This window comes from Salvelinus namaycush, unplaced genomic scaffold, assembly GCF_016432855.1.
Source record: "Salvelinus namaycush isolate Seneca unplaced genomic scaffold, SaNama_1.0 Scaffold1784, whole genome shotgun sequence".
In the NCBI taxonomy this organism is placed as follows: Eukaryota; Metazoa; Chordata; class Actinopteri; order Salmoniformes; family Salmonidae; genus Salvelinus; species Salvelinus namaycush.
The window spans coordinates 1-52,547 of record NW_024058546.1 but is presented as its reverse complement, the minus strand read 5'-3'; the positions used below and the strand labels follow the sequence as shown (position 1 = coordinate 52,547).

Genomic DNA, 52,547 nt, shown 5'->3' with positions numbered 1-52,547 from the left:
CCATAGACTCTAACCAATTCTGGGAAAATTGGAAACACAAACAAACACACGAAGAATTATCTATCCAAAATGGAGATGTATGGGTAAACCACTTCTCCAATCTTTTGGCTCTATAACAAAGAATAAGAGCAAAAACATATACATGATCAAATACAAATCCTAGAATCAACTATTAAAGACTACCAGAACCCACTGGATTCTCCAATTACCTTGAATGAGTTACAGGACCAAATACCTCCAACCCAAAAAGGCCTGTGATGTTGATGGTATCCTTAATGAAATTATCAAATATACAGACAACAAATTCCAATTGGCTATACTAAAACTCTTTAACATCGTCCTTAGCTCTGGCATCTTCCCCAATATTTGGAACCAAGGACTGATCACCCCAATCCACAAAAGTGGAGACAAATTTGACCCCAATAACTACCGTGGATATCATCAACAGTAACCTTGGGAAAATCCTCTGCATTATCATTAACAGCAGACTCGTACATTTCCTCAATGAAAACAATGTACTGAGCAAATGTCAAATTGGCTTTTTACCAAATTACCGTACATCAACCATGTATTCACCTACACACCCTAATTGACAACCAAACAAACCAAAACAAAGGCAAAGTCTTCTCATGCTTTGTTGATTTCAAAAAGCCTTCGACTCAATTTGGCATGAGGGTCTGCTATACAAATTGATGGAAAGTGGTGTTGGGGGTAAAACATACGACATTTATAAAATCCATGTACACAAAACACCAAGTGTGCGGTTAAAAATTGGCAAAAAACACCACATTTCTTCACACAGGTCGGGGTGGGACAGGGATGCAGCTTAAGCCCCACCCTCTTCACATATATATCCAACGAATTGGCGCGGGCACTAGAACAGTCTGCAGCACTCCGTCTCACCCTACTAGAATCCGAGAGTCAAATGTCTACTGTTTGCTGATGATCTGGTGCTTCTGTCACCAACCAAGGAGGGCCTACAGCAGCACCTAGATCTTCTGCACAGATTCTGTCAGACCTGGGCCCTGACAGTAAATTCTCAGTAAGACCAAAATAATGGTGTTCCAAAAAAGGTCCAGTCACCAGGACCACAAATTCCATCTAGACACCGTTGCCCTAGAGCACACAAAAAACTATACATACCTCGGCCTAAACATCAGCACCACAGGTAACTTCCACAAAGCTGTGAACGATCTGAGAGACAAGGCAAGAAGGGCCTTCTATGCCATCAAAAGGAACATAAATTTCAACATACCAATTAGGATCTGGCTAAAAATACTTGAATCAGTCATAGAGCCCATTGCCCTTTATGGTTGTGAGGTCTGGGTCCGCTCACCAACCAAGATTTCACAAAATGGGACAAACACCAAATTGAGACTCTGCATGCAGAATTCTGCAAAAATATCCTCCGTGTACAACGTAGAACACCAAATAATGCATGCAGAGCAGAATTAGGCCGATACCCACTAATTATCAAAATCCAGAAAAGAGCCGTTAAATTCTACAACCACCTAAAAGGAAGCGATTCCCAAACCTTCCATAACAAAGCCATCACCTACAGAGAGATGAACCTGGAGAAGAGTCCCCTAAGCAAGCTGGTCCTAGGGCTCTGTTCACAAACACAAACACACCCCACAGAGCCCCAGGACAACAGCACAATTAGACCCAACCAAATCATGAGAAAACAAAAAGATAATTACTTGACACATTGGAAAGAATTAACAAAAAAACAGAGCAAACTAGAATGCTATTTGGCCCTAAACAGAGAGTACACAGTGGCAGAATACCTGACCACTGTGACTGACCCAAACTTAAGGAAAGCTTTGACTATGTACAGACTCAGTGAGCATAGCCTTGCTATTGAGAAAGGCCGCCGTAGGCAGACATGGCTCTCAAGAGAAGACAGGCTATGTGCACACTGCCCACAAAATGAGGTGGAAACTGAGCTGCACTTCCTAACCTCCTGCCCAATGTATGACCATATTAGAGAGACATATTTCCCTCAGATTACACAGATCCACAAAGAATTTGAAAACAAATCCAATTTTGATAAACTCCCATATCTACTGGGAGAAATTCCACAGTGTGCCATCACAGCAGCAAGATTTGTGACCTGTTGCCACAAGAAAAGGGCAACCAGTGAAGAACAAACACCATTGTAAATACAACCCATATTTATGCTTATTTATTTTAACTTGTGTGCTTTAACCATTTGTACATTGTTACAACACTGTATATATATAATATAACATTTGTAATGTCTTTATTGTTTTGAAACTTCTGTATGTGTAATGTTTACTGTTAATTTATATTGTTTATTTCACTTTTGTATAATATCTACCTCACTTGCTTTGGCAATGTTAACACATGTTTCCCATGCCAATAAAGCCCCTTGAATTGAATTGAATTGAATTGAATTGAGAGACAGAGAGAGAGAGGAGAGAGAGACAGAGAGGAGAGAGACAGAGAGAGAGAGAGAGAGACAGAGAGAGAGAGAGGAGAGAGACAGAGGGAGGGGAGAGACAGAGAGACAGAGAGGAGAGACAGAGAGACAGAGAGACGGAGAGAGACAGATAGATAGACAGAGAGAACCAGAGATAGAGACAAAGAGAGAGACAGAGGAGAGAGAGAAAGAAAAAGAGAGAGAGAGGAGAGAGAGCGAGAGAGACAGTGAAAAGGCAGAGTATTTTCTGACATTTCAGTTACACTATAAACGTCACGGCCGCCCTGCATGACTCACACACACACACACACACACACACGCACACACATAGATACACACACACCCCACAGACAAGGACACATACTACAGGTTAACACATCCTGGTGTCATCATCACAAAGGACGCTGGGTAATGATGTTAATGAATAGATAATGAGATGCATACGGCCCTTTTCATTACAGACCCCTTCTCCCCTTTAAAGATATGATCATTTATCTATGCTTCGACACACACACACACACACACACACACACACACACACACACACACACACACACACACACACACACACACACACACACACACACACACACACACACACACTGGATGGCTCATGTATGATATTCTCCAGACAAGGTGTTAAATGTGTGCTGGGTAATGTCTGAGTCCCATTAGCTTCCACACACAAACAAAGTGTAGAAGCCCCTGAGTGAGCAGCAGCAAGCAGCGACATGACTCTTAGAGAGAACAGCGAGAGGTGTGGTGCCAGGGCCACAAACCCACACAGACAACACAGCTGCAGAGATCCTTTAAGTCCTAAATGACTGTTGTTCACCGTTATCTGCAGAGTCACAGTGATATCGCAACCAGACAACAACCACACACCCTTTGCAAAAAGTTCCAACTGTGAAACGGACTGAAAATAGAAGACGCTAAATGGATTCATTTCACATTAAGAATAAAGGATCTTAAATCAACCTTTATTTAACGAGTTAAAAACAAATTCTTATTTTGCAACGACGGCCAACCTCAGACGACGCTGGGCCAATTGTGCTCCGCCCGATGGGACTCCCAATCACAGCTGGTTGTGATACAGCCTGGATTCAAACCAGGGTGTCTGTGGTGACACCTCAAGCACTGAGATGCCTTAGACCGCTGCGCCACTTGGGAGCCCTCGTTCATCTAGTCAAAAACAATTTCTCTCTGCAAATCCTTACACATCTCAATAATATAATGTTCAACAATAACTCCCTCTACACAACAAGAGATATGAGAAGGCAGTTTTTGTTCAATGCAGACACATCTCCCCTTATGACCCTTGTGGGTATTTCTGAATGTATGTGTATTTGTGTGTGTGTGTTCACAGTTAGTGAGTGGGATGATATTGAGGATTGATGGGCTGAGAGAGGGGGAGAGGGATAGAGGAGGGAGAGAGGGAGAGAAGGGAGAGAGAGGGAGAGAGGAAGGAGAGAGGGAGGGAGAGAGGAGGGAGGAAGGAAGGAGAGAGGGAGAGAGGAGGGAGAGAGGGAGAGAGGGAGAGAAGAGGGAGAGAGAGAGAGAGGGGAGGAGGGAGAGAGGGAGAGAAGGGAGAGAGAGAGAGAGGAAGGAAGGAGAGAGGGAGAGAGGAGGGAGGAAGGAAGGAGAGAGGGAGAGAGGGAGAGAAGAGGGAGAGAGGGAGAGAGGAAGGAGGGAGAGAGAGAGGAGGGAGAGAGGGGAGGAGGGAGAGAGGGGAGGAAGGAGAGAGGAAGGAGGGAGAGAGAGAGGAGGGAGAGAGGGGAGGAGGGAGAGAGGGGAGGAGGGAGAGAGGAAGTAGAGAAGGAGAGAAGATCATAAAGGAACGTTGTAGCTGTTTCACAACTTCCTCCAAACCGTGGAGCGGATTAGAGGGGATCACTGTAGCAGAGCTCTGGAGATAGAGGGAGACAGAGAGATAGAGAGAGAGATAGAGAGATAGGAGAGAGACCGACCTCAACTGCCTATCATCTAACACGAGGAGAATTACAAACATGTCTGACTATATTACTGGATTCATTAGTATATTGGGTGACAATTCCTGCTAAATTTGTTTTCCTGTTTCTCTGAAAGGTCATGACTCTGTGGGTAATTCTAGTTTTTGGAAAGAGAAGAGAGAGAGAGAGGGAGAGAGAGAGGGAGATGTAAAGAGAGAGAGAGAGAGAGAGAGAGAGAGAGAGAGACAAAACACATACTCTCTCGTTCATTCATATTTGTCTGCCTGCGAGCTGCTGAAAACTTCAAAAGGAATTCAATGAGTAAATGGAGAAATGCAGGGCAAGACACTCATCTACCAGACTCTCATATCCAGAGACAGCTGTATGCAGGGAAAGACACTCCTCTACCAGACTGTCATATCCAGAGACAGCTGTATGCAGGGAAAGACACTCCTCTACCAGACTGTCATATCCAGAGACAGCTGTATGCAGGGAAAGACACTCATCTACCAGACTCTCATATCCAGAGACAGCTGTATGCAGGGAAAGACACTCATCTACCAGACTCTCATATCCAGAGACAGCTGTATGCAGGGAAAGACACTCATCTACCAGACTCTCATATCCAGAGACAGCTGTATGCAGGGAAAGACACACATCTACCAGACTCTCATATCCAGAGACAGCTGTATGCAGGGAAAGACACTCCTCTACCAGACTGTCATATCCAGAGACAGCTGTATGCAGGGAAAGACACTCCTCTACCAGACTGTCATATCCAGAGAAAGCTGTATGCAGGGAAAGACACTCATCTACCAGACTCTCATATCCAGAGACAGCTGTATGCAGGGAAAGACACACATCTACCAGACTCTCATATCCAGAGACAGCTGTATGCAGGGAGAGACACTCATCTACCAGACTGTCATATCCAGAGACAGCTGTATGCAGGGAAAGACACTCATCTACCAGACTCTCATATCCAGAGACAGCTGTATGCAGGGAGAGACACTCATCTACCAGACTCTCATATCCAGAGACAGCTGTATGCAGGGAAAGACACTCATCTACCAGACTCTCATATCCAGAGACAGCTGTATGCAGGGAAAGACACACATCTACCAGACTCTCATATCCAGAGACAGCTGTATGCAGGGAAAGACACTCCTCTACCAGACTGTCATATCCAGAGAAAGCTGTATGCAGGGAAAGACACTCATCTACCAGACTCTCATATCCAGAGACAGCTGTATGCAGGGAAAGACACTCCTCTACCAGACTCTCATATCCAGAGACAGCTGTATGCAGGGAAAGACACTCATCTACCAGACTCTCATATCCAGAGACAGCTGTATGCAGGGAAAGACACACATCTACCAGACTCTCATATCCAGAGACAGCTGTATGCAGGGAGAGACACTCATCTACCAGACTCTCATATCCAGAGACAGCTGTATGCAGGGAAAGACACTCATCTACCAGACTGTCATATCCAGAGACAGCTGTATGCAGGGAAAGACACTCATCTACCAGACTCTCATATCCAGAGACAGCTGTATGCAGGGAAAGACTCTCATCTACCAGACTCTCATATCCAGAGACAGCTGTATGCAGGGAAAGACACTCATCTACCAGACTCTCATATCCAGAGACAGCTGTATGCAGGGAAAGACACTCATCTACCAGACTCTCATATCCAGAGACAGCTGTATGCAGGGAAAGACACTCCTCTACCAGACTGTCATATCCAGAGACAGCTGTATGCAGGGAAAGACACTCATCTACCAGACTGTCATATCCAGAGACAGCTGTATGCAGGGAAAGACACTCATCTACCAGACTGTCATATCCAGAGACAGCTGTATGCAGGGAGAGACACTCATCTACCAGACTGTCATATCCAGAGGGACTTGCTGGAGCAATTAGGGTTCAGTGTTCCTCAAGGACACATTGAGTCGGAGATTCAAACACACATTTACACATTTACACACAATGTCCAAAAGCTGATGATCCCTCTCTGTCAGGCGGTGACAACCCTTCTGGTAGTTTAAGGACATGGGATGCTCTGAGTGTGTGTGTGTGTGTGTGTGTGTGTGTTAGGTGACTGTAGACAGGGTACCACCACTACCCACTGTGTAAAGCCCTGGATAAGAGCTAAGGACCAGATGGGTACGATTCCCTGTATGGAAAACCATTTCTCTCTCACAACCACTCACCGTCCCACTCTTTCCTTATCCTACTCTCAGAGTCGCTGTTTAGGGTTGCTGAGTGGATGTTCTCTCTCCCTTCCTCTCTCTCTCTCTCAATTCAATTCAAGGGGCTTTATTGTCATGGGAAACATATGTTTACATTGCCAAAGCAAATGAAGTAGATAATATACAAAAGTTAAATAAACAATAAAAATGAACAGTAAACATAACACTCAAAGAAGTTCCAAAAGAATAAAGACATTACAAATGTCATATTATGTATCTATACAGTGTTTTAACAATGTACAAATGGTTAAAGTACAAAAGGGAAAATAAATAAACATAAATATGGGTTGTATTTACAATGGTGTTTGTTATTCACTGGTTGCCCTTTTCTTGTAGCAACAGGTCACAAATCTTGCTGCTGTGATGTCACACTGTGGTATTTCACCCAGTAGATATGGGAGTTTATCAAAATTGGATTTGTTTTCGAATTCTTTGTGGGTCTGTGTAATCTGAGGGAAATATGTCTCTCTAATATGGTCAAACATTCGGCAGGAGGATAGGAAGTGCAGCTCAGTTTCCACCTCATTTTGTGGGCAGTGAGCACATAGCCTGTCTTCTCTTGAGAGCCAGGTCTGCCTACCGCGGCCTTTCTCAATAGCAAGGCTATGCTCACTGAGTCTGTACATAGTCAAAGCTTTCTTTAAGTTTGGGTCAGTCACAGTGGTCAGCTATTCTGCCACTGTGTACTCTCTGTTTAGGGCCAAATAGCATTCTAGTTTGCTCTGTTTTTTAATTAATTCTTGTCAAGTAATTATCTTTTTGATTTCTCATGATTTGGTGTCTCAATTTGGTGCTTGTCCCATTTTGTGAATTATTGGTTTCTCTCTCTTTTTCTCTCTCTCTCTCCCTCTCTAATCTCTCTCTCTCTCTCTCTCTCAATTCAATTCAATTCAATGTGCTTTATTGGCATGGATATTTACAGTATTAAAATAATAAGAATCAAAATTGTCAACGGGACAACAGTAACAACAATACCCAAGGGTCAAAATAACCATACATTCAACAATAACCATAAGCATACAGTAGAGGACATGTGCAGGTTGGTTGGTCTGTCAGACACTGTCCCTCATCTTATGGCAGGCAGCAATGTAGTGCGCTGCCAACCCACAGCTCTCTGCGTCCTCCCCCAACAGGACTGGTAGCCTATCCTCATCAGAGAGGTCTTTGAAACCTTGAATAAGGGTTTCACATTTGGGAAAATGACACTCTCTAATTGTTTTATATTTTTGACATTTTGTCACGAAATGCAGCTCCGTCTCAGGTTCTGCTGTTGTGCAGTGGTTGCACAGCCTTTCCTCTACAGGGAGCCAGGTTTTCCTGTGTCTACCCTTCTCAAAGGCAAGGCTGTGCTCACTGAGCCTGTACTTTGTCAAGGTTTTTCTAAGGTTTTGATCAGTAACCATGGTCAAATAGTTAGCCACGGTGTACTGTCGATTTAGGGCCAGATAGCACTGCATTTTGCTTTGTGGTTTGTGCTTGTGTTTCCCAATAAGCAATGTAGTTTTGTTTTGACTGTGTTGTAATTTGGTTTATCCTGATTGATTGGATGTTCTGGTCCTGATGCTTCAGTGTGTTAGTAGAACAGGTTTGTGAACTCAGCCCCAAGACCAGCTGGATGAGGGGTCTCTTTTTTTTGCTCAGCTCTTGGTATTGCAGGGCTTGGTAGTGATATGAGAGGGGGTCACTGTATTTTAGATGTTTCCAAAACTTAATTGCTCTTTTTAGAGTTTTTATTATTAGTGGATATTGGCCTAATTCTGCCCTGCGTGCATTGTTTGTAGTTTTCCTCTGGACATGTAGGAGAATCGTACAGAACTCTGCATGCAGGGTTTCAATGGGGTGTTTGTCCCATTTGATGAAATCTAGTTTTGCAAGTGGACCCCACACCTCGCTGCCATAAAGTGCAATTGGTTCAATGACACATTCAATTAGTTTTAGCCACATTTCTATAGGTATTTCATTTTGAATTTGTTTTTTAATGGCGTGCTTTCTCGCTCAGGTCATTCACTGCATCATTAAGGTGTCCAGTTGAGCTTATTTTTAAACATCAGTAATTGTAGTGTGTGCAGTATTCTATATATTTTGTACCAATTGAGAACTTTGGTCTGAATCCCTGAGATCTGGATCTTCTCTGGAAAATCATTATTTTTGTCTTTTTGGGGTTTACTGCCAGGGCCCAGGTCTGGCAGTACTGCTCTAGCAGGTCCAGGCTCTGCTGTAGGCCATGTGCTGTGGGTAACAGCAGGCATAGGTCATCTGCGAAGAGCAGGCATTTAACCTCTGAATTGTGGAGACTAACACCAGGGGCTGAGGATTTTTCTAGAATAGTGGCCAATTTGTTGATGTAAATATTGAAGAGTGCAGGGCTCAGATTGCAACCCTGGCGAAGGCCCCGCCCCTGGTTAAATAATTGTGTTCTTTTCTTGCCAATTTTAATGCTGCATGTATTGCCAGTATACATTGATTTAATTATGTCATATGTTTTACCCCCTACACCACTTTCAATAACTTAGTAGAACATTCCTGTACACCAAATAGAATCAAATGCTTTTTGGAAGTCGATAAAGCAAGCGTATATTTTGGTATTATTTTGGTTAACATGTTTATCTATCAGGGGGTGTAGGGTGTAAATATGATCAGTTGTGCGATGTTTTGGTATAAATTCAATTTGGCTTTTACTCAAGACATTGTGCTTATTAAGGAAGTTTAGAACTCTTACATTTATAATACTACAGAAAACCTTCCCCAGATTACTGTTCACACAAATGCCTCTGTAATTGATAGGGTCAAATTTGTCTCCGTTCTTAAAGATTGGGGTTATGAGTCCTTGATTCCAGATGTCAGAGAAATAACCTACACTCAGGATCAAATTAAACAGTTTTAATATAGCCAATTGAAATTTTGCGCTAGTGAGTTTGAGTCCCAGGACCAGCTTGCTTAGGGGACTCTTCTCCAGGTTCATCTCTCTGTAGGTGATGGCTTTGTTATGGAAAGTTTGGGAATCGCTTCCTTTTAGGTGGTTGTAGAATTTAACGTCTCTTTTCTGGATTTTGATAATTAGTGGGTATCGGCCTAACTCTGCTCAGCATGCATTATTTGGTGTTTAATGTTATACACGGAGGATATTTTTGCAGAAGTCTGCATGCAGAAGCTCATTTTTGTGTTTGTCCCATTTTGTGAATTCTTGGTTGGTGAGCGGACCCCAGACCTCACAACCATAAAGGGCAATGGGCTCTATGACTGATTCAAGTATTTTTAGCCAGATCCTAATTGGTATGTCGAATTTTATGTTCCTTTTGATGACATAGAAGGCCCTTCTTGCCTTGTCTCTCAGATCATTCACAGCTTTGTGGAAGTTACTTGTGGCGCTGATGTTTAGGCAAAGGTATGTATAGTTTTTTTGTGGGCTCTAGGGAAACGGTGTCTAGATGGAATTTGTATTTGTGGTCCTGGCGACTGGACCTTTTTTGGAACACCATTATTTTGGTCTTACTGAGATTTACTGTCCGGGCCCAGGTCTGGCAGAATCTGTGCAGAATATCTAGGTGCTGCTGTAGGCCCTCCTTGGTTGGGGACAGAAGCACCAGATCATCAGCAAACAGTAGACATTTGACTTCAGATTCTAGTAGGGTGAGACCGGGTGCTGCAGACTGTACTAGTAGGGTGAGGCCGGGTGCTGCAGACTGTTCTAGTAGGGTGAGGCCGGGTGCTGCAGACTGTTCTAGTAGGGTGAGGCCGGGTGCTGCAGACTGTTCTAGTAGGGTGAGGCCGGGTGCTGCAGACTGTTCTAGTAGGGTGAGGCCGGGTGCTGCAGACTGTTCTACTAGGGTGAGGCCGGGTGCTGCAGACTGTTCTAGTAGGGTGAGGCCGGGTGCTGCAGACTGTTCTAGTAGGGTGAGGCCGGGTGCTGCAGACTGTTCTAGTAGGGTGAGGCCGGGTGCTGCAGACTGTTCTAGTAGGGTGAGGCCGGGTGCTGCAGACTGTTCTAGTAGGGTGAGGCCGGGTGCTGCAGACTGTTCTAGTAGGGTGAGGCCGGGTGCTGCAGACTGTTCTAGTAGGGTGAGGCCGGGTGCTGCAGACTGTTCTAGTAGGGTGAGGCCGGGTGCTGCAGACTGTTCTAGTAGGGTGAGGCCGGGTGCTGCAGACTGTTCTAGTAGGGTGAGGCCGGGTGCTGCAGACTGTTCTAGTAGGGTGAGGCCGGGTGCTGCAGACTGTTCTAGTAGGGTGAGGCCGGGTGCTGCAGACTGTTCTAGTAGGGTGAGGCCGGGTGCTGCAGACTGTTCTAGTAGGGTGAGGCCGGGTGCTGCAGACTGTTCTAGTAGGGTGAGGCCGGGTGCTGCAGACTGTTCTAGTAGGGTGAGGCCGGGTGCTGCAGACTGTTCTAGTAGGGTGAGGCCGTGTGCTGCAGACTGTTCTAGTAGGGTGAGGCCGGGTGCTGCAGACTGTTCTAGTAGGGTGAGGCCGTGTGCTGCAGACTGTTCTAGTAGGGTGAGGCCGTGTGCTGCTGACTGTACTAGTAGGGTGAGGCCGGGTGCTGCAGACTGTTCTAGTAGGGTGAGGCCGGGTGCTGCAGACTGTTCTAGTAGGGTGAGGCCGGGTGCTGCAGACTGTTCTAGTAGGGTGAGGCCGGGTGCTGCAGACTGTTCTAGTAGGGTGAGGCCGGGTGCTGCAGACTGTTCTAGTAGGGTGAGGCCGTGTGCTGCAGACTGTTCTACTAGGGTGAGGCCGTGTGCTGCAGACTGTTCTAGTAGGGTGAGGCCGTGTGCTGCAGACTGTTCTAGTAGGGTGAGGCCGTGTGCTGCAGACTGTTCTAGTAGGGTGAGGCCGGGTGCTGCAGACTGTTCTAGTAGGGTGAGGCCGTGTACTGCAGACTGTTCTAGTAGGGTGAGGCCGGGTGCTGCAGACTGTTCTAGTAGGGTGAGGCCGGGTGCTGCAGACTGTTCTAGTAGGGTGAGGCCGGGTGCTGCAGACTGTTCTAGTAGGATGAGGCCGGGTGCTGCAGACTGTTCTAGTAGGGTGAGGCCGGGTGCTGCAGACTGTTCTAGTAGGGTGAGGCCGGGTGCTGCAGACTGTTCTAGCACCCGCTCAGTACATTGTTTTCACTGAGGAAATGTACGAGTCTTCTGTTAATGATAATACAGAGGATTTTCCAAAGGTTGCTGTTGACGCATATCCCACGGTAGTTATTGGGGTCAAATTTGTCTCCACTTTTGTGGATTGGGGTGATCAGTCCTTGGTTCCAAATATTGGGGTAGATGCCAGAGCTGAGGATGATGTTAAAGAGTTTAAGTATAGCCAATTGGAATTTGTTGTCTGTATATTTGATCATTTCATTGAGGATACCATCATCACCACAGGCCTTTTTGGGTTGGAGGGTTTGTATTTGGTCCTGTAGTTCATTCAAGGTAATTGGAGAGTCCAGTGTGTTTTGGTAGTCGTTAATAGTTGATTCTAAGATTTTCATAATATCATGTATATGTGTTTGCTGTTTGTTCTTTGTTATAGGGCCAAAAGATTGGAGAAGTGGTTTACCCATACATCTCCATTTTGGATAGATAACTCTTCGTGTTGTTGTTTGTTTAGAGTTTTCCCAGAAGTGGTTAGAGTCTATGGATTCTTCAATTACATTGAGCTGATTTCTGACGTGCTGTTCCTTCTTTTTCCGTAGTGTATTTCTGTATTGTTTTCGCGATTCACCATAGTGAAGGCGTAGACTCAGGTTTTCTGGGAAAATCTTTTTGGTTGGAAAGGTTTCTCAATTTCTGTCTAAGGTTTTGGCATTCTTCATCAAACCGTTTGTCATTGTTGTTCATTTATTTCGGTTTTCTGTTTGAAATTTGTAGATTAGATAGGAAACTGAGAAGTCAAATATACTGTTAACATTTTCTACTGCATTTTCTACATTTTCTCTCTCTCTCTCTCTCTCTCTCTCTCTCTCTCTCTCTCTCTCTGTCTCTGTCTCTGTCTCTGTCTCTCTCTCTCTCTCTCTCTCTCTCTCTCTCTCTCTCTCTCTCTCTCTCTCTCTCTCTCTCTCTCTCTCTCTCTCTCTCTCTGTCTCTCTCTCTCTCTGTCTCTCTCTCTCTCTCTCTCTCTCTCTCTCTCTCTCTCTCTCTCTCTCTCTCTCTCTGTCTCTCTCTCTCTCTCTCTCTCTCTCTCTCTCTCGCTCTCTCACTTTCTTTCTCTCTCTCTCCCTCTCATCCTCTCTCTTCCTCTCTCCCTCTCTATCTCTCTCTCCCTCCCTCCATCCCCCTCTTTTTCTCTCTCTCTCTCTCTCTCTCTCTCTCCCTCTGATCCTGGCTCTCTCTCCCTCCCGCTCTCTCTCGCTCTCTCTCAGTCAGTCTTCAGTCTTCAGATCTTCAGTCTGGTTTATGACACTGAAAACTGAAAACTTACTGACGTTTACGACCGCTATACAGGCTTGAATCAATTAAAACTACTTCCTCAACAACAGTTAAAACTCCCTCACCAACAGTTAAAACTACTTCCTCACCATCAGTTAAAACTCCCTCACCAACAGTTAAAACTCCCTCACCATCAGTTAAAACTCCCTCACCAACAGTTAAATCTCCCTCACCAACAGTTAAAACTCCCTCACCAACAGTTAAAACTCCCTCACCAACAGTTAAAACTCCCTCACCAACAGTTAAAACTCCCTCACCAACAGTTAAAACTCCCTCACCATCAGTTAAAACTCCCTCACCAACAGTTAAATCTCCCTCACCAACAGTTAAAACTCCCTCACCATCAGTTAAAACTCCCTCACCAACAGTTAAAACTCCCTCGCCATCAGTTAGAACTCCCTCACCAACAGTTAAATCTCCCTCACCAACAGTTAAAACTACTTCCTCACCAACAGTTAAAACTCCCTCACCAACAGTTAAAACTCCCTCACATCAGTTAAAACTCCCTCACCAACAGTTAAAACTCCCTCACCATCAGTTAAATCTCCCTCACCAACAGTTAAAACTCCCTCACCAACAGTTAAAACTCCCTTACCAACAGTTAAAATTCCCTCACCAACAGTTAAAACTCCCTCACCAACAGTTACAACTCCCTCACATCAGTTAAAACTCCCTTACCAACAGTTAAAACTCCCTCACCAACAGTTAAAACTCCCTCACCAAAAGTTAAAACTCCCTCACATCAGTTAAAACTCCCTCACCAACAGTTAAAACTCCCTCACCAACAGTTAAAACACCCTTACCAACAGTTTAAGTTAAACTCCCTCACCATCAGTTAAAACTCCCTTACCAACAGTTAAAACTCCCTTACCATCAGTAAAAACTCCCTTACCAACAGTTAAAACTCCCTCACCATCAGTTAAAACTCCCTTACCAACAGTTAAAACTCCCTCACCATCAGTTAAAACTCCCTTACCAACAGTTAAAACTCCCTTACCAACAGTTTGTTATACAGTCAGTGACAATAGTATATTGGTGTAACACACAAGATACTGTATGTATTTCAATTTCTTCTGAGTATTTTGTAACTTGTATTACACTAGGCTGAACTACACTCAAATGGATTTTGTAACAAGATACTTTCGAGAGCTGTAATTTCGATTTTGTACTTTTCTATACCACTTTTTTAAAGCGGTTCACTATTTTGTGGTCCCCTTTCACCCTGCATTGGTATCAGAAGTCTGATGGCACTATGGTGTGATAAGAGCATCTGCTAAATGAACTAAATATATATGTATATGTAAAAATGAACAATTGCAAAGCATGCTGAGTATTATTCTAATGAGGATGCCGAGTATTATTCTAATGAGGATGCTGAGTATTATTCTAATGAGGATGCTGAGTATTATTCTAATGAGGATGCTGAGTATTATTCTAATGAGGATGCAGAGTACGATTCTAATGAGGATGCTGAGTATTATTCTAATGAGGATGCTGAGTATTATTCTAATGGGCATGCAGAGTACGATTCTAATGAGGATGATGAGTATTATTCTAATGAGGATGCTGAGTATTATTCTAATGAGCATGCAGAGTACGATTCTAATGAGGATGATGAGTATTATTCTAATGAGCATGCAGAGTATTATTCTAATGAGGATGCTGAGTATGATTCTAATGAGGACGCATATTAGTATTCTAATGAGGATGCTGAGTATGATTCAAATGAGCATGCAGAGTATTATTCTAATTAGGATGCTGAGTATTCTTCTAATGACGATGGAGAGTATTATTCTAATGAGCATACATAATATTATCCGCCCTGAAACAAGGCCAATAATAATACCCAGTGTGCTTTGCAGTTCATTTTGGTATGTTCCTTTTTACGTAGACGCGAGGAAAATAGACTTGCTCCCTAATTTGAAGCGCATGACGCTTTTGACGGCGTTGACACTCGCAGCCCGTCTGTTTTCTGTCATTCTAATTCCAGCGTGTACCCGCTCGTTCACGTTTCGTTTGGCCTTTACAGTCAGCGCATTCAACTAAAGGTAGATAAACCACAACATATCACAGCCGTAGTAAAACGTTTCTGTAACCGTTACTGAAAATGCTGTTGCTGTTCAGCTACTTGCAAATGTATTTCTGTATTTAAAAATATACGTATTCTGTAGTTTATTTTGATACATTGATCTTGATGGTATTTTGTAATTGTATTTCGTCATTCTTGCCCATCGATGGGTCCGGTGAGTCCCAGCAGCCGGACTGTGGAGGTGGAAACACTGAGGTCTGAGTGTTTCTGGTAAAACACCGGGGAAATCCTCTGTGGAAACGCACCATGACTCCACCCCACTGCTGTCCTTTCAGCTGCACACCAACTCTGACTGGAAACCACAGAGGAGGAGGAGCCCATCCTCCTATCGCTCCTCCCACCAGCCTCTCTGACACACTCACACTGTTCACAGTCTGTCCAAGTGAGGCTCTATAGCTGCTCTGAGACCCCCGATGTCCTGAGTGCCAGAGAGATGGCAGATGGACCAGTGCTCTTTTACAGCCCTGCGTGTGTGTGTGTCTGCCTGCGTGTTCATACACTGTGTATGTGTGCGTGCCCACTCCTCACTCCATGTGTGTGTGTGTGAGAGATAGTGTGTGTGTGAGAGAGAGTGTGTGTGTCAGCCCCTTGCCGTGCTCTGCCAAAGTGGGCATCTGGTGTGTGGACTATCACAGGGGAGAGAGAGGACCACAGAAAGAGAAGTCACCTCATCGGCCATCTCTCTCTCCTATCTCCCTCTCTCTCTGTCTCTCTCTCTCCCTTTCCCTATCTCCCTCTCTCTCTCCCTTTCTCTCTCTCTCTCTCCCTCCCTCTCTCTCTCTCCCTCTCCTGTCTCCCTCTCTCTCTCTCTCTCTCTCTCTCTCTCTCCCTTTCCCTCTCTCTCTCTCCTGTCTCCCTCTATCTCTCTTGTCTCCCTCCCTCTCTCTCTGTCTCTCCATTTCTTTACCCTCCTCTTTCTCTTTTCCCTCTTCCTCTGTCTCTCTCTGTCTCTCTCTGCTCTCTGAGAGCCAAACCTCAGTTAATCCCAATGAGAGTTACAGACTGCTCTTAGTGTCTAGAGACAGAGCGTCCATCAAGCTGTTAGTTTGCTTGTGACGTAGGTAGATAACCTGATCTACCGGCAGGTGTCCACCAAACAACCGCCCCCTCTCACTAACCAACTGGCCACACACACACACATGGTGCCGTTGGCAGGAAGCGTAGTGGGACTGACCTTTTATTCTGCCCCTCCATTGGGGGTCTGGACTACTTCCAGGTCGCCTAGGGGTCAAACTGGTTCTGGGGCCAGGGAGGGACGCAGGTGCTGGAGCACAACACTGGACAGCTGGATACAATGTAGTAACAGACAACGGGAGAGAGAGAGAGAAACCTCCGTCCACATATACACTCAAACTCACAACACACATCCCCATCCATTGAAACTTCAGTATATCTCAGGTCTGATCTACACCAGTCTCTGTCATTCTCTCTCCCTGCCAGACCCAGGCCTGGTCCTCCATACAACACCAGTCTCTGTCATTCTCTCTCCCTGCCAGACCCAGGCCTGGTCCTCCATACAACACCAGTCTCTGTCATTCTCTCTCCCTGCCAGACCCAGGCCTGGTCCTCCATACAACACCAGTCTCTGTCATTCTCTCTCTCTCCCTGCCTGCCAGACCCAGGCCTGGTCCTCCATACAACACCAGTCTCTGTCATTCTCTCTCCCTGCCAGACCCAGGCCTGGTCCTCCATACAACACCAGTCTCTGTCATTCTCTCTCCCTGCCAGACCCAGGCCTGGTCCTCCATACAACACCAGTCTCTGTCATTCTCTCTCCCTGCCAGACCCAGGCCTGGTCCTCCATACAACACCAGTCTCTGTCATTCTCTCTCCCTGCCAGACCCAGGCCTGGTCCTCCATACAGAAGAATGTCCAAGGTAAGGTTCTGATTATCACTAAACCTTGCGTGTTAACGGCTGTCCTTTGCCGTGAAATTGCACTCTTATAAATGCCAGTTTCCCCTCAACTTTACAGCCTGACACACACACACACACAGGCAGAATAATCCTGTCCAAAGCACAGAATGTGTTTCAGACAACAGAACACATGCTGTGTTAATAATAGACTCACAGCCTTCGTCCCAAATGGTATCCCTGTACATGCCCTGTATAGTGCACTACTGTTGACCAGGGCCCTATTGAGTGCCGGGTGCCATTTGGGACGCACAGACACAGTCTGGCCAGGAGAAAAGGAAAGCAACAAGTTACTTTCAAATATACTGCAGCCAAACTGCACATACCTGAAGAGTAGGGTGTGTGTGTGTGTGTGTAAATAATGAATTAATCAAATGATTGATTAATCAAATGTCTATCTGTTTCTTCACCATTCTGTCTCTCTGTCTCTTAGTCCATGAAGTCCCCTGTCCTCCCTCCCTTCCTTGGATAATAAAATACTAATGTCTTTGCTAGGTAAAGCCCCGCCTTATCTCAGCTCACTGGTCACCATAGCAGCACCCACCTGTAGAACGCGCTCCAGCAGGTATATCTCACTGGTCACCCCCAAAGCCAATTCTTCCTTTGGCCGCCTCTCCTTCCAGTTCTCTGCTGCCAATTACTGGAACGAATTGCAAAAATCTCTGAAGCTGGAGACTCATATCTCCCTCACTAACTTTAAGTACCAGATGTCAGAGCAGCTCACAGATCACTACACCTGTACATAGCCCATCTGTAAATAACACATCCAACTACCTCATCCCCATACTGTTATTTATTTATTTTTGCTCCTTTGCACCCCAGTATCTCTACTTGCACATCCATCTTCTGCACATCTATCACTCCAGTGTTTAATTGCTAAATTGTAATTTATTTTGCCACTATGGCCTATTTATTGCCTTACCTCCCTAATCTTACTTCATTTGCACCCACTGCATATAGACTTTTCTATTGTGTTATTGACTGTATGTTTTGTTTATACCATGTGTAACTCTGTGTTGTTGTTTGTGTCGCACTGCTTTGCTTTATCTTGGCCAGGTCGCAGTTGTAAATGAGAACTTGTTCTCAACTGGCCACCTGGTTAAATAAAGGTGCAATAAATACATAAAAGACTAATGAAAACTCCTACAATGAGTTTGAAAAAAACATTAAAATGTCACTCCACAATAAAACAACAATTGACAATTCATATTCCTAATTTAAAAACCATATAGTAGAACCCAATCAACAGAGTTCTGAAACAGTGTATGTAGACTTTCATAGTAAAACAACTTCCTGGCCAGTACGGGTATCGAACCCGCGACCTTCGCGTTATTAGCACGACGCTCTAACCAACTGAGCTAACCGGCCTGGCGTAACACACGGGCAATAGAAGGGGCTTACAACTTTATATGAATCTGGACGGGGTTATTTTCCAATGTCTACATTCCACCATTAGAGGGCAGAGAACGTAAACATATCCAGCCCAGTTCACCACAGACAGTTCTGAATATCCGTAACAGAAATTTTTGTGACCTTATTTGACCTTTTCTGCTGCTTTTGAGACAGAGTTCGATCCCTCCTTGGGGCACTACTTGATTTAGTGAATAAAACACTAAACAATCACAATACAGTAACTATGACTAAACAATCACAATACAGTAACTATGACTAAACAATCACAATACAGTAACTATGACTAAACAATCACAATACAGTAACTATGACTAAACTATCACAATACAGTAACTATGACTAAACAATCACAATACAGTAACTATGACTAAACAATCACAATACAGTAACTATGACTAAACAATCACAATACAGTAACTATGACTAAACAATCACAATACAGTAACTATGACTAAACAATCACAATACAGTAACTATGACTAAACAATCACAATACAGTAACTATGACTAAACAATCACAATACAGTAACTATGACTAAACAATCACAATACAGTAACTATGACTAAACAATCACAATACAGTAACTATGACTAAACAAGCACAATACAGTAACTATGACTAAACAATCACAATACAGTAACTATGACTAAACAATCACAATACAGTAACTATAACTAAACAATCACAATACAGTAACTATGACTAAACAATCACAATACAGTAACTATGACTAAACAATCACAATACAGTAACTATGACTAAACAATCACAATACAGTAACTATGACTAAACAATCACAATACAGTAACTATGACTAAACAAGCACAATACAGTAACTATAACTAAACAATCACAATACAGTAACTATGACTAAACAATCACAATACAGTAACTATGACTAAACAATCACAATACAGTAACTATGACTAAACAATCACAATACAGTAACTATGACTAAACAAGCACAATACAGTAACTATGACTAAACAAGCACAATACAGTAACTATAACTAAACAATCACAATACAGTAACTATGACTAAACAATCACAATACAGTAACTATGACTAAACAATCACAATACAGTAACTATGACTAAACAATCACAATACAGTAACTATGACTAAACAATCACAATACAGTAACTATGACTAAACAATCACAATACAGTAACTATGACTAAACAAGCACAATACAGTAACTATGACTAAACAAGCACAATACAGTAACTATAACTAAACAATCACAATACAGTAACTATGACTAAACAATCACAATACAGTAACTATGACTAAACAAGCACAATACAGTAACTATGACTAAACAATCACAATACAGTAACTATGACTAAACAATCACAATACAGTAACTATGACTAAACAATCACAATACAGTAACTATGACTAAACAATCACAACACAGTAAATGTTGTTATCATTTAGTAATGTTGTACTGTAGTCTACTGCACCCCATATCAACCAACTACTAGCTGGTCACAAGGCTATGTTGTTATCATTTAGTAATGTTGTACTGTAGTCTACTGCACCCCATATCAACCAACTACTAGCTGGTCACAAGGCTACGTTGTTATCATTTAGTAATGTTGTACTGTAGTCTACTGCACCCCATATCAACCAACTACTAGCTGGTCACAAGGCTACATTGTTATCATTTAGTAATGTTGTACTGTAACCTACTGCACCCCATATCAACCAACTACTAGCTGGTCACAAGGCTACATTGTTATCATTTAGTAATGTTGTACTGTAACCTACTGCACTACATATCAACTAGTAGTGACAAGGCTATATTGTTGTCATTCAGTAAGACTGTAACGTTACTGTACATCACATTATCCACCCAGCTAGCTAGTGATAGCTTAGCTAGCTCCAAAGAAACAACCAATGAATGACCACAGGCTTTTCAACAAAATATATATCTAGCTTGTATGATTGCATGTAAAACAACTTTACAGATGATTACAAAGTTTGAAAGCAAAGTTGACTAGTATGCTGCTCTCTCGGGAACTAGAGCGAGGCATCCAGATATGAGGTTAGCTAGCGCCGTTAGCATTAGCTAGCTAGCAGCACCAGAATGTTAGCTATGAAAGTATTTATCCAGCAACAATGTCGAGGTCAAAAACGAAAGGAACTATGTTAAGCCATGTTGACTTCGTAAGACATGTCAACTCGGACTGAAATAATGAACAGGCTGAACGTACAATTCTGTGACTAACTAGCTAACTTTAGCTTGCCAGCTCAGTGACCGGTGATGCAACCTATTCCTGTTTACAGAGTGTACGTCCCTCCCCCCTCCCAGGTCCTGAGTCAACATGTGGCCAGAATTGGTTTACAAACCCCATTGACAATCCATGGGAAAATGTTTAGGGCCGTTCACCCATGATAATAACAACACTTAATATTGTTATTATCATATATGACTGTGACATTTCAGTTAATGTAATATTATGAAGCATTTCACACCCACACTCTGTGACCAAGGAGTCTCCTCTCCTCTCATAGAGCACTTACAGAGGAAAGACAGATGAAGGGAGTCAGAGAAGGAAAAGGAGAGGGAGGGAGACAGACTTTTTGTCTTTCTTTAATGAGCCAACCTCATTGTACTACATATACCAGAGAGAGCGAGAGTGAGAGAGAGCGAGAGAGAGAGAGAGAAAGAGAAGTGGAGAAAGAGGGTGCAGCTGTTTGCTGGCTCTTTACCCCTCTGTACTTAGTGCCCTTCTCTAGTTAATGTGTGACCAAGTGAGCATGGGGAAAGGTGTGTGTGTGTGTGTGTTTGTGTGGACGTGTTTAACTATTCTTGTGGGCACCAGAAATCCCCACAAGAATAGTCCACAAACATTTGACCAACTGGGGACATTTTGTTGGTCCCCAAGAGGTCAAATGCTATTTCTAGGGGGTTTATGGCTAAGTTTAGGGTTAAGAGGTAGGGTTAGTTTTAGGGTTAGGGGCTAGGGTTAAGTTTAGGGTTAGTTTTAGGGTTAAGTTTAGGGTTAGGGGCTAGGGTTAGTTTTAGGGTTAGGAGCTAGGGTTAGGGGCTAGGGTTAGTTTTAGGGTTAGGGGCTAGGGTTAGGAGCTAGGGTTAGGTTTAGGGTTAAGGTTAGGTTTTTGGCTTCAGGTTAAGGTTAGAGTAAGGGTAAGAGAACAGGTTAGGTTTAGGGTTAAGGGTTATGGAAAATAGGATTTTTAATAGGACTGAATTGTGTGTTCCCACAAGGTTAGCTGTACAAGACTGTATGTGTGTGTGTGTAAATAATTAATTAATCAAATGATTGATGGACCTGTCTATCAGTTTCTTCACCATTCTGTCTCTTAGTCCATGAAGTCACCTGTCCTCCCTCCCTTCCTTGGATAATAAAATACTAATGAAAACTCCTACAATGAAAAAAAACTCCTACAATAAAATGTCACTCCACAATAACCATCGAAAATTCATACTACTAATTTAAAACGCATACGGTAGAACCCAATCAATAGAGTTATGCGACACTGTAGACATTCACAGTAAAGTTTAAAAAAAACTTGCTGGCCAGTACGGGTATCGAACCCGCGACCTTCGCGTTATTAGCACGACGCTCTAACCAACTGAGCTAACCGGCCTAGTGGACATGTTTCACCAACGGAAGGTTATACTACTAATTTAAAACGCATATGGTAGAACGCAATCAGTAGCGTTATGCGACACTGTAGACATTCACAGTAAGTAAAAAAAAAAAAAAAAAACTTGCTGGCCAGTACGGGTATCGAACCCGCGACCTTCGCGTTATTAGCACGACGCTCTAACCAACTGAGCTAACCGGCCGTAGGTACTGCTCACTCAACCGAAGGGGGTAGAAGAAACTACAACGTACTAAAATACACCAGAGCGAGATCGAGACATTCCATAACAAATCCATCACCTACAGAGAAATAAACCTGGAGAATAGTCCCCTAAGCAAGCTGGTCCTGGTGCTCTGTTCACAAACACACCCCAAAGAGCCCCAGGACAGCAACACAATTAGACCCAACCAAATCATGACAAAACAAAAAGATAATAACTTGACACATTGAAAATAATTTACCAAAAATCAGACCAAACTAGAAAGCTATTTGGCCCTAAACAGAGAGTACACAGTGGCAGAATACCTGACCACTGGTACTGACCCAAACTTAAGGAAAGCTTTGACTATGTACAGACTCAGTGAGCATAGCCTTGCTATTGAGAAAGGCCACCGTAGGCAGACATGTCTCAAGAGAAGACAGGCTATGTGCACACTGCCCACAAAATGAGGTGGAAACTGAGCTGCACTTCCTAACCTTCCTAACTTCTAATGTTCTTTAGATGTAATGTTATTAATCATTGAACACGTGTCGAAGGAAGTAAAAGAAGTTGAAGTTGTGATTAGCGAACATGAGGTTGTACTGGAAGGAGATTCTAGGCCCTAATCTCACAGCCATAGACGACACGATCAACCAGTCCATTGGGAAATATAGAGACTTTCTACAAGCAACAAAGATCAAGAAATATCAGGGAGACACAGAGGACTACCAGCTCAACCAGGTGTACGCATGGGAAGGCCCAAGAACAGGAGCACCGAGAGGCCGACGTAGAGACGCACTACTGATCGGGGGACGCAGATACGCAGAAGTGGGAGGACATGGAAACACGCACACAGAGGCATCCACTGAGAGCGAATTCCCTACAGACAGCGACTCCAGCTACCGTCGCACACTGTCGTTTTTTTTTTTAGCCCGGAAGCAAAACAAGGCCCCACGAAAGAAAAGAAACGATGTCGGAGAAGCAAGCGGTCAAAGAGGGGACCGGGAACACAGGCCGTGGACACCACGCTACAGCAGGACTTGGTAATTAACCTCTCCAAAAAAGACCCTTCCGACGCGCAAGTCTCAGTCTTATCTAAGGGCCTCTCTTTTGTACCTACATGTACAGATAAACCATTCGATACAAAAGATGATCTGTTTAAATTCTTTCGCAAGATTAAACTTAAGCACGTGTTTTCTCAAAACACTGTTTCGGGCCTAGAAACAAATCAAAGAACCGGTACCCATTTTAAGCCCAAAAGGTAATTATGTCCCATGGTTAACAACTCCTCGATTAATACCTATTGTAGGTTAGTCGAACAAGAATCCATGTAAGTATATACGAGACCAACAAACCACATTCAGAAGAATCGCACTAGAACAGAAGAACTGGCACTCAATGAATTAATGAAAGATTAATCTTTGGTTATTAAACCTGCAGATAAGGGGGTGATGTGGTTGTTTTAGACTATGAAAAATATAAAGAATAAATTCAGAGACAACTCAGTAATGAACGTTTCTATAGAAAACTGAGTGTTGATCCCACACAGGTGTTCCAAAGGGATATATGCTCTAATCTGGAGCCCTATTAAACAACCTCATCTCAAAACCTGAATATGAATATCTTTGTTGCAAATGTGCCATACGTCCATGCCTATACATGTTGCCGAAATGACACAAACCTAAAACACAACAAGGCAACTATCCAGACAGACCAGTGGTTGCAGGAATAGGCTCAATGCTAGAGCCATTGTCGAACTTTGTAGACTCTTTTATTACAACTCATGTGCAATCATTGCCATCATATGTGAAAGATTCTATAGACTTCATAAACAAGATCTCACCAATAACGGGTTTAATAGAAGACTGTACTTTGGTCACATTAGATGTGGAGAGTCTATATACCAGCATTCCCCATGTGGGGGGGCTGGCAGCACTAGCTCACTATTTGGGAGACAGAGACACTAACGAATACCCACCAACCCAACTGTATTCTGGAGTTGGCTGAATATGTTTTGACGTGTAACTATTTTAGGTTTGATGATGAATACTACCTCCAAACCTCCAAACGAATGGAACATCGATGGGCTCTACATTCGCTCTGGGCTATGCGAACCTCCATATGGGTCTTTTTGAAGAACGTTTTGTTAATAATGAAAACGAAAAAACATTTTTGAATAAAGTCCTAAAGTGGTATCGATATATTGACGACATTTTTTGCATATGGGAAGGAACGGGAAAAACGCAGTCACATTTTATGGCACTACTCAATGACATTGACCCCAATCTCAAATTCACTATTGAATGTGACACTCAACGTGTTCATTACCTCGATATGTGGATTGATAAATCAAATGGAACCCTGTTTACAACTCTGTATAGAAAAGAAACGGACAGAATATTCTATTACAGGGGGACAGCTTCCACCCGGAGCCATTAAAAAGGGAACTTCCAAGAAGCCAGTTTTTCAGACTGCGCCGTATATGCCCCTCCACAGAGATTATCTAGAAAAAGCAGCGGAAATGCGCACTAGGTTTCTAGGAGGCTATTCGCCACTATGTGTGGATGAAGCTCTTAATTTGGCATTGGAAAAACACGAGATGAACTGCTACAAAAAAGACCCGCTAAAGCCAAAGAACACTCCGTAATGTTCACAACCACATATACTTTGAACTCGCGAAAAGTGGGAGGTGTGGTCAAGAAACACTGGCATATTTTATCATCGGACCCAGTTTTGCCGGTGGAATTTACAAATCCACCACTTATTGTGTATAGAAGAGGTCGCAATTTACGCGATAAATTGGTTCATGCCAACTGTCAGCCACAAAAGAAATCAGCCAGGCTCTTTTACGCCCTCTTCCAAATGGTAGCTATAAATTCAGAGGATGCGCACAGTGCAACAATATGATGAAGTGTGAATCCACACACAGGAAAACGGTTCCAAATAAATGACATTATTACGTGTTCCACCACCCATGTTATTTACATGATTAAATGTCCATGTGGGCTGTGCTATGTCAGTAAAACCTCCCGCTCTCTCAAACAGAATCAGTGAACATTAAAGTTAAATCAGGAGAAATGACAGGGATTATCCAGTCACGGTACATTTTAATGACCTGAAGCATGACATTTCTACCTTTAGATGTTGTGGCATAGAGAAAGTTAAGATATCAGACAAGGGAGATGACATTAATAATACTCTATATTTTCATCCTCCAGACATTATTTTCTAAAAGGACTTAATGATGAAATGCCTATGTATGTTATGTTGTGAATTTGAACATGAATTATGCCCCTATTTAAGATTACTCTGATGTTTTTCGTAAGATGTACCCAATGACTAATGAAAACTTGCTCGGTAGGTCTATGTCCTCATTGTGGTTTTACAGATGTGTTTAATACGTCTTATTTACACACTTTATTTGAATATTTATGAAATGTATGTTGTTATATTTGGTAGCACGTATTAGTTTTTCCTTCACCTCCAACCCCTTTCGATGCGTGGAACGGATGTGGGTGGGGCTAGGTCTACAAAAGGGTGCTAATTTTAAAAAACTCACAAAAGCCACGAGGCCGATACGTAAAGCTTATTAAAGATCAGTGATACTATCAGGAGCAGTGTGCAGGTTCCTTTACGTAAAGCTTATTAAAGATCAGTGATACTATCAGGAGCAGTGTGCAGGTTCCTTTTTCCTGGAACTTCTGTGAGTCTAATGTTTACTGTTCATTTTTATTGTTTATTTTACTTTTGTTAATTATCTACTTCACTTGCTTTGGCAATGTTAAACTTCTTATGGCTGCAGGGGCAGTATTGAGTAGCTTGGGTGAAAGGTGCCCAGAGGTGCCCATAGTAAACTGCCTGCTCCTCAGTCCCAGTTGCTAATATATGCATAGTATTATTCATATTGGATAGAAAACACTCTGAAGTTTCCAAAACGGTTTGAATGATGTCTGTGAGTATAACAGAACTCATATGGCAGGCAAAAACCTGAGAAGTTCCACTTCCTGTTTGAATTGTTTCTGAGGTGGCAGATTTTCAACCAAGTTCTCAATGAAATTACAGCGAGATATGGATGAGTTTTCACTTCCTACAGCTTCCTACGCCCTGCACTTTCACTGGCTGTTGTCATATCGATCCCGTTAATTTCTTATGGCTGCAATCCCGTTTTAACATATGTTTCCCATGCCAATAAAGCCCTTAAATTGAATTGAATTGAATTGAATTGAGAGAGAGAGAGAGAGAGAGAGAGAGAGAGAGGATGCATCTGTTTGCTGGCTCTTTACCTCTCTGTACTTAGTGCCCTTTTCTAGTTAATGTGTGACCAAGTGAGCATGGGGAAAGGTGTGTGTGTGGACATGTTTAACTGTTATTGTGGAGACCAGAAGTCCCCACAAAAATAGTAAACAAGTATTTGACCAACTGGGGACATTTTGTTAGTTCCCACGAGGTCAAATGCTATTTAAGGAAAATAGGATTTTGAATGGGACTTAATTGTGTGTCCCCACAAGGTTAGCTGTATAAGACTGTGTGTGTGTGTGTGTGTGTGTGTGTGTGTGTGTGTGTGTGTGTGTGTGTGTGTGTGTGTGTGTGTGTGTGTGTGTGTGTGTGTGTGTGTGTGTTTATGGCACTTGAGTGTTTTGTGTTTATTTTCCTCCCTGAACTTTGAAACCTTTATGAGCCAATCAGCAACTGCTTCCCAGGACAAAACTAGTGTCACCTGCCGCCTGTCCAGTCACCAAGGTTATCTGGGCAGGTAACCGTGACAACATAAATAATTCAGAAGGAGAGGGAGCCAGCCGCCTGACGGGAACAGGTGATCTAGAGGGCGGGGCGCTGAGAGAGAGAGAGAGCTAGAGAGAGAGAGAGAGAGAGCTAGAGAGAGAGAGAGAGAGAGAGAGAGAGAGAGAGAGAGAGAGAGAGAGAGCTAGAGAGAGAGAGAGCTAGAGAGAGAGAGAGAGAGAGCTAGAGAGAGAGAGAGAGAGAGAGAGAGAGAGAGAGAGAGCGAGAGAGAGAGAGAGCTAGAGAGAGAGAGAGCTAGAGAGAGAGAGAGAGCTAGAGAGAGAGGGAGAGAGCGAGAGAGAGAGAGACGGGGTGAAGGAGAGGCAAGGGAGTGACACAGACAAAGAAAGCAGGTTGAGAAAACAAATGTATAAAAAGAGGGACTGTGAGAAAAGAGTCAAACGATAAGGAGAGACAGAAAGCAGAAGTAAGGTAGGGAAAAACAGGCCGACAGGGAGAAAAGAACGTTTAGGCTAGAGACCAGAGGCCAGAGAGAAAAATAAACTAAAAGGGTGAATCAGGGAAAACTCCAGTCCGGTCATGGAAGCAGAGCTGGAAGAAGAGGACGGGAGTTTCACTAACATCTCCCTCGCCGATGACAGACCTACAGGTAAGACAAACTCACATTTAATTGCAAAGCTAGTAGCTCTGTCCATTCACCTACACACACCTATAGGAGAGAGTGGGGTAAGTTGAGCCACCCTTGTTTCCAGGAAACCATACACACACACACACACACACACACACACACACACACACACACACACACACACACACACAGACACAGATGTTAAGTACTTTTTAAGCAGTACAGCGGTGAGGTTTTTCTTGTGAGGCAGGATTCAGGTGTGGTTGTGGGTGGACTTTTTATTTGTATTCAGGTCAGCTATAAACACACACAGAGACAGACACACTGTAAAACCATGTTCCCCCAGAGAGACACAGACAGAGACAGACACACTGTAAAGCCACGTTCCCGAAGAGAGACACAGACAGAGACAGACACACTGTAAAACCACGTTCCCCAGAGAGACACAGACAGAGACAGACACAAACACACTGTAGAGCCACGTTCCCCCAGAGAGACACAGACAGAGACAGAGACAGACACACTGTAAAGCCACGTTCCCCCAGAGAGACACAGACAGAGACAGACACAAACACACTGTAAAAACACGTTCCCCCAGAGAGACACAGACAGAGACAGACACACTGTAAAGCCACGTTCCCGAAGAGAGACACAGACAGAGACAGACACAAACACACTGTAAAACCACGTTCCCCCAGAGAGACACAGACAGAGACAGACACACTGTAAAACCACGTTCCCCCAGAGAGACAGACAGAGACAGACACACTGTAAAGCCACGTTCCCCAGAGAGACACAGACAGAGACAGACACACTGTAAAACCACGTTCCCCCAGAGAGACACAGACAGAGACAGACACACTGTAAAAAAAATTCACTAACCTTCTCAAACTTCTTCAGATGACAGTCCTATAACATCATATTACACAATACATATAGAGTTTGTTCGAAAATGTGCATATTTAGCGGCACAAATCGTGGTTATACAATGAGAAAAGTAGCCAAGCTGCCAACAATATGTCGGGAGAAATCTTGGGAGAGGCACCTAATCTAATCAGTAACTAATCCTAAACTTGACTAAAAAATACAGGTTGGACAGCAAATGAAAGATACATTAGTTCTTAATGCAATCGCTGTGTTAGATTTTTAAAATTAACGTTACTACGACATACAGCGTGCGTTAAAGCGAGACCGCACCGAAATTAATGGCGGAATATGAGTTTAACATTTTTCAACAGAACAACGAATTACCATCATAAATAGTTCTTACTTTTTGATGTGCTTCCATCAGAATCTTGGGCAAGTTGTCCTTTGTCCAAAAGAATCGTTGCTCGGTTGTAGAATGTAGTCTTCAACGTTGCAATTAGCAGTAAACATTAGCCATGTGGCAAAGACGTGTCCAACTCACTAAAACGCAGCACTAATAAATATCCGAAAATCGCAATATACTGATATAAACTGATATAACTCGGTTTAAAATAACAACATTATGATGTCTTTAACACCTATATCGAATAAAAACAGAGCCGGATATATCTAAGGGCTATAACGGGAGCTTTCTAGAACGATATCCAGAGGTCCTTTTTGCGTCAGGGCGAAGAGAAGAAAGGGGGAACCCCACGTTGCCCGCCTATTTATAAGCTCTCAGATCTGCCCAGCAACTCCATTTCAATTCTCACTATTCGCTGACATCCAGGGGAAGGCGTATGCAGTGCATCTCAACCAATAGAAGACAGGCAAATTAATAAACCGACCTCAGAACAGCCAGCAGAATTCAGCATTCTCACATCCTCATAGGAAAATTGCTCTAACTCCAGTTCTGTTTTACTCACAGATATAATTCAAATGGTTTTAGAAACTAGAGAGTGTTTTCTATCCAATAGTAATAATAATATGCATATTGTACGAGCAAGAATTGAGTACGAGGCAGTTTAATTTGGGAACGAAATTATTACAAAGTGCCAACAGCACCCCCTATTGAGAAAAGGATAAGCTACAGAACCCTAGGACTGGAGGTACAGACTGGGTAGGGTTGGCCAAGCAACAGCCTCACCTGTGTTAGTCTTAGCTGCAGACAGAAGGAGACATATAAACCCTTCAAACTGGAGCACAGAGCAGAGAGTCACCAAGCACATTGATCCTGGTGGCTGTGATATGGTGTGTGTGTTACGGCTGGTCTAGCCTTGCCAACTGTTGCTGCACCGCTAGCCTGTGTAGTTCACTACTAAGGGAGTGACCGAGAGACTGTCAGAGCTGCAGTGTGTGTGTGTGTGTGTGTGTGTGTTTATGGTGTCTGAGGCTGTACTATAGTGAAGAACAGAATACAAATTAAATGGAATACTCACGCATGCATGTGCTCACACAAACAGATACAACCTGCACAATCAATGCACACATACAGACGCACACAGTGCTGCCACACCTATCGGATATCAAATGTCCTTCACGTTTTCCCTTCATCAGACTACTAGTCTACATCTAGTGGAAGGAGCAAGTAGACAAGAGGAGGGAATGAGGTCATACAAGCATATTGTTACGGGACGGGGCCCAATAAATGTCGTCGTTATTTTGCTACCACCTGTGGCTGTTTGCATTGCGCGGGCTCCCCCTATCGGCGGCGTCGATCCCTACACCCAGCCAATGTGGACGTGTGTGAGGACGTCCCATCGCAGACTGTCATACATGGGAAGCCGCAGTGTCGTCTTAGCAGCTAATAACGTTATCCACACAAACCGGCTAAGGTTTTGACACAATATTGTTATTATATCGAAGGGTAAGTGACTGAGATTTCAGAAATATAAACGATACTACGTGGCTAGGCTTGTAGTTGTTGAGAATCGCACGTCAATTCTACGGATGACAGATTTCTGAGATTTTAGCTGTCTAACTTGCTACTGTAACAAGCATTGTGACTAACTACGAGTTAGCTATGTACACAAGCTAACATCATAATATCGCGGTTATTAATTTGACAGCCGGTAGTTAGCTATAGTAGTCGTTTTCTCAGTTTTCTTGCTTTTCTGTAAAATGTTAGCTTATTGTATGAACCAGCTAGATGGCTAACATTAGCTTGCCGCTATGCTAACTTACTAGCTAGCTGCCTGGTCTTGGGTGTGTTGCTGTTTAGCTACTGTAACGTTAGCTAGAGAGCCAGCTAGCATCACTTGTCATCTTGGCCTGTTATGGCTTCCTCTGTCTTCTTGTTTGGGTATTTGGATGATGGTAGCCAGCTAACGTACAGTACTGTTGTTCACTTACCTAGCTAACTACCTTTATCCGCGTCATTTGAATTAATAGTCCGTTAGACAGGTCGAGGAGTTAACTGGGGACCGTTAGTTGGAGACTCCCAGCTTTTTGGATCGAGCCAGATGAGTGAGGTCACTTTGAATGAGATGGCAGTGCTCCTGCAATGACATTTCCCGCACATGTTAAGTTGTTTTGGACCGTTGTGGCGCAGTTGTCTAAGGCACTGCATCTCAGTGCTAGAGGCGTCACTACAGACCCTCGTTCGATTCCAGGCTGTATCAACACCGGCCGTGATTGGGAGTCCCATAGGGCGGCGCACAATTGGCCCAGCGTCATCCTGCTTAGGGTTTGGCCGGGTTAGGCCGTCATTGTAAATAATAATTTGTTCTTAACTTACTTACCTAGTTAAATAAAAATGTATAACAAAAATCATATGATAGTAGCTAACTATATTTTTTGCTCACCTTGATATGTGTGTGTGTCTACATACAGTGGACAGAGGAAGTGCAGTCCTGCATACCAAACAGGACAACGAGGACTTAACCATGAACTGCGACATGGATGGTGATGCCACAAACAACAACACATCCTCTGGTTGTGTCTGTCTGATGCTGTCTGTCTGTCTGATGCTGTCAGTCAGTCTGTCTGTCTGATGCTGTCTGTCTGATGCTGTCTGTCTGTCTGATGCTGTCAGTCTGTCTGTCTGTCTGTCTGATGCTGTCTGTCTGATGCTGTCTGTCTGATGCTGTCAGTCAGTCTGTCTGTCTGTCTGTCTGATGCTGTCTGTCTGTCTGATGCTGTCAGTCAGTCTGTCTGTCTGTCTGTCTGATGCTGTCTGTCTGTCTGTCTGATGCTGTCTGATGCTGTCAGTCTGTCTGTCTGTCTGATGCTGTCAGTCTGTCTGTCTGTCTGATGCTGTCTGTCTGTCTGATGCTGTCTGTCTGTCTGATGCTGTCTGTCTGATGCTGTCTGTCAGTCAGTCTGATGCTGTCTGTCAGTCTGTCTGTCTGATGCTGTCTGTCTGTCTGATGCTGTCTGTCAGTCTGTCTGTCTGATGCTGTCTGTCTGATGCTGTCTGTCTGTCTGTCTGATGCTGTCAGTCAGTCAGTCTGTCAGTCTGATGCTGTCTGTCAGTCTGACGTCTGTCTGTCTGATGCTGTCTGTCTGTCTGTCTGTCTGATGCTGTCAGTCAGTCTGTCAGTCTGATGCTGTCTGTCAGTCTGATGCTGTCTGTCAGTCAGTCTGTCTGTCTGATGCTGTCTGTCTGATGCTGTCAGTCAGTCTGTCTGTCTGATGCTGTCTGTCCAGTGTGTGTAACAGAGAGAGGTGTGTGTAACAGAGAGGTGTGTGTAACAGAGAGGTGTGTGTTACCTTCCAGTGTGTGTTGTAGCTCCAGCACCTGGTTGATGAGCCTTGTCTGATGCTGTCTGTCAGTCGCTGTCTGTCTGTCCATATCGTCTGATACTGTCTATCAGTCTGTCTGATGCTGTCGGTCTGTATCGTCTGATTGTTTACATGTGTGTGTTCAGTAATATACTGTGTGTTTGTGTGTAATATAGTGTGTGTTCAGTAATATAGTGTGTGTGTTCAGTAATATAGTGTGTGTTCAGTAATATAGTGTGTGTGTTAAGTAATATAGTGTGTGTTCAGTAATATAGTGTGTGTTCAGTAATATAGTGTGTGTGTTCAGTAATATAGTGTGTGTGTTCAGTAATAGTGTGTGTGTTCAGTAATATAGTGTGTGTTCAGTAATATATAGTGTGTGTTCAGTAATATAGTGTGTGTTCAGTAATATAGTGTGTGTTCAGTAATATAGTGTGTGTTCAGTAATATAGTGTGTGTTCAGTAATATAGTGTGTGTGTCCAGTAATAGTGTGTGTGTTCAGTAATATAGTGTGTGTTCAGTAATATATAGTGTGTGTTCAGTAATATAGTGTGTGTTCAGTAATATAGTTTGTGTTCAGTAATATAGTGTGTGTTCAGTAATATAGTGTGTGTGTTCAGTAATATAGTGTGTGTGTCCAGTAATAGTGTGTGTGTCCAGTAATAGTGTGTGTGTTCAGTAATATAGTGTGTGTTCAGTAATATATAGTGTGTGTTCAGTAATATAGTGTGTGTTCAGTAATATAGTGTGTGTTCAGTAATATAGTGTGTGTTCAGTAATATAGTGTGTGTTCAGTAATATAGTGTGTGTTCAGTAATATAGTGTGTGTTCAGTAATATAGTGTGTGTTCAGTAATATAGTGTGTGTTCAGTAATATAGTGTGTGTTCAGTAATATAGTGTGTGTTCAGTAATATAGTGTGTGTTCAGTAATATAGTGTGTGTTCAGTAATATAGTGTGTGTTGTGTTTGTCAGGAGACATGGAGAACCAGGTAGAGATGGAGGAGAAGACGAGGCTCATCAACCAGGTGCTGGAGCTACAACACACACTGGAAGGTAACACACACCTCTCTGTTACACAGTGGAAGGTAACACATCTCTGTTACACAGTGGAGGGTGTATCTCTGTTACACAGTGGAAGGTAACACATCTCTGTTACACAGTGGAAGGTAACACATCTCTGTTACACACTGGAGGGTAACACATCTCTGTTATACAGTGGAGGGTAACACATCTCTGTTACACACTGGAAGGTAACACATCTCTGTTACACAGTGGAAGGTAACATCTCTGTTACACAGTGGAAGGTAACACATCTCTGTTACACACTGGAAGGTAACATCTCTGTTATACAGTGGAGGGTAACACATCTCTCTCTGTTATACAGTGGAGGGTAACACATCTCTCTCTGTTACACAGTGGAAGGTAACACATCTCTGTTACACAGTGGAGGGTAACACATCTCTCTCTGTTATACAGTGGAGGGTAACATCTCTGTTACACAGTGGAGGGTAACACATCTCTCTCTGTTATACAGTGGAGGGTAACATCTCTGTTACACAGTGGAGGGTAACACATCTCTCTCTGTTATACAGTGGAGGGTAACATCTCTGTTACACAGTGGAGGGTAACACATCTCTCTCTGTTATACAGTGGAGGGTAACACATCTCTGTTACACAGTGGAAGGTAACACATCTCTCTCTGTTACACAGTGGAAGGTAACACATCTCTCTCTGTTACACAGTGGAAGGTAACACATCTGTTACACAGTGGAAGGTAACACATCTCTCTCTGTTACACAGTGGAAGGTAACACATCTCTGTTACAGTGGAAGGTAACACATCTCTGTTACACAGTGGAAGGTAACACATCTCTGTTACAGTGGAAGGTAACACATCTCTGTTACACAGTGGAGGGTGTGTTCATGTATCTCCTCTCTGTCAGTGAGGTTATCAGTGGCGCCCCAGTTGTGTTAATGGAGCTCCTAAATGGGTCTCCGATCGTATCCGTCCACTCTATCTCCAACGGTTTAGTGTGGAGAGTGGTGGGGGGGTGTTACCCTGACCGAGCCACCCTCATCCTCTCTGTGAGGCTAATACAGCTACTCCCTTCCTGACTCAGATGGATTTAAGGGTTTGTCCAAACTGGCACCCTATTCCCTATGGGCCCTGGTCAAAAGTAGTGCACTGTGTAGGGAATAGGGTTCCATTTGGGATGTGTTTAAATGTACCTTAATACAGCAGTCTGGTGCTGCTAAACATTCAGTCACGTCTGGCAGGGAGGAGTATTTGGCAGTGATGTGGAATAAGCTAAAACATTGTCTAGTCTGGCAGGGAGGAGTATTTGGCAGTGATGTGGAATAAGCTAAAACATTGTCTAGTCTGGCAGGGAGGAGTATTTGGCAGTGATGTGGAATAAGCTAAAACATTGTCTAGTCTGGGAGGGAGGAGTATTTGGCAGTGATGTGGAATAAGCTAAAACATTGTCTAGTCTGGGAGAGAGGAGTATTTGGCAGTGATGTGGAATAAGCTAAAACATTGTCTAGTCTGGGAGGGAGGAGTATTTGTCATTGATGTGGAATAAGCTAAAACATTGTCTAGTCTGGCAAGGAGGAGTATTTGGCATTGATGTGGAATAAGCTAAAACATTGTCTAGTCTGGGAGGGAGGAGTATTTGGCAGTGATGTGGAATAAGCTAAAACATTGTCTAGTCTGAGAGGGAGGAGTATTTGGCAGTGATGTGGAATAAGCTAAAACATTGTCTAGTCTGGGAGGGAGGAGTATTTGTCATTGATGTGGAATAAGCTAAAACATTGTCTAGTCTGGGAGGGAGGAGTATTTGGCAGTGATGTGGAATAAGCTAAAACATTGTCTAGTCTGGGAGGGAGGAGTATTTGGCAGTGATGTGGAATAAGCTAAAACATTGTCTAGTCTGGGAGGGAGGAGTATTTGTCATTGATGTGGAATAAGCTAAAACATTGTCTAGTCTGGGAGGGAGGGAGGAGTATTTGGCAGTGATGTGGAATAAGCTAAAACATTGTCTAGTCTGGGAGGGAGGAGTATTTGGCAGTGATGTGGAATAAGCTAAAACATTGTCTAGTCTGGGAGGGAGGAGTATTTGTCATTGATGTGGAATAAGCTAAAACATTGTCTAGTCTGGGAGGGAGGGAGGAGTATTTGGCAGTGATGTGGAATAAGCTAAAACATTGTCTAGTCTGGGAGGGAGGAGTATTTGGCAGTGATGTGGAATAAGCTAAAACATTGTCTAGTCTGGCAGGGAGGAGTATTTGGCAGTGATGTGGAATAAGCTAAAACATTGTCTAGTCTGGGAGGGAGGAGTATTTGGCATTGATGTGGAATAAGCTAAAACATTGTCTAGTCTGGGAGGGAGGGAGGAGTATTTGGCAGTGATGTGGAATAAGCTAAAACATTGTCTAGTCTGGGAGGGAGGAGTATTTGGCATTGATGTGGAATAAGCTAAAACATTGTCTAGTCTGGGAGGGAGGAGTATTTGGCAGTGATGTGGAATAAGCTAAAACATTGTCTAGTCTGGGAGGGAGGGAGGAGTATTTGGCATTGATGTGGAATAAGCTAAAACATTGTCTAGTCTGGGAGGGAGGGAGGAGTATTTGGCAGTGATGTGGAATAAGCTAAAACATTGTCTAGTCTGGGAGGGAGGAGTATTTGGCATTGATGTGGAATAAGCTAAAACATTGTCTAGTCTGGGAGGGAGGGAGGAGTATTTGGCAGTGATGTGGAATAAGCTAAAACATTGTCTAGTCTGGGAGGGAGGGAGGAGTATTTGGCATTGATGTGGAATAAGCTAAAACATTGTCTAGTCTGGGAGGGAGGGAGGAGTATTTGGCAGTGATGTGGAATAAGCTAAAACATTGTCTAGTCTGCGAGGGAGGGGGGAGTATTTGGCAGTGATGTGGAATAAGCTAAAACATTGTCTAGTCTGCGAGGGAGGGGGGAGTATTTGGCAGTGATGTGGAATAAGCTAAAACATTGTCTAGTCTGGGAGGGAGGAGTATTTGGCAGTGATGTGGAATAAGCTAAAACATTGTCTAGTCTGGGAGGGAGGAGTATTTGGCAGTGATGTGGAATAAGCTAAAACATTGTCTAGTCTGGGAGGGAGGAGTATTTGGCAGTGATGTGGAATAAGCTAAAACACTCAGTCTAGTCTGGGAGAGAGGAGTATTTGGCAGTGATGTGGAATAAGCTAAAACATTGTCTAGTCTGGGAGGGAGGAGTATTTGGCAGTGATGTGGAATAAGCTATCAGGAGGCTTCTGTTTCTGTATCGGCGTTTCATCTGTCATTAATTACTTAGGCGGGGTGGCCTCCCCTGTCAAACTCTGATGCACCCAGCCTTTATCTAGGGGAAACACTGGTCTGTCTAGTTCTAAGTTCCGTACCTCTGTTGTTCCAGACCTTTCAGCACGTGTGGATGCGGTCAAAGAGGAGAACCTGAAGTTGAAGTCGGAGAACCAGGTTCTAGGCCAGTACATCGAGAACCTCATGTCAGCCTCCAGCGTGTTCCAAACCACCGACAACAAGAGCAAACGGAAGTAACCCACGACGACCAAGAGGAGTGAGACCACCTACAACAGCCTGGTAGCAGATCTGTTTGTGCCATCTCCATGTTTGGGATGACACAAACCGTAGGCATGATAGCACAAACAGACTGGCACTCAGGCTACCTGCAACATCTCTCCCAAATGACAGCAGAGGAGGTAGAAGCTGTTTGTAACCACAGTTCTAGGGACGGATATGGACGTGTTCCAAATGGCAGATTATTTCCTAAGTAGTGCACTATGTAGGGAATAGGATGTCATGAGCTCTGGTTAAAAGTAGTGTACTATGTAGGGAATAGGATTCCATGAGCTCTAGTTAAAAGTAGTGTACAGGATGCCATGAGCTCTGGTTAAAAGTAGTATACTATGTAGGGAATAGGATGCCATGAGCTCTGCTTAAAAGTAGTGTACCAAGTAGGGAATAGGATGCCATGAGCTCTGCTTAAAAGTAGTGTACCATGTAGGGAATAGGATGCCATGAGCTCTGCTTAAAAGTAGTGTACCATGTAGGGAATAGGATGCCATGAGCTCTGCTTAAAAGTAGTGTACCATGTAGGGAATAGGATGCCATGAGCTCTGCTTAAAAGTAGTGTACCATGTAGGGAATAGGATGCCATGAGCTCTGCTTAAAAGTAGTGTACCATGTAGGGAATAGGATGCCATGAGCTCTGCTTAAAAGTAGTGTACTATGTAAGGTAGTCTGATCCTAGATCTGTGGTTAGGGGCAACTTCTAATTCCAGACCCCCGAATCCTCCCAACACTCTAACCACACCCCCAACCCCACCCCTAAGAGTCCAGTTTACATTCTCTTTTTACCCTCCTAACATAAAACCCCAGACATGATTTAACTGTTTTATAATTCATCTTATAATACTGTTTTGTGTTGTCATGTCAACTGCATCTCTAATGAGTTATGACATCAGACCTTTATTTTGATGACTGGTTGGATCTGGAAGGAAACGGGACTTGTTGTATATGAATATGGCCAAACTCCTGGCCCCAAATATGAATCAAACATATTGAATGACATGTCAATGTAATTCAATAATATTATATTAACACATTCCATCATCTCATCTGATTGGTCAAAAGGTTACCAAGTGTCTGTTTTTTTAATTGTTAATTTCCACCACTTATTGATGGACACAAACATGATGAAGTATGATTCTGTAAGACGTATTTTTAAGCAGTACTAATAATATACTCCTCCGATGTGTGTTGTCGTCACTGGTATGCTACTCATTCCACTAGGAACGGGGTTCCTAATTCATATCGTCACCGTGCCGTGTGGAGTCAGTAGGGAAAGGGAAAAAGCACAGTAAACAAGTGTTATGCTGAACATGACAAATACAACCCTTGACTAGGGTCAAGTTACACTACAGGGTGAGACGGCCTCCTTTACTGAACATGACAAATACAACCCTTGACTAGGGTCAAGTTACACTACAGGGTGAGACGGCCTCCTTTACTGAACATGACAAATACAACCCTTGACTAGGGTCAAGTTACACTACAGGGTGAGACGGCCTCCTTTACTGAACATGACAAATACAACCCTTGACTGGGGTCAAGTTACACTACAGGGTGAGACGGCCTCCTTTACCTATGATGGTAGAGGAGGATGGAGGGAGTGAGGGAGGACAGAAGAGAGAGAACTCTGCTTTTTACAGTTAAGAGCCTTGAGTGGTATTGATTAGAACACTCAGGCTGTAGAACACTCCGGAAGGTTCCGTCAGTGCATTAACACAGATCTGCTGATAAGGAAGGTTGTTATTCCTGCTTTGGGTAATGGCCTGTGGAAGCATGGCTGTGCTCTCTCCTAGGCTGGTTATAGTAGAGAGAGCCGTGATCAGGATAACATGGACAGTTAGGCTTTTGGCTAGGTCAATTTCCATTCTATTTGAATAGAGGATGAAATTCCTAATTAAAATCAGGAAGAATCACAACACTCAATTGTACAGAGATCAGAGCGAGTGGTTCTATCAGAGAACCATTCTATGGGTTCCAGGTGCTAAAGGAAAAGATGAGGGAATATTGGAGATGATTCCACTGCACTTCAATGCATCATGTTATTTATTTTTATTTCAATATAAAATGTTATTTTTTATTATGTTAAATGGTATTATATTGTATGCTCTTGACTCTTGTTAGTCCCAAATGGCACCATATTCCCTATATAGTGCACTACTTTGGGCCTTTAGGGCCCTGATCATAAGTAGTCCACTATGTAGGGAACAGAGTGCCATTTGGGACATTCAACTTAGTTTTTCCTTCAGGCATGTTGATAATGTCTACACACATCCTATGGAACTAACTGCCTGGTGTGTAGAAGTTTAGAGATTCTATGTTGCCTTTTAACACTTTTGTTTTAATAAAAAAATATACTTCTTATGCTTTTGTACGAGTCGGGAGTGTAACTCTATCAATGGAAAGGAGTGAAGGAGACAAGGAAGTAGGAAAGGATATAATTAAAAAGCAGACGAGAAGGATATAAGACCTGTTGACAAGTGAGGTGAGATCTTGATGAGTTTCTATAGGTTCTCTAGACAGCAGACCCTGTTCCAGTACAACCCAGGCAAGCCAAGAATGCTCTGTTCCGATCCAGAAGGTGATGTTCCCTTTCAAGGCCACACTTCAGACAACTCCTTGGGTGAAGTCTGTCTGCCCCCAAGAGCGGAGCAGCCTAGTACAACACTAGTCATAGTTAATCATACAATGACTCGGCACTTCTCATGGAAACAGTACAATGACAAGTTAGCCTGAGAGCCAGTCTGTTTGAGTGTGTTATACCAAGTCCTTGACAATGACAGAAATGGGGTTGGCAAGACCACAAACAGATCTGGGACCAGGCTTACAACAAGTACAACAACTACTAACTACTACGACTTATTGTACGAAATATTTAATTTTCCAAGAGCAATGTACAATTTGCAACTAATTGAAAACAGGGAAATATGCCTGGTTGTTGTACAAGAACAGAAAACATTTACTAGAAAAAGCTGGAGAAAACAGAACAAACAAATGCACATCTTTCCATACAAGACGGAATTGTTTATAATTCATTCCGGAACCGGAGTTTGGATATTCCGGAATACCCAGCTCCCTCGGTGGAGAACAGAGGGTTTCATGCCGACTTTGACCAAACACGTTGTTTGTTCTGACGTAGGCTCACAATAAGCAAAACAGTGATAAAACTAACTACAAATTATTATATATATATATTTTTTAACATCCTAAAATTTCAATTCACTCAAGAAAAAACAGCATTGTAATATTTTCTTATGTTTTAAATTTAGCCGTAAAATGAACAAGAGGGAGAAGTTTCAAACGAGAATAAATAGACTTTTTTTTTTATATATCAGTGCCGATTTTCAATCCTCAGTTTTAAATCCATATAATTTTGTAAAAAACAAAATAACACAAACTGACATATTATATTATGAACTTCCTTTTATAAGTTAATTAATGAAAAACAAACACTATCAATCTAAAGTAGATGTCTAACATTCAACCTGACGTAAGGCGCCTTATTGTCTTAAAATATCCTTCTGTCTCTGTAGTAAAACTTTAAGACTGGTCCCAGATCTGTAGATCTACGTCCCAAATGGCACCCTATTCCCTATATAGTGCACTACTTTTGACTAGAGGCACCCTATATAGTGCACTACTTTAGACCAGGGTCCATGGGGTAGTTCAATGTAACAAGAACAGGGTGCATTTTGGGATGCACAGTTTGTATTTTAGAGCCAAATATTGTCACAATAATAGTCAGAGGAATTGACTCCAACTACAACCAGATCTGAGACCAGGCTGGAGAAACATGGCAACTACAACCAGATCTGAGACCAGGCTGGAGAAACATGGCAACTACAACCAGATCTGAGACCAGGCTGGAGAAACATGGCAACTACAACCAGATCTGAGACCAGGCTGGAGAAACATGGCAACTACAACCAGATCTGAGACCAGGCTGGAGAAACATGGCAACTACAACCAGATCTGAGACCAGGCTGGAGAAACATGGCAACTACAACCAGATCTGAGACCAGGCTGGAGAAACATGGCAACTTCAGTCACACAGCAGCAATACAGTAACATGGCTATAGACATCTTCACTCTCTATTGACCAGCCTATTCCCTATGTAGTGCACTACTTTTTAACACCATATTCCCCCCCATGTAGTGCACTACTTTTTAACACCATATTCCCCCCCATGTAGTGCACTACTTTTTAACACCATATTCCCCCCCATGTAGTGCACTACTTTTTAACACCATATTCCCCCCCATGTAGTGCACTACTTTTTAACACCATATTCCCCCCCATGTAGTGCACTACTTTTTAACACCATATTCCCCCCCATGTAGTGCACTACTTTTTAACACCATATTCCCCCCCATGTAGTGCACTACTTTTTAACACCATATTCCCCCCCATGTAGTGCACTACTTTGACTAAAGCGCTATTTCAGGGAATAGGGTGTCATTTGAGACACAAGCCAGAGAGAGCTGCCTTTTAACTTTAGTTTGAATAAAAAAATACTTCTGAAGCTTAACAAATGTCAACAATAAACCAGAACTAGGAACTATAGTCAGGAAGACTGGAAGCTGGAGAGGGGGGGTGAGTTGGGAGGGCAGGGGTGGTTGGGAGGGGGGGTGAGTTGGGAGGGCAGGGGTGGTTGGGAGGGGGGGTGAGTTGGGAGGGGTGAGTTGGGAGGGCAGAGTTGGGAGGGCAGGGGTGGTTGGGAGGGGGGGTGAGTTGGGAGGGGTGAGTTGGGAGGGCAGGGGTGGTTGGGAGGGCAGGGGTGGTTGGGAGGGGGGGTGAGTTGGGAGGGCAGGGGTGGTTGGGAGGGGGGGTGAGTTGGGAGGGGTGAGTTGGGAGGGCAGAGTTGGGAGGGCAGGGGTGGTTGGGAGGGGTGAGTTGGGAGGGGTGAGTTGGGAGGGCAGAGTTGGGAGGGCAGAGTTGGGAGGGCAGGGGTGGTTGGGAGGGGGGGTGAGTTGGGAGGGGGGGTGAGTTGGGAGGGGGGGGGTTAGAAAGTTGCAGCTGATGAAGATGGGGGGAAGGAGGAAGAAGATGGGGGGGCATAGTATTCATTTTGGAAGAAAGGAGGGTTGGGGGGGTCAGGGTAGCCTTGATGGCCTTAGAGAGGCTTAACGGATAGAGAGAACAAAGGAAGATAAGAAGGAAAGGGGGATGGTTGTCATTCGACTGATGGAGGAGGAGGGGTAGTATCTTGGTCACTAGGACCACCAGAGGGCATGCAGAGATGAGAGAGAGAGAGAAGGCTTCATTTGTTGTCGTTGGTCTTCATCAGTCTTTCCGTACCCTCCTCTTCCTCACGGCCTGTTTGTGTCCGTCGCCAACGCTGTGGCCCCCCTCGTCTGCCTCCTTCTTCTGCTTGGAAACGAGGGATGAAAAAGAAGGGATGAATGAAAGACAAGGTGTCCCAATGTCTACTTTCTCCTGAAGTGTGCACTTGTTCACTACTTCCCACAAATCTAGAAGCATTGGATTGGTGGAGGCATGTTCTCGTGGAAGTTTCCACCATATTTCTTCCACCAGTCATTTCAGTGAAGGGAAGTGAACAAGTGCACACTTTGGGAGGAAGGAGAGATAATTAGGGTGAAGCCAGAGTTTCAGAGGGTCAAATGTGTGAACTGAGTATTGTAGAGGACGTTTTGATCTTTCAGACAACTAAAAGAGTACCTCAGCACCGACATCATCCGATGCTGCCTCATTGGACTTGGTCTCTTCTTCCTCCTCGCCTTCATCGTCCTCCTCCTCCTCCTCATCGTCTTCTTCATCTTCTACGCTGTCCCCTCCAGCTGCCCCACTCTCCTCTGCCTTCTCTTTCTTCACTTCTGAAAGAGAAAAGGACAATGAGAGGAAATATTAACTAAGGAAAGGAGAAGAAATATGGGAGAGAACAAGTGAGGAGAGAGAGGGGGAGGAAGAGAGGGGGAGGAAGAGGGAGAGAGAGAGGGGGAGGAAGAGAGGGGGAGGAAGAGGGAGAGAGAGAGGGGGAGGGAGAGAGAGAGGGGGAGGGAGAGAGAGAGAGAGGGAAAGAGGGAGAAAGAGCGGGAAGGAGAGAAGGCGAGCGAGATCTCATGTCTTCTCTCTGACCTGCAGGTTTTGGACTCTCAGTAGCTTTGGCCTCAGCTGCTTGGTCTCCCTTCTCCTCTTCTTCCTCCTCCTCATCTTCATCCTCATCTTCCTCCTCCTCTTCTACATCGGGTTTAGGCGGGTCCACCTTCTTGTACACATAGTCATCATCTGATTTCTGTAGGAAAGAGAGAGAGAGTCAGACAATGAGCTGGTGGTTAGATCGATAAATACCCTCTTAAATGGCAAAGAACAAAAATATATAGGAGTGTTGATTGGTTCTGTATAGTGAAAATGACAACAAGATGAATAGAATATCAAACAGACAGAGCAGGAAACACCACTGTGTGAGTAACAAGTCCGTGGTGTTGGTGTGTTACCTTGGGCCAGCAGAATAACACAGTCAGTCCTACGGGCAGACCAACAGTCAGTATGTAGACCACCCAGAGCCACGGTCTCTCCTCTGCTGCCATGGTCAACTGGGAAAACACACCCGGCTGGAGGGGGGGTATTAAGCAAATATAACTGTGTGAATGTGAATGAACATTCAATGAGGAAATATTTAGAAAGTTTTTAGCAAACTTAAACTTAAATATTTGTATGAACATAAGATTCAACAACTGAGACTTAAACTGAATAAGTTCCACAGACATGTGACTAACAGAAATGGAATAATGTGTCCCTGAACAAAGGGGGGGTCAAAATCAAAAGTAACCGTCAGTATCTGGTGTGGCCACCAGCCTCGTCTCCTCCTCATGGACTGCACCAGACTTGCCGGTTCTTGCTGTGAGATGTTACCCCACTCTTCCACCAAGGCACCTGCAAATTCCCAGACATTTCTGGGGGGAACAGCCATAGCCCTCACCCCCCGATCCCAGACGTGCTCAATGGGATTGAGATCCGGGCTCTTCGCTGGCCATGGCAGAACACTGACATTCCTGTCTTGCAGGAAATCACGCACAGAACGAGCAGTATGGCTGGTGTCATTGTCATGCTGGAGGGTCATGTCAGGATGAGCCTGCAGGAAGGGTACCACATGAGGGAGGAGGATGTCTTCCCTGTAACGCACAGGGTTGAAATTGCCTGCAATGACAACAAGCTCAGTCCGATGATGCTGTGACACACCGCCCCAGACCATGACGGACCCTCCACCTCCAAATCGATCCCGCTCCAAGGTACAGGCCTCGGTGTAACGCTCATTCCTTCGACGATAAACGCGAATCCGACTACCCCTGGTGAGACAAAACCGCGACTCATCAGTGAAGAGCAGTTTTTGCCAGTCCTGTCTGGTCCAGCGACGGTGGGTTTGTTCCCATAGGCGACGTTGTTGCCGGTGATGTCTGGTGAGGACCTGCGTTACAACAGGCCTACAAGCCCTCAGTCCAGCCTCTCTCAGCCTATTGTGGACAGTCTGAGCACTGATGGAGGGATTGTGCGTTCCTGGTGTAACTCGGGCAGTTGTTGTTGCCATCCTGTACCTGTCCCGCAGATGTGATGTTGGGATGTACCGATCCTGTGCAGGTGTTGTTACACGTGGTCTGCCACTGCGAGGATGATCAGCTGTCCGTCCTGTCTCCCTGCAGCGCTGTCTTAGGCGTCTCACAGTACGAACATTGCAATTTATTGCCCTGTCCACATCTGCAGTCCTCATGCCTCCTTGCAGCATGCCTAAGGGACGTTCAGGAAGATGAGCAGGGACCCTGGGCATCTTTCTTTTGGTGTTTTTCAGAGTCAGTAGAAATGCCTCTTTATTGTCCTAAGTTTTCATAACTGTGACCTTAATTACCTACCGTCTGTAAGCTGTTAGTGTCTTAACTACCGTTCCACAGGTGCATGTTCATTCATTGTTTATGGTTCATTGAACAAGCATGGGAAACAGTGTTTAAACCCTTTACAATGAAGATCTGTGAAGTTATTTGGATTTTTACAAATTATCTTTGAAAGACAGGATCCTGAAAAAGGGACATTTCTTTTTTTGCTGAGTCTATCTACGTGTGTGTGTGTGTGTGTGTATGTATGTGTACCTCTTTGGCACTAGCCAGTAGTTTCTACCCAGCTGTCTTCAGCCAAGCAATCAGCCAACTTTTTATACAACATGTGTATGTATTATATATATATCCATCTGTGTGTGTATGTATAAATGTACGCTGAGTGTGTGTGTGTGTCATACACACCTCGTTGGCACTAGCCACCAGTTTCTTGAGTCCCCAGCTGTCTCCAGCCCAGCGATCGGCCACCTCTTTATAGGAAGTGATGATGAAGTTATCGAAGTAGATCTCTGACGTCATCGACCAGAGCTCCAGCCCCACGGCCCTGAATGACCTCATCTGGAACGGAGACAGGTCCTCAAAGTAGTCCGGGTTCTGGATCTTACGCGGGCTCCACACACCCTGGGAGAGGAGAGGTCAAATGTTACAGTAGAAGAGATGCTTTAGTGTCCACACACCCTGGGAGAGGAGAGGTCAAATGTTACAGTAGAAGAGATGCTTTAGTGTCCACACACCCTGGGAGAGGAGAGGTCAAACGTTACAGTAGAAGAGATGCTTTAGTGTCCACACACCCTGGGAGAGGAGAGGTCAAATGTTACAGTAGAAGAGATGCTTTAGTGTCCACACACCCTGGGAGAGGAGAGGTCAAATGTTACAGTAGAAGAGATGCTTTAGTGTCCACACACCCTGGGAGAGGAGAGGAGAGGTCAAATGTTACAGTAGAAGAGATGCTTTAGTGTCCACACACCCTGGGAGAGGAGAGGAGAGGTCAAATGTTACAGTAGAAGAGATGCTTTAGTGTCCACACACCCTGGGAGAGGAGGGGTCAAATGTTACAATAGAAGAGATGCTTTAGTGTCCACACACCCTGGGAGAGGAGAGGAGAGGTCAAATGTTACAGTAGAAGAGATGCTTTAGTGTCCACACACCCTGGGAGAGGAGAGGAGAGGTCAAATGTTACAGTAGAAGAGATGCTTTAGTGTCCACACACCCTGGGAGAGGAGAGGTCAAATGTTACAGTAGAAGAGATGCTTTAGTGTCCACACACCCTGGGAGAGGAGGGGTCAAATGTTACAGTAGAAGAGATGCTTTAGTGTCCACACACCCTGGGAGAGGAGGGGTCAAATGTTACAGTAGAAGAGATGCTTTAGTGTCCACACACCCTGGGAGGGGAGAGGTCAAATGTTACAGTAGAAGAGATGCTTTAGTGTCCACACACCCTGGGAGAGGAGGGGTCAAATGTTACAGTAGAAGAGATGCTTTAGTGTCCACACACCCTGGGAGAGGAGAGGTCAAATGTTACAGTAGAAGAGATGCTTTAGTGTCCACACACCCTGGGAGAGGAGAGGAGAGGTCAAATATTACAGTAGAAGAGATGCTTTAGTGTCCACACACCCTGGGAGAGGAGAGGTCAAATGTTACAGTAGAAGAGATGCTTTAGTGTCCACACACCCTGGGAGAGGAGAGGTCTAATGTTACAGTAGAAGAGATGCTTTAGTGTCCACACACCCTGGGAGAGGAGAGGTCAAATGTTACAGTAGAAGACATGCTTTAGTGTCCACACACCCTGGGAGAGGAGAGGTCAAATGTTACAGTAGAAGAGATGCTTTAGTGTCCACACACCCTGGGAGAGGAGAGGTCAAATGTTACAGTAGAAGAGATGCTTTAGTGTCCACACACCCTGGGAGAGGAGGGGTCAAATGTTACAGTAGAAGAGATGCTTTAGTGTCCACACACCCTGGGAGAGGAGAGGTCAAATGTTACAGTAGAAGAGATGCTTTAGTGTCCACACACCCTGGGAGAGGAGAGGAGAGGTCAAATGTTACAGTAGAAGAGATGCTTTAGTGTCCACACACCCTGGGAGAGGAGGGGTCAAATGTTACAGTAGAAGAGATGCTTTAGTGTCCACACACCCTGGGAGAGGAGAGGTCAAATGTTACAGTAGAAGAGATGCTTTAGTGTCCACACACCCTGGGAGAGGAGGGGTCAAATGTTACAGTAGAAGAGATGCTTTAGTGTCCACACACCCTGGGAGAGGAGAGGTCAAATGTTACAGTAGAAGAGATGCTTTAGTGTCCACACACCCTGGGAGGGGAGAGGTCAAATGTTACAGTAGAAGAGATGCTTTAGTGTCCACACACCCTGGGAGGGGAGAGGTCAAATGTTACAGTAGAAGAGATGCTTTAGTGTCCACACACCCTGGGAGAGGAGAGGTCAAATGTTACAGTAGAAGAGATGCTTTAGTGTCCACACACCCTGGGAGAGGAGAGGTCAAATGTTACAGTAGAAGAGATGCTTTAGTGTCCACACACCCTGGGAGGGGAGAGGAGAGGTCAAATGTTACAGTAGAAGAGATGCTTTAGTGTCCACACACCCTGGGAGAGGAGAGGAGAGGTCAAATGTTACAGTAGAAGAGATGCTTTAGTGTCCACACACCCTGGGAGAGGAGGGGTCAAATGTTACAGTAGAAGAGATGCTTTAGTGTCCACACACCCTGGGAGAGGAGAGGTCAAATGTTACAGTAGAAGAGATGCTTTAGTGTCCACACACCCTGGGAGGGGAGAGGGCAAACGTTACAGTAGAAGAGATGCTTTAGTGTCCACACACCCTGGGAGAGGAGGGGTCAAATGTTACAGTAGAAGAGATGCTTTAGTGTCCACACACCCTGGGAGAGGAGAGGTCAAATGTTACAGTAGAAGAGATGCTTTAGTGTCCACACACCCTGGGAGAGGAGAGGTCAAATGTTACAGTAGAAGAGATGCTTTAGTGTCCACACACCCTGGGAGAGGAGAGGTCTAATGTTACAGTAGAAGAGATGCTTTAGTGTCCACACACCCTGGGAGAGGAGAGGTCAAATGTTACAGTAGAAGACATGCTTTAGTGTCCACACACCCTGGGAGAGGAGAGGTCAAATGTTACAGTAGAAGAGATGCTTTAGTGTCCACACACCCTGGGAGAGGAGAGGTCAAATGTTACAGTAGAAGAGATGCTTTAGTGTCCACACACCCTGAGAGAGGAGAGGTCAAATGTTACAGTAGAAGAGATGCTTTAGTGTCCACACACCCTGGGAAAGGAGAGGTCAAATGTTACAGTAGAAGAGATGCTTTAGTGTCCACACACCCTGGGAGAGGAGAGGTCAAATATTACAGTAGAAGAGATGCTTTAGTGTCCACACACCCTGGGAGGGGAGAGGGCAAACGTTACAGTAGAAGAGATGCTTTAGTGTCCACACACCCTGGGAGAGGAGGGGTCAAATGTTACAGTAGAAGAGATGCTTTAGTGTCCACACACCCTGGGAGAGGAGAGGAGAGGTCAAATGTTACAGTAGAAGAGATGCTTTAGTGTCCACACACCCTGGGAGAGGAGAGGTCAAATGTTACAGTAGAAGAGATGCTTTAGTGTCCACACACCCTGGGAGAGGAGGGGTCAAATGTTACAGTAGAAGAGATGCTTTAGTGTCCACACACCCTGGGAGAGGAGAGGTCAAATGTTACAGTAGAAGAGATGCTTTAGTGTCCACACACCCTGGGAGGGGAGAGGGCAAACGTTACAGTAGAAGAGATGCTTTAGTGTCCACACACCCTGGGAGAGGAGAGGTCAAATGTTACAGTAGAAGAGATGCTTTAGTGTCCACACACCCTGGGAGAGGAGGGGTCAAATGTTACAGTAGAAGAGATGCTTTAGTGTCCACACACCCTGGGAGAGGAGAGGTCAAATGTTACAGTAGAAGAGATGCTTTAGTGTCCACACACCCTGGGAGAGGAGGGGTCAAATGTTACAGTAGAAGAGATGCTTTAGTGTCCACACACCCTGGGAGAGGAGAGGTCAAATGTTACAGTAGAAGACATGCTTTAGTGTCCACACACCCTGGGAGAGGAGAGGTCAAATGTTACAGTAGAAGAGATGCTTTAGTGTCCACACACCCTGGGAGAGGAGAGGTCAAATGTTACAGTAGAAGAGATGCTTTAGTGTCCACACACCCTGGGAGAGGAGAGGTCAAATGTTACAGTAGAAGAGATGCTTTAGTGTCCACACACCCTGGGAGGGGAGAGGTCAAATGTTACAGTAGAAGAGATGCTTTAGTGTCCACACACCCTGGGAGAGGAGAGGTCAAATGTTACAGTAGAAGAGATGCTTTAGTGTCCACACACCCTGGGAGAGGAGGGGTCAAATGTTACAGTAGAAGAGATGCTTTAGTGTCCACACACCCTGGGAGAGGAGAGGTCAAATGTTACAGTAGAAGACATGCTTTAGTGTCCACACACCCTGGGAGAGGAGAGGTCAAATGTTACAGTAGAAGAGATGCTTTAGTGTCCACACACCCTGGGAGAGGAGAGGTCAAATGTTACAGTAGAAGAGATGCTTTAGTGTCCACACACCCTGGGAGAGGAGAGGTCAAATGTTACAGTAGAAGAGATGCTTTAGTGTCCACACACCCTGGGAGAGGAGAGGAGAGGTCAAACGTTACAGTAGAAGAGATGCTTTAGTGTCCACACACCCTGGGAGGGGAGAGGAGAGGTCAAATGTTACAGTAGAAGAGATGCTTTAGTGTCCACACACCCTGGGAGAGGAGAGGAGAGGTCAAATGTTACAGTAGAAGAGATGCTTTAGTGTCCACACACCCTGGGAGAGGAGAGGTCAAATGTTACAGTAGAAGAGATGCTTTAGTGTCCACACACCCTGGGAGAGGTGAGGTCAAATGTTACAGTAGAAGAGATGCTTTAGTGTCCACACACCCTGGGAGAGGAGAGGTCAAATGTTACAGTAGAAGAGATGCTTTAGTGTCCACACACCCTGGGAGGGGAGAGGTCAAATGTTACAGTAGAAGAGATGCTTTAGTGTCCACACACCCTGGGAGAGGAGAGGAGGTCAAATGTTACAGTAGAAGAGATGCTTTAGTGTCCACACACCCTGGGAGAGGAGAGGAGGTCAAATGTTACAGTAGAAGAGATGCTTTAGTGTCCACACACCCTGGGAGAGGAGAGGTCAAATGTTACAGTAGAAGGGATGCTTTAGTGTCCACACACCCTGGGAGGGGAGAGGTCAAATGTTACAGTAGAAGAGATGCTTTAGTGTCCACACACCCTGGGAGGGGAGAGGTCAAATGTTACAGTAGAAGAGATGCTTTAGTGTCCACACACCCTGGGAGAGGAGAGGTCAAATGTTACAGTAGAAGGGATGCTTTAGTGTCCACACACCCTGGGAGAGGAGAGGTCAAATGTTACAGTAGAAGAGATGCTTTAGTGTCCACACACCCTGGGAGAGGAGAGGTCAAACGTTACAGTAGAAGGGATGCTTTAGTGTCCACACACCCTGGGAGAGGAGAGGAGAGGTCAAATGTTACAGTAGAAGAGATGCTTTAGTGTCCACACACCCTGGGAGAGGAGAGGAGAGGTCAAATGTTACAGTAGAAGAGATGCTTTAGTGTCCACACACCCTGGGAGGGGAGAGGTCAAATGTTACAGTAGAAGAGATGCTTTAGTGTCCACACACCCTGGGAGGGGAGAGGTCAAACGTTACAGTAGAAGAGATGCTTTAGTGTCCACACACCCTGGGAGAGGAGAGGAGAGGTCAAATGTTACAGTAGAAGATATGCTTTAGTGTCCACACACCCTGGGAGAGGAGAGGAGAGGTCAAATGTTACAGGAGAAGAGATGCTTTAGTGTCCACACACCCTGGGAGAGGTGAGGTCAAATGTTACAGTAGAAGAGATGCTTTAGTATCCACACACCCAGGGAGAGGAGAGGTCAAATGTTACAGTAGAAGAGATGCTTTAGTGTCCACACACCCTGGGAGGGGAGAGGTCAAATGTTACAGTAGAAGAGATGCTTTAGTGTCCACACACCCTGGGAGAGGAGAGGTCAAATGTTACAGTAGAAGAGATGCTTTAGTGTCCACACACCCTGGGAGAGGAGAGGTCAAATGTTACAGTAGAAGAGATGCTTTAGTGTCCACACACCCTGGGAGAGGAGAGGTCAAATGTTACAGTAGAAGAGATGCTTTAGTGTCCACACACCCTGGGAGGGGAGAGGTCAAATGTTACAGTAGAAGAGATGCTTTAGTGTCCACACACCCTGGGAGGGGAGAGGTCAAATGTTACAGTAGAAGAGATGCTTTAGTGTCCACACACCCTGGGAGGGGAGAGGTCAAATGTTACAGGAGAAGAGATGCTTTAGTGTCCACACACCCTGGGAGAGGAGAGGTCAAATGTTACAGTAGAAGAGATGCTTTAGTGTCCACACACCCTGGGAGAGGAGAGGTCAAATGTTACAGTAGAAGAGATGCTTTAGTGTCCACACACCCTGGGAGAGGAGAGGTCAAATGTTACAGTAGAAGAGATGCTTTAGTGTCCACACACCCTGGGAGAGGAGAGGAGAGGTCAAATGTTACAGTAGAAGGGATGCTTTAGTGTCCACACACCCTGGGAGAGGAGAGGTCAAATGTTACAGGACAAGAGATGCTTTAGTGTCCACACACCCTGGGAGAGGAGAGGAGGGGTCAAATGTTACAGTAGAAGAGATGCTTTAGTGTCCACACACCCTGGGAGAGGAGGGGAGAGGTCAAATGTTACAGGACAAGAGATGCTTTAGTGTCCACACACCCTGGGAGAGGAGAGGAGAGGTCAAATGTTACAGTAGAAGAGATTCTTTAGTGGATCTCAGACTTACCTACCCTATAGACCGACAATAAGACAGGGATCTCAGCCTTATAGACCGACAATAAGACAGGGATCTCAGCCTTATAGACAAACAATAAGACAGGGATCTCAGCCTTATAGACCAACAATAAGACAGGGATCTCAGCCTTATAGACCAACAATAAGACAGGGATCTCAGCCTTATAGACCAACAATAAGACAGGGATCTCAGCCTTATAGACCAACAATAAGACAGGGATCTCAGCCTTATAGACCAACAATAAGACAGGGATCTCAGCCTTATAGACCAACAATAAGACAGGGATCTCAGCCTTATAGACCAACAATAAGACAGGGATCTCAGCCTTATAGACCAACAATAAGACAGGGATCTCAGCCTTATAGACCGACAATAAGACAGGGATCTCAGCCTTATAGACCAACAATAAGACAGGGATCTCAGCCTTATAGACCGACAATAAGACAGGGATCTCAGCCTTATAGACCAACAATAAGACAGGGATCTCAGCCTTATAGACCAACAATAAGACAGGGATCTCAGGCCTATAGACCGACAATAAGACAGGGATCTCAGCCTTATAGACCGACAATAAGACAGGGATCTCAGCCTTATAGACCAACAATAAGACAGGGATCTCAGGCCTATAGACCGACAATAAGACAGGGATCTCAGCCTTATAGACCAACAATAAGACAGGGATCTCAGGCCTATAGACCAACAATAAGACAGGGATCTCAGGCTTATAGACCAACAATAAGACAGGGATCTCAGCCTTATAGACCGACAATAAGACAGGGATCTCAGGCCTATAGACCGACAATAAGACAGGGATCTCAGCCTATAGAGACCGTAACAATAAGACCTGGATCTCAGGCCTATCAGACAACAATAAGACAGGGATCTCAGCCTTATAGACCGACAATAAGACAGGGATCTCAGGC

At 44.4% G+C, this 52,547-nt stretch overlaps 2 protein-coding genes and 3 non-coding genes across 8 annotated transcripts; 1 reads left to right on the top strand and 4 right to left on the bottom strand.

The window, feature by feature from the left end:
• Positions 1 to 18,344: 18,344 nt before the first annotated feature.
• trnai-aau lies at positions 18,345 to 18,418 on the bottom strand. The gene has a single exon. It is a non-coding gene; the product is annotated as a tRNA-Ile (tRNA).
• Positions 18,419 to 22,009: 3,591 nt separating this feature from the next.
• On the bottom strand, positions 22,010 to 22,083 carry trnai-aau. Its single transcript has one exon. It is a non-coding gene; the product is annotated as a tRNA-Ile (tRNA).
• A 128-nt stretch (positions 22,084 to 22,211) lies between these two features.
• Positions 22,212 to 22,285, bottom strand: trnai-aau. The gene has a single exon. It is a non-coding gene; the product is annotated as a tRNA-Ile (tRNA).
• A 5,140-nt stretch (positions 22,286 to 27,425) lies between these two features.
• LOC120037626 (short coiled-coil protein B) lies at positions 27,426 to 39,253 on the top strand. Of its 4 annotated transcripts, none has more exons than XM_038983625.1 (4): positions 27,426 to 27,671; positions 31,389 to 31,460; positions 33,258 to 33,335; positions 36,711 to 39,253. In XM_038983625.1, the coding sequence occupies exons 1-4, from the start codon at positions 27,602 to 27,604 to the stop codon at positions 36,851 to 36,853; spliced, it is 363 nt and encodes a 120-aa protein (XP_038839553.1). In that variant the 5' UTR covers positions 27,426 to 27,601; the 3' UTR covers positions 36,854 to 39,253. The 4 variants fall into 4 exon arrangements, with proteins under 4 accessions (XP_038839553.1, XP_038839552.1, XP_038839555.1 ...); XM_038983624.1 differs by having other exon boundaries at positions 27,432 to 27,671; positions 33,255 to 33,335; XM_038983627.1 differs by lacking the exon at positions 27,426 to 27,671 and adding an exon at positions 30,307 to 30,423.
• A 2,555-nt stretch (positions 39,254 to 41,808) lies between these two features.
• LOC120037627 (calmegin-like) lies at positions 41,809 to 45,353 on the bottom strand. The gene is made up of 5 exons (XM_038983628.1): positions 45,134 to 45,353; positions 43,340 to 43,456; positions 42,981 to 43,137; positions 42,564 to 42,718; positions 41,809 to 42,254 (listed from the first exon to the last, which is right to left on the bottom strand). The coding sequence occupies exons 1-5, from the start codon at positions 45,284 to 45,286 to the stop codon at positions 42,168 to 42,170; spliced, it is 669 nt and encodes a 222-aa protein (XP_038839556.1). The 5' UTR covers positions 45,287 to 45,353; the 3' UTR covers positions 41,809 to 42,167.
• Between the last annotated feature and the right edge of the window lie 7,194 nt (positions 45,354 to 52,547).

Bases quoted from the DNA above. Each gene is read 5' to 3' on its own strand.
- LOC120037626 (XM_038983624.1), top strand. From the start codon at position 27,602: ATGGAAGCAGAGCTGGAAGAAGAGGACGGGAGTTTCACTAACATCTCC. The intron at 27,672-31,388 runs GTAAGACAAACT...GTCTACATACAG, and splicing joins CGCCGATGACAGACCTACAG to TGGACAGAGGAAGTGCAGTC. The intron at 31,461-33,254 runs GTGATGCCACAA...TGTGTTTGTCAG, and splicing joins CATGAACTGCGACATGGATG to GAGACATGGAGAACCAGGTA.
- LOC120037627 (XM_038983628.1), bottom strand. From the start codon at position 45,286: ATGAGGTCATTCAGGGCCGTGGGGCTGGAGCTCTGGTCGATGACGTCA. The intron at 42,719-42,980 runs GTCAGAGAGAAG...TTTCTCTTTCAG, and splicing joins TGAGAGTCCAAAACCTGCAG to AAGTGAAGAAAGAGAAGGCA. The intron at 42,255-42,563 runs GTACTCTTTTAG...CTCGTTTCCAAG, and splicing joins CGGATGATGTCGGTGCTGAG to CAGAAGAAGGAGGCAGACGA.